General features: G+C 43.5%; 1 pseudogene; it reads right to left on the bottom strand.

The window, feature by feature from the left end:
- Positions 1-47322: 47322 nt before the first annotated feature.
- On the bottom strand, positions 47323-63369 carry LOC122728951 (annotated as a pseudogene).
- Between the last annotated feature and the right edge of the window lie 1799 nt (positions 63370-65168).

The raw sequence follows: 65168 nt of genomic DNA, 5'->3' as shown, positions 1-65168 counted from the left end.
CTGATGTTCTTTTTCTGTACTCACGGAAATAAAAGCCATCCCACACTCGATACCCATAGTGTACATCCAGTACCTTTGTGGGAAGGCGGGCACCCAAGGCTTGAGCCATCTTCAGGCTTTGTTTTACAGATTTCCCTGGAATTTTATCACAATCCAGGGGAGGACCAAGGAAAGAAATAGACTCCTGTGGGGATGCAGACCCAAGACTGATTCTCATCCATGTGCCTCCTTCTCCTTTAAGGGCGGCAGGGAAGGGGGGGGTGTTGAGTCAGAGATGACAGAAAGGATAGAAATGACTCTAAGAGACAATTCTGAGGGCGGATTAGTCTGGGGTAATGATATAACCCATTCCTTTATTCCTTATTCCTTTAAAGTAGCCGAACTGAAGGCAGTCCACAACACAGGGTATATGCTCTCCCTGGTCCTGGTCTAAGGAACAATCTTTCTTTCTCTAAGATCTTGGAGATGTGCTTCATGTTGAGAGACATGGTGGTGCCCACTCCCCAGAGCAGAGAAGGGACTGTGTCAAAAAACAATAAAAGAAGAAGAGAATTAAGTCCTTCCTTAGGGAAAGAAGCTGTCAGGCAGTCCTGCCGCTTTCATCTGGTGGTGTTATTTCTCCATGACTTCATGCCAACTTCCCCAACTTCCCTTCTAGCTCTGAATCCTATGAACTCTAGGGAGAAAGGTTAGAAAGACAACTGCTTTGTCCTCTTTCTGCCTGTTGACTTTAACTGGAGCCCACCTGGTAGGCTCTGATAGCAGTTTCAACCACAACCTCTTTTCTCCAGGAATGTTGTTCGCTAACTCTGAGTATCGCTTTCATCACCAATCACCATGCATGGGCCCTATTTCCCTCTAGAAGAGGATCTGACTTAGGAAGGAAGTCAGACCAATTGGGACCACTACAGATTTCTGTTGTTGTTGTTGTCGTTCAGTCATTTCAGACGTGTTCTACATAACAAAATAAAATCCTACAAGTTTATGTTATGTCCTGTCAACTGGACCCTCGTGGAAGTAACGCAGCCCTTCTTCTCTTCTCTCGATGATTCTCTCTATCCCCTTCCCTACCTTCTCTCTTCTGCTCAGGACTCCCCACACACCTACCTTCCTAATTCTCCCAGCAGAGGACCTCATCTGGATTCACCAAAAAAGCCACACCATCCACAGAATTAGTTCCCTCTTCTCTCCTTCTCTCACCTCGTCCCTCACTATCTCCTCCTTCATTCCAGATTCTGATAAAGAAGTGATCCTTCTTCCAAGGCCAGCTTCTCTGCACAGACCCTTAATCCCATCCTTGCCACCTATTCCACCAGACTTCCCCCAATCTCATCTTCACTCTCCCTCTACTCGTTAATCTTTCCCTATAGTACAGCTCCTTCTCTGCATCCTACAAATATATCCATATCTCCAGGACTCAAAAAACTTTCACCCAATCCCACCATCCCCACAATCATCTAATATTTCTCTCTCCTTTCTCTGTTGAACTCATTGAAAAAAATGATGTTTTACCCAATGCAATCACTTCCTCTCTTCTCACTCTCTTCTAAACATACTAAAATGAGACTTCCACTTTCATCATTCAACTGAAATTGTTCCCTCCAAAGTAGCCAGTGATCTCTTATTTGACAGAGCTAATGGCTCTTTCTCAATGTTCAACTTTCTTGAATTTTCTGTAGCATTGGATACTGTTGACCACCCTCTCCTCCTCTCTGGATCTTCTTGAGTCCTCTCTCTTGGTTCACACTCTGTCTGAATAGTGGATTGATTTGATCAAGAAGTATTATTGTCTAGCTAAGGTACTGACTTTTTAATGGAGTAGAAGAACCAATGTAACACCACCTTATTTTACCTTTGCAGTACTCATACTTGACTCCCCTCCACATGCTCTAAGGTCCAGAGATACCAGTGGATTGGCTTTTTCTCACAGTTGACATCCCATTTTCCACCTTTGCACTGGCTGACCCCCATACCTGGAATTCTCTCCTTCCTCACCTCTACCTCCTGACATCCTTGGCTCCTTTCAAAACTCAACTCAAAGAGTACCTTCTACAGGAGGCCTTCCTGGCCTCCCCAGGGACTTAATTTAGATTAAGTTTACCTTCATTTTGGGGCAGCTAGGTGGTGCAGTGGATAGAGCACTGGCCCTGGATTTAGGAGGACCTGAGTTCAAATCCAGCCTCAGACACTTGACACTAGCTGTGTGACCCTGAGCAAGTCACTTAACACCAATAGCCTCACCAAAAAAAATAAATGAATGTTTAAAAAGATTACCTTCATTTTTTTGTTGGTTTTTGTTGGTTTTTTTGCCAGGCAATGAGGGTTAAGCGACTTGCCCAGGGTCACACAGCTAGTAGATTACCTTCATTTTACTGTATCTTGGGTGTACCTATTTACTTATATGCTACCTTCCCCACCAAAATATAAGTCCCTTAAAGGCAGAAACCATATTTTTCCATGTAATAATAATCATGATAGTAGCTAGTTTTTATATGATGCTTTAAAGTTTACAAGGCACTTTACAAATACCAACCATCTCAGTCAATCCTTACAACAATCTTGGAAGGGAGCCAATAGTCTTTTCTCCATTTTAAAGATAAGGAAAGTAAAGCAGAGAAAGATTAAGTGGCTCATACAGAGTTACACACAGTAGTGTGCTGATAGATATTTAACAGCTCTCTCCAGCAGAAAAAAGTAATGCAACAGAAGACATTTTTTAACGTTAATCTGCATTATTAACATTTTCTCCATCACTTTCTTAAGCCTAGACAATCAACAGTAAGCTCTAGGGCTCTAGACAAAAAACAATGAGTTCTAGGGCTATAAAACTGTGCATAACCTTTGATCCAGCAATACCACTGCTAGGTTTATATCCTAAAGACATCCCCCAAAAAAGGAAAAGACCTATTTGTACAAAAATATTTATAGCAGCTCTTTTTGTGCTGGCTAAGAATTGGAAATCAAAGGAATGCCAATCAATTAGGGAACGGCTAAACAAGCTGTAGTATATGATGGTAATGGAATATTATTGTGCTATAAGAAATGACAAGAAGGATGATTTCAGAAAGGCCTGGAAAGACTTGTATGAACTCATGTATAATGAAGTGAGCAGAACCAAGAGAACATTGTGCACAGAGATAGCAATATTGTTTGATGAAGAACTGTGAATGATTTAACTCTTCTCAGCAATACAATGATCTAAGACAATAACAAAGGACTAATGATTAAGCATACAATCCACCTCCAGAGAAAGAACTGATGTTATTTAAACATATACTGGAGCATGTGATTTTTCATTTTCATTTTTCCTTTTTTTCCTTTTATTCAAGTCTTCTTATACAAAATGACTGACATGGTCATGTTTTATATCATTGCACATGTATAATCCATACCTGATTGTTTACACCTCACAGAGGGGAGAAGGGAGAAAGGGAGGGAGGGATGGAGTTTGGAACTCAAAGCTTTAAATAAAAATGTTTATTTTTTTAAATGATAAGCTCTGATTCATAAGCATTTGCCACGGTGTAAATGCTCACATTAAAATTTTAACAACCAGCTTTTCTGATGTGATAAGGACACAGCACACTCCTGGAGCTGGTTTACCATCTGAGACTGGATTCGAACTCAAGTCTTCCGGAATTCAAATCTATCTCTTACTGTCTAGCTGCCTTCCTTGTGTGTTTTCTCCAATCTTTGTAAACCACGCCCCCCTCCCCTGCGCCACCCCCCCCCACCCCGCATTTACTACAGTTGCTAGCACATGGTTAGTGCCTAATACAGCCTTATTGATGGATCCACGAGTGGCCCAAGGTCCCTCAATATTATCGGACAGATTCTAGTCCAAATCTTCTGATTTCAAATCCAGAGCTCTTTCTACTACAACATGGCATCAGTACCGTGGGCAGGAGAGAATTCCTGTACTGAAGACTGGCTTACAGTTCTTTTGAGTTGGTGTCATCTCTCCTTCACTCCCTTTAGCCCCTCCCAAGTACAAATATATGTAAGGAACAGGGTTGTCTTCTGTGAACTTGGGGGCTGACTTCTATGTCAAGGTGAATTACTCTGATTTTTTTTTTTTGAGGAGAGGAGAACCCTGCCTATGCTAGTTGTGGTCCTTTCTTTTCCCTTGATAGAAGGGAATCTAGGTACCTTGGCTAGTTGGCTAGGTGCTGATATGTGTGAAGCAACATACGCAATCATGCCATTAAGAGTCTTCTCAATTGCCTGAGGGTGAATCTGGTGCTGGGTGGGGGGCAGTGAGGAGGACTAATAAGCTGTATCCAGAGAGTACAAGTCATCATATACCCAAATCTGATTGGGAACCCATTCTGTTCTGGAGCCTTCCCTGGCCAGGAGAGCGTCATGAACCACTGAAGGCATAACTAACCCTGGGTAAATTGAGTAGCTCAAGAAACAAGGTGCCACTCAGTCTGGCAATGGATAGTTATCTTTTCATCCACACTTTTGATTTAGGCATGCTAGGTGGCTTGGAGTGAGGAAGCAAAAATTCCTTCCTGGGTAGGCTGCCTCAGATATTTACTAAGCCTTGGGGCTCTGGGGTAAGCCACTTAAAACTCCTCCCAGCCTCAGTTGCCTCATCTGTAAAATGGGTATAATAATAATAGTACCAACCTCACAGAATTGTTACAAGGATCAAATGAGATAACAAATGCAAAGTGCTTTGCAAATCTTAAAGAGCTATTCTAATATGGTTTGAGTAAATTATTTTTGAATTTGTACTTTCCTTTATCACTTCTAAGCAAATCTTTTTTCTTACTATAGTATTTCATTATTTTCTAGTTACATGTAGAGATAGTTTTCAACATTTGTTTCTATAAGATAGCAAATTTTTTTTTAATTGCTTTCTTATGGTCTGGAGTATGAGGGTGATGAACAGTAGAAAAAACGGGATCTTAGTGTTGGAACTGGGCATTCAGATACGGTGATGACATCAGAAGAAAAGGAAGAAGGTAACCAGGGACCATACTTAGCAGACTTCTTCGATTAGAGCTAAGTCAACTAAAGGGTCAGGGTCCAGGAGACTCAGCATCTCAAAGGTGAACTCTCCCAGGATTACACGCAAGGGTCTAGGGATTAGCTGCAATGGCTAGAGGTGATGCCTCAGGAAACAGAAAGGCTCAGGTCTGTATCCCTTCTATGTGGGAAGTGACATTGGATATAGTGGAATCCAATATATTGTATATATTGGAAAGACTAATAGATATGAGGCAAGAAAACCTCGTTTCAAGTCCTGGTCTTGTACCTACTACCATTGGGGTGTAGAACAAGTCTTTTCTCCCCAGATTCTTCTGTTAAATGAAGGGGTTGGACCAAGATCTCTCTAAGGTGACTTCCAGCTTTCATGCTATGATCCTAGGTATTCAACTGAACTATAGTTACCAAAACTCCCAGACCACCCACCAAAGCCAACCAATGCAAGAGTCCAGAAGTGGAAAGGAGGGAGTGATGGTCTGTGTGAATGACACTGTCCCATTGGCTGTCAGTGTTGGTGACTGAGTGACTGAGGATAAGATTTCTAGGGATGCCTTTATATTAGAAAAATTCCACCAAACCTCAACCAACTAAGTAGGTCTGCAATGGTGATGTAATTCTCTCTCTGGTTCTTAAATTCCTCACTTGGGTGATGAGAAAGCAAAATCCTTTTCCAGGTAGACAGGTAGAAAAACGAGAAATGTGGGCTTTGTATAGAGAGGGAAGGATCAAGCATTTATTAAGCACCTACTATATGCCAGGCACTGCACTAAGTGCTTTACAAACATTTCCCTGGGAGGGAGGCATTATGTTCCCTATTTTGCAGTTGAGAAAACTGAGACAGACAGAGTTTTGAACTTAGGTTTCCCTGACTCTGGACCCAGCAATCTATTCACTAGACCACCTAGAGTGGAATAATGGGAAGGTCTGGTCAGCCAGGAAATGGGGACTGTAAACACTGAAATTTCAACAATATAGTCTGTCAAAAATAGCCCCTTCCACATCTGTCCAATTATCTCAACAGAGCTATCCTATCCCTGGGCACTTAGAGACCACTCAAATCAATCTCTTTACTTTTGGAACATCAGACTGAGTCATGCGGGTATCAGAGCTAGAAAGATAGACCTGGGGTCAATAAGACTGAGATGAGGAGGGCTAGGTGGCACAATGAATAAAGCACTGACCCTGGATTCAGGAGTACCTGAGTTCAAATCCGGCCTCAGACACTTAACACTTACTAGCTGTGTGACCCTGGGCAAGTCACTTAACCCTCATTGCCCCACCAAAAAAAACAAACAAAAAAAAAAAACCTAAGACTGAGATGGAAAAAGCATAGGGATGAAGGACTGGTGAGGAACAGAGCCTGGCAGCTAGATGACAGACACAGTGAAGAGAGAGTCAGGAAGATGAGTTCAAATCTAGCCCTAGGTAGTCACTAGCTATGTGACCCTAGTTAAATCATTAAAGCTCTACCTGACTCAGTTTCCTTATCTATAAAATGGGGATAATAATAACCCCTACCTCCTAGTGTTATTGTGAGAATTAAATGTGATAACATCTCTACAGCATTTTGCAAATCTTCAAGTCCTATATAAATTCTAGCAATGTTAATTAGAGGGAAATTGTCTGAGGGAAATATAGGGGGTGACTAGAAGCAGAAGAGGAACAGGGAGAGAAATGGTGAAGGGGTCCCAGGTTGGGGAACCAATTCAGTGAACAAAAAAATGGAGACATTTGCATCTTTGAAAGAGTTGGAGCCAGAGATTCCAAAACCGAAAATGTTGGAAGAAGGTTTTTGGGGGGCATCTAGTCCAACCCCTTCCTTTTAAAGATGAGCGTCCTGAGACCCAGAAAGGAAGTGATTTGCTTGTGGTCACCCAGGTAGCAAGTGGCAACACCAGGCTTCAAATCCAGGTCATCTCACACCAAACCCGACATTCTTCCCATTGTACTACAGGGTGCTCCGAAAATCTTCAAGCTGCCGTAGATTATTATAGCCTAAAACTACACCAAGGCTTCTACAACTTTCTGCATACTAAGGCACCTCAATACGTACCTTCTGGCTTATGTGAGGGGAGCTACTTTCTCCTAGCTCCTTCCATGAGACGATGGAGTGAGTTTGACTTTTCCTCAGTCAAGATCTTCAGTTTGAGATGGAGGAGGTGGGGAGGAGGGAAAGAGGGAAGGGCAGGCAGATGGGAGGAAGGATAAGGTTCTGTAACCTGAAGGACAAGGAAAATTTGCCTGAGATCAGTGCTAGATATCAATAAAATATCTTTGGTTTGTCTCGAGATCCCATAAGGTAATCCAAGCAAGTAGCAGCAGTAACTAGCAGGAGGTGGCTAGATGGCTTAGTGGATAGAGTGCTTGACCTGGAATTAGGAAGACTTGAGTTCAAATCTGGTCTTAGACTTTTTTTTTCAGGGCAATGAGGGTTAAGTGACTTGCCCAGGGTCACACAGCTAGTAAGCGTCAAGTGTCTGAGGCCAGATTTGAACTCAGGTTCTCCTGAATCCAAGACCAATGCCTTATTCACTGCACCACCTAGTGCCTCCCTGGCCTTAGACTTTTTTTTGGGGGGGGTGGTAATTTTTTTTTTATTTAAAAAAAATTTTTTTTTGGTGAGACAATTGGGGTTAAGTGACTTGCCCAGGGTCACACAGCTAGTAAGTGTTAAGTGTCTGTGGCTGGATTTGAACTCAGGTCCTCCTGAATCTAGGGCCAGTGCTCTATCCACTGTGCCACCCAGCTGCCCCCTGGCCTTAGACTTTTAATGGCTGTGTGACCCTAGGCAAGTCACTTAACCTCTGTTTAATCCACCAGAGGAGGAAATGGCAAACCATTCCAATATCTTTGCCAAGAAAACTCCATACAGGGTCATGAAGAGTCAGACACAGCTGAACAACAGCAGCAGCAGGACTGTGTTGGAACTAGCTCAAACCAGCTCTCTCAAGCTAATTGTTAACATTTTCATGGTGAGCATTTATACCTTAAAAATTGGCAAATGCTACAAATCATTGTTTTGTTAATTGTCTAGACTTAAGAAAGTGGTGGGGGAAATGTTAATAATGTTAATAATAATGGTTGTTAAGGGGCAGCTAGGTGGCACGGTGGATAAAGCACCAACCCGGGATTCAGGAGGACCTGAGTTCAAATTTGACCTCAGACACTTGACACTTACTAGGTGTGTGACCCTGGGCAAGTTACTTAATCCTCATTGCCCTGAAAAAATATAATATAATATAATAACAATAATAATGGTTGTTAAACATTTACCAGCACACCTTTGAAGAGGAAGAATTGGAAGAAGTAGAAGAAGAGGAAAAGGTGGGAGGGGGAGAGAGAAAGAGGAAGAGGAGGAGGGGAAGGAGGAGGAATAGGAGAAAGGAGAGGGAGAGAAAGTAGAGAAGGACTAGAAAGAGGAAGAGGAGGAAAAAGAGGAAGAGGAAAAGGAAGAAAAAAAAGAGGAAAAGGGGAAGGCGGAGGAGAAGGAAGAGGAGGGAGGAGAAGGGAGAGAAGGAAGAGAAGGAAGAGAAGGAAGAGAAGGAAAACCCAGGAGACTGGAAATCTCTAAACTAGAGTTATTGGCCATTTGACTTAAGGGTCCTTCATGAAACTCTCTGAGCCTCTAATTGTCCACAGTGACAACAAGCATTGCAGTGGAAGAGAGATTGAATTCAATGACAAAATATACATATTCAAATTTCAATTCTAGCACTTAATCGTTGTGCAGTCTTGAGCATGTTACTTCTCCCCGTCCTGGGCCCCATAAAATGGGGGTGGGGAGAAGCTGGGCCAGGGGAGATCTGACATCCCTTCTAGCGTATGCTATGAGACTATGCTTGGCATGCAAAGGGGATTAGGCAGCAGACCTGGAAACAGAGTTTACCAGGCAGTCCGTTTCCGTGTGGCATAGGAGGCTTAAGCCAATGACTGCCCTGATTTGGCTCACAGAGTCTGATTTATGGCTTCTACAACCTTTGTCGTGGTTTAAATAAAGATATATTTGCTTCTTAGAATTTTATAACCCTAAGGAGCATCTCTCCTCCTGTAAATGTAAATGAATTGATATTGCTCACTGGGAAGAAAACAAGTATTATGAAGTGCCTAATGTGTGCTAAGTGTTTTACAAATATTATCTCATTTGATTCTCACAAGAACTCTAGGAGGTGGATGCTATTGTGATCCTTATCTTATAGCTGGGGAAACTGAAGCAAAGAGGCTAAGTGACTTGCCCAAGGTCACACAGTAAGTATCTGAGGAGAGATTTAAATTCAAGTCTTTCTGACTCCAGGCCCAGCATTCAATTCTCTGTGCCACCTAGCTGCCTCTGAATATTTTACATTTACAAGAATACAGATATTTATAAATAATTTATTAGTATGATAATTGCTTACTAATATATAACTAATATAATGAGACCCTTTCCCTCATTTTGGGAGCCTTTCTTTTACTCAATGACTGCTTTGGAGTTGGTGTCCAACAGTGGAATCTCTGGGTCAGAGGCATGGATGCTACCTACAGCCATTTTATTTGAAGAGTTCCAAACTGCTTTCCAGAAGGGTTGTGCTAATTCACAGCCTGCACCAATAAATTCATCAATGAATGCATCTCTCCACATCCCATTGACTAGTCCCATCCTTAATCATCTTGGCCCATTTGTCAGGCATGAAGTAAAGATTCGGGATTGTTTGGATATATATTTTTCTTTCATTTGGTTATTAATCATTTGCAATTCTTCTTTTGAGACCTGTTTGCTCATATCCTTTGACTTCTTATCTATTAAGGAATGGTACCTATGTGGTTTGGATTACTCCTCTGTCCCTTTTGCTTTTCCCTCTAAAGTCAGCAGAGAAGGTTCTTCTTGGTTTCCTCAATTATTGCTTCATAGATAAGTGCCCACCTGGACTCAAACAGCCCTTGGGATCATAAGATAAGATCCTCCCTCCCCCTCAGCCAAACTTGAGTAAACTGGGAAACATTCCAAGCACATTCTCCCATCCCCCTAAACCAGTTAAAAAATCCTTAAGTCTAGGTCTTAAAGCAAAGATAACACCTTAATTCCCACCCATAGTTATCCTGGAACCCCCAAAAAGGAAAAAGCACGTCAAGCACAAGTCAGAGATGAGATGTTTCTTTTACAAAGAATGAAAGCTGGGAAGCTATCTTGAGAGTTGCCCTCCTTGCACCCTGATCTGGATGTCGACTGGGAGACCACAGCATCCCTCTCCCATCTCCAGTCACCCCAAGACTTCACTAGCCATGCAGAATATCCTTCATCGATCTCATTTGGACATATTAGTCTTGTTTCCTCTTTTTCCCTTGCCTAATGTAAATGCTGAGTTGCCACATTCATTTAGAGAAAACTTTGACAAAAAAAATAGGCATTAATCAATTCTCTACATTTTAAAACTCCTCAGACCTTTTATTTAAATTACTGCAATGAGTGTCTTTAATTTGCCCTCCCATTTCTGTTCAATGGGCTATAACAATGAATAAATGAATGAACAAATGAATGAAAGAAAAATATTTGTTAAGTACTTAATATGTATCAAGCTGTGCTAAAGGCATGGGATACAAACACAAAAGAGAGATAATCCCTATACTCAAAAACTGTAGATTCTAATGGATGAGACAACACATATAGGGGAGTGGTGGCTAGTGAGAGGTCTTGGAAGTCACAGGGATAGCAAGTAGAATTATAGAACAAATGATTGATGGGTCCTTTCCAGAAGTGGTGGCAGTGTGGATTTGATAACCATTCCCAGAGTCAGAGGTGAGGAGGCAAGCAGGAGGTACAACACACCATGCAGGCATGGCATGAAGATGATCAGGGTAAAGTCTGGTCAGAGATCAGGAGACAGCTCCACACAGTGGATTCTCATCAATGGAGACAGCATGGCAAGATGCATGATCTCAAACATAATTTATTTCAGTAAATCCAACAAATCCTTGTTAAATATCTACTGTGTGAAAAATACTATATTAATCACTTGAATAAATATGAGGCTCAAATAAAGACATAGTCTCTGCCTTCACAGAGCTTACATTCTAGTTATTTGACAAATCCACTCAAACTCCTGGCCAATTCTAGAAGAGGATGGAGATAAGGTCAAAGGATCTAGCACTTGGAAGGCATAGAGATTATTTTATCCAATCTCAACCCACCCTTGCCATTTTACAGATGAGGAAACTGAAATACAAAGAGGGAAAGAGATTAGGCACTTGTTCAGCCATCTTGAAAACAAGACAATCTTTTTGTTGGCTAGATATTTTTCTTGTTGTTTTTTTAATTGGCTTTGAGTAGACGTGACATGAGCTTAGAGTGTTGGGAGGAATGGATGATGGTGATCTCTGAGTGTATTGGCAGAGGAACATGACCTAGCCTTGAGCCTTCACTTTAACAAACATTGACTGAGTTTCTATCAGAATTGTATAATCTTAGAATTAGGAAGGGAATTTCTCTGGTCTTCAAGTACAATTTCTATGAAAAGTACTAATCATTTCTCCAGCATCCTAACAGATGGGCATCCAGCCTCTGCTTGGTCACTCCCAGGGGCAGAGAACTTGCTGCCAGATAGAGAGAGAGAGAGAGAGAAATAGATAGAGATAGAGATAGAGACATAGATATAGACATAGATATAGATATAGATATAGATATAGATATAGATATAGATATAGATATAGATATAGATATAGATATAGATATAGATATAGATATAGATATAGATATAGATATAGATATAGATATAGATATAGATATAGATATAGATATAGATATAGATATAGATATAGATATAGATATAGATGGATGGATAGATAGATACAGATACATCATATATATAGATATAGATATGTGACCCCTACTTTTATTAGAAGCTCCTTTTTTATCTTGAATCAAATGTCATTTCCATCATTTCTGTCCTGGGATTGTGAGAACAGAACAACCAAAAGGTGTTTCATTTACTTCATAGACTGTTCCCCAAATGTAAAATGGGGAAATTCCTATGTGCACTACCTACATCATGAGGTTGTTGTAAGAAAATAGTGGGGTTTTTACCTTAAAGCGCTGAAGAAAAAGAAATTATGATTTGATGGTCCTCCCTGTTGCTAGTCCCTTCCTTCTGAGATTGCCCCACATTATTGTCATGTTTTCTCCTTCATTGGACTATAAATTCCTTGAGGGTCTTTCTTCGTATTCCCAGGATTTAGCTCTATGCCCTCACACATAGTTAACAGCTGACTGGCCAATTCCGTGCTACTTACTTTGGGAGATACAGAAAAAGTAATAACAATGCAACCCAGCCCTCAAAGACCATTGGCTGGGGATTGATTGTTAAATATCCCATGATTCAAGAAAGAATAATGTGGTTCTAGATGGTCCTCAGGTTCCTGAAGGGAGAGAGACTCTGGGAAGAAGCTAACATGTAGAGGAACTAACACCTCGATCTTGTCCTTATTCCCAGCCTACTACACTAAAGACGGGAGATTTTCCCCATGGGTGAGACCCTCTCTCTGAGTTGAAATGTGTTGATCCCAATGGGAGAGCTCGTTTATTCTCTATATTGTCTGATATATATTCTCATGCATTTACTTCCTCTGATTTCCACTTACTATCAGTTTGGATAAGTGGGTTTATTTGCTATTTGCTATTTGCTATTTGCTCTTTGTGGAATTGGCATTTGGTGGAAAGGTGGTAAAACCTAGGATGTATAGCTTGGACCTCTCCTCAGTTAAGGGATGGCAATCAGGAGTACAATTCGATCCTAAAAATTACTTCCCCTCAACTAACAATATTTAAAAGAGTAGATAGATATAATTCTGATCCAGTACTCCCTCTCTCTGAGAAGAGAGTGGTTAGTCCCTGGTCCCAACCTCCTGTTCCCCTCTTGGCTGGAATAAAAGTGTCCCTTGAAGAAGGATCGGAGGCATCTATTCATGCCTCCCAACAAGTCATAGATCCACATGGACAAACATAACCTACATGATCGAAACATACACATCTTGATGAAGAACTGTGAATGACTCAACTATTCTCAACAATACGATGATCCAAGACAATCCCAAAAGACTATTGATGAAACATGCTATCCACCTCCAAAGAAAGAACTGATATTGATGGAACAGTTTTCATTTTTTTCTTTTAATCAAGTTTTCTTCTACAAAATGACAAATATGGTCATGTTTTACATAATCATACACGTGTAACCCATATCTGATTGTTTGCTGCCTGGGAGGGGAGGGGAGTGGAGGGGGAGAAAGAGGGATAAAAACTGAAACCCAAAATTATAAATAAAAATGTTTATTACAGGAAAAAAACATACACATCACACCCCTTACAATAATTCTTCAAGGATCTAACATTTTATCTATTTGGGCCTCTCCTCCACTGACACATATTGCAACCCTTTCTGTGTTTTCTCAGATAGGTTCATGAGCTATTGTAGAAAAAAAAATCATCACCAAGGATTCAAATGACAAACCTCTTCAACTTATCTAGTTGGGTCTCCGATGACAGACACACAGTCCACCAATAGACCCATAGTGAAAGCCTTCACGGTGTGATGGGACTCGTAAGAATTTGCTTGGATTTTTACTGATATGACCTTTGAGAGCCCTCCACAATGACGCATCATGGAAAGACTTCAGTCGAGGACTAATAATACTAACTATACTAATAAAACACTTTCAGGTTTACTTTAAGTTTGCAGACATCTTGGTCGTAGGGAGCTAAAAATAATATAATCTAAGCTCACTTTACAAACGAATCATAATAATAGCTAGTATTTATATAATGTTTTCAGTCTTACAAGGTGCTTTGCATATATTATCTCACTTGAAGCAAAGAAATGAAGGAAACAAGCACAGAAAAATTAAGCAACTTGTCCCAAAACAAGTTAAGTATCTCAGTGGATCAGAGCACTGGGCCTGCAGCTAGGAAGATGAGTTCAAATCTGACTTCAGACACTTACTACTGGGTGACCCTGGGCAAGTTATTTCACCCTGTTTGCCTCAGTTTCCTCAGCTGTAAAAAGGGGATGATAATAGAACCCACCTCCCACAGTTGTTGGGGAAATCAAAAGAGAAAATATTTGTAAAACACTTGGTACAGCAGCTTGCACAGAGTAGGAGCTTAGTTAGTGATTGTTGCTTTCTGTCCTTGGAATTTAAATGATCAGACTCCATATTCAGGGTTTCTTCCACTGCACAGCTCTGGAGTTTTCTCAATCGATCCTCATAACAACCCTATGAGGTCAACAGTCAATGAGCAGCTAGGTGGCACAGTGGGTAGAGTGCTGGGCATGGAGTCAGGAAGACCTGAATTCAAATTTTACTTCAGACACTAACTGGGTGACCCTGGGTAAATCATTTCACCCTGTTTGCCATAGTTTCCTCATCTGTAAAATAAGCTGGAGAAGGAAATGGCAAACCCCTCCAGTATCTTTGCCAAGAAAAGCCCAAATGGTGTCATGAAGAATTGGACACAACTAAAAAATGACTGAAAAACAATGAGGTCAATAAGGCAAGTATTGTTATCCTCATCTTACACATAAGGAACCCTAGAACTCTACATCTTCTGACTCCAGATCCATTTCTGGGTTCTGAGTAAAGGAGGAAGAGAAGGGGGCAAGGAACAATGTGGGAAGAGGAGAATGTTGAAACAATATAATCAAAGAAAGGTTACTAACCCAGGAAACCTTCCTCAGCTCATGGGAAAGTAAGGAACTCAAGAAATGAAAAGTGGGACAGTTGAGACAAGATGATCACTGAACCCCGGAGTCCCTTCTCTACCCCCCATTTCTTTCATCATTCCCTTCAGACACCACCCCCATGAAAAAGAGATGAGGGGTCCTCTGGCCAATGTGAGGAGAAAGAGAGATATCCCCTCTCTCCCTCCCTCCCTACCTCTCCACCACCTACCAAGTATGGAGTTCCCAGGGAGAATTCCTGGAGAGCTGGTCCCTATAATGACGAAGGAGTTCAGTGCTTCTGATGATCACCAGCCTCTCCCCAGAGGAAAAGTTCAATCACCATTAGCCTCCTCTAGCTGGCTATCTGCTGCCTTACCTTCCCTCTGTTCCTGCTCACTGTCCTGGGCTTGTGGGACAAAATCCATTGGAAGTGATCCCCTTACTTTATAAATCAGATCTCCTTGACCTACAACCAAGAGATAACAGACAAGAAACAAGAACTCTTCAGCGCCTTGCAAGAGTTTTATGGGTCCCTGGGCTAGCTGGCCTTGCTTCCAGTTTACCCTCCTGGGTACAGGGTGGCTTGTGTCCATCTCCCATTTGAAGGAGAGGATGTGCATTTGGTGGCAGACAGGTCAATAGATGTGGCAGTCTATACCGCCTCAATGTGCCCTGTACAGAATCAAGCCACTGTCTTCAAGGAGGTCTCCTGGGCACCATGGGCAGAGAGTACCAAACAAATCAATCTATAACATTACCAGCAAGGAAAGCAAGCAGCAACGGCTCCTAGTAACTCACCATCCCAGTCTGTGCAGCAGGACATGTGGGACAAAGGAAAATATGATGAAAGCAGAGTTGCCTCCAAGCTTTGATTTGCTAGGCACAGATGCTTCTGGACCAGGGATTCAGTTCACTTTTTTTCTTTTTTTTTTCTTCCCAGAGGAGAAACTAAAACAGGGAGAGGAGGAGGTGAAGCTCAGACCCCAACAATGATTAAATAGAAGTTGCACTTGGCCTCTGGAAGGTGGGGAGGGGAACAGCCCAGAGCAAAACCACAAAGAGGAGCTTAGCCTTTGGTGTCCTCCCAATTTCTTTTTTTCATCACTCCCTCATGGAGTCAGTCCAGTGCTAAACTTAGAATTCTAAATTCAGAGTAGAACTGGGTTCAAATGCCAGCGCTGTCATCTACCTGGGTGACCCTCTGTCATTTACCTGGGTAATCCTTAACCTCTTTGGGCCTTTGATCTATATAATATGGGCAAGGGGGTAGAGATTGGACTAAATGACCTCTTATGGGAAGACACTATTATTTTCATATTTGTAGCTGGTGTCACTTCATAATGGTGAACTAAACGGAATAATATTTTTAAAGTGAGGCAATTAGGGTTAAGTGACTTGCCCAGGGTCACACAGCTAGTAAGTGTCAAGTGTCTGAGGCCGGATTTGAACTCAGGCACTCCTGACTCCAGGGCCAGTACTCTATCCACTGCGCTACCTAGCTGCCCCCTAAACGGAATAATATTGAATCAGAATTGAACTGAATTCTCAGCTCTGCCACTAACTACCTGGGTGACCTAAGACAAATCTCTTACCCTCTCTGAGCCCCAATTTTCTCATTTGTAAAAGGGGATTGCTATGAGAATCAGTAGAGATGAAATCACATACGTGTAACTTTGGGGAGTTTTCTCCGCAGATTTTTTTTTCTGACCCCCTCACCTTCAAAGAAAATAAACATCATGAGAGAAATGTCTTTGAAATCTAGTAACTCTATTGTTGAGATTTGACATTTCTTTGAATTAGAAGAATTCAAGAAGCCAAGAATTTGGAATTCAGCTAATCCAGTGCTTTCATTTTGCAGATGGGGAAAATGAGTTCCCAAAAGGGGAAGTGATTTGGTCAAGGACACACAGCTAGTAAGAGTTGGAGCTAGAATTCAATCAAATAATCAGGCACCTATTTATTATGTGCCAAGGATTGTGCTAAGTGCTGGAAAAAAAGTTTTTCAGGGTAATGAGGGTTAAGTGACTTGCCCAGGATCACACAGCTAGTAAGTGTCAAGTGTCTGATTTCAGATTTGAACTCGGGTCCTCCTGAATCCAGGGTAGGTGCTTTATCCACTGTGCCACCTAGCTGCCCCATAAGTGCTGAAAATTTGATTGAAATTAGGATCTCCTGAATCAAGATCAAGGTTCCATAAAGGCTGACTTTGGGGTCCTTGGCTTCAAAGACAGGAAAAAAAATATTCCCCTTAACTCTTCTCCACTTCACCAGCCAGCTGTGAACCTTACAACCAACAGTTACTGCTGAAGGATGTCATTCCCCACACTGACTCCCACCCCATCCAGAACAAACAGTTTAGTTTAAATGATCCAAGTAATCATGACTGTGCAGATCTGCCTCAGGAGCCAAAGATCTAAGTTTCCTCTGAGGCATGATGGTCTAATGGAAGCTATGTGACCTTGAGCAATGCTCGGAACCTCAGTATTCCCATCTGTAGAATGGAAGGACCTGTACTCCAATCCCAGCGTCTCTGTGAGGAAAGCATAGCCTTAGAGTACTACAGAAATGGAAATAGTGTTACTATTTTTAGTGAGAAAATGAACCCCTCCCTTCCCTTTGACAAAGCTTCACTTCTCTGTTCCCCACCCCCAACCCCCATCACAAACTGATTGGTGCTAAAGGGTTAACAGATCTTTGACAGTCAACCTAGTGCTGTGTTTCTTGGGCAGGTGGGTGTGAGTGCACACACACGCACGCACGCACGCACAAATTCCATTCCTTTTTTGCACGTGGCTTCTGGAATTTGGATTATGTTGTTTGTACTGGTCCATGGTTTAGGGATTGAGGCAACTATAGATTTTGGAAAGGCTCAGAAGGCCATGGCCTCCAGAGCTGGAAGAAACCTCAGAGATCATCCACCCAACCCCATTAATTTGTACACAGAGAAAACTCAGACCTAAGAAAGGAGGTCAAGTGAGTGGTAAGATGATAACAATAAAACAACAACAGTACCATTTTTCTGTAGCATCCATATATATATATATATATATTTTTTATAAAGCACCTACTATGTACCAAGCGCCGGGGTAAGTGCTTTACAAATATTATCTCATTTGATCCTCACAACCACCCTGGGAAGAGAGGTGCTATTATTGTACCCATTTTATAGATGATATAACTGAGGCAAATAGAAGTTGAGCAACTTACCCAAGGTTACACAGCTAGTAAGTAGTGTTCGAGGGGGAGATTTGAACTCAGGTTTTCTTGACTCCATGCCCAGAGCTCTATCCACTGTACTACCTGACTAAAATATGATATAATGTAAAGAGCTCTGATTCAGATTCTGATTCTGATTCCAGAAGACTGGAATACTGACCTTGGCTCTGCTACCGATGGGCCACTGGGCCCCCTCTATAAATGAAGGGATTGGGATAGATAATAATAAAACAATATTGATGAAGAATTGTAAATAACTTAACTATGATCCAAGATAATCCCAAAGGACTATTGATGAAACATACTATCCACCTCCAAAGAAAGAACTGATATTGATTGAACACAGACTGAAGCATGCTATTTTTCACCTTCTTTCATTTTTTCTTTTCTAATATGGTAATGTTTTACATAATTGTACAGGCATAATCCACATCTGATTGCTTACCGACTCAGGGAGGGTGGAGGCAGGGGAGCAAAGGAGGGATAAAATTTGGAACTCAAAACTATAAATAAAAATATTTATTAATAATAAAAACCAATAATATGAGATGAGAACAATATAATAATAACTCATCTGTGTGGCATGACATCTCTGTGAGGTAGATAATACAAGTAGTGTCTCCATTTTACATGAAGGGAAACTGAGGCTCTGAAAAGTTAAATGACTTGCCTATGGTCATACAGCTGGCAAGTGTTTGAGGTGGGAACTGAACCCAGAAAATCTCCCTCCCGAGGCAGTCCATTCCATTGAAAGACAGCTCCAGGGGCTTATAACTTTTCCCGCTCATCCAGCTGACATCTCACCCTCTGCAGTCCCTCACTCTCTCTTCTGGGAGCCAACAGTACAGATCTCATCTCTCTTCCACCACCCAGCCCTGCAAGCATTCCAACAGAGGCATCCTGTCCCTTGCTACATGTGAGGACTTCTTATTCAGGCTCTGTTAAGATCACCCAAGCTCACAGCTGATAAACATAGACTCATGTTAGCACAAAACGTGGTGTGCCCTGACTTGGTACACATCGGAGGTTGAACTAAGCATACTAGACCCGGCTGCAGGAGTTCTTATGTGAGAGGGAGAGGGGCAGTTGGATCCACTAGGTCTGTCCTGGCCCCAGCCAAAGTTTGTCAAAACCAAACTTTCCACCCTCGTTTCCCTTCTTTGGTTTTATTGCCTTTGGCTTTTATTTGGTTCCTACCTGGTTTTTATCTTCTTGTCTTTCATCTTTCTACAACAAGCCCCAGTGGCAAAACAGAAGGTGGGAGGGGTGTGACTTTGCAAAATTGCATTTCATTTCTTTGTTGTCTGAACCAGAAAGCCCTTCAAGCTCTTGTCACTTAATAACAACTAGCATTTCTATAGAGCTTCAAGGTTTACAAAGCACTTTATAAATATTATTTCATTTTATCCTCACCACAACCCCGGGGTGGGGGTGGGAATGCATTGGCTATTATTACCATTTTATAGTTGAGGGAACTGAAGTAAATAGAGGTTAAGTGACCTGCCCAGAGTTACATATCTAATAAGTGTCTGAGGCCACATTTGAACAAGTCACTGGGCAACCCTGTTTGCCTCAGTTCCTCAACTGTAAAAAATGAGCTGGAGAAAGAAATGGCAAGAAAATGCCAAATGGAGTCTCAAAGAGTCAAACATGGGTGAAAAAAAAAACTACTTGACAACAAGGAAATAGGGGCATCTGGGTGTCACAGTGGATAGAGTGTGAGCCTGCAGTTAGAAAGACTCTTCCTAAGTTCAAATCTGGCCTCAGACACTAAATGTGTGACCCTGGGCAAGTCACTTAGCACTGTTTGCCTCCGTTTCCTCATCTAGAGAAGGAAATGATAAACCACACCAGTATCTTTGTCAAGAAAACCCTAAATGGGGTCATGGAGAGTCAGACACGACTGAAACAAATGACCAGCCAGAAGATAAGGAGTGATTTAATCTTGAAGGAAGACACTGTATGCAAGCCCACAGGGTTATCCCCTAGACCCTGAGGTAGCAGCTGCTTTTTAGGGATCCAAATTACAAGTCTGAGTCCACTCTGGTAGAGCACCCCAATTGGAGTATACTTCAACTGTGTGTTATAACACACAAATTTGGAGCAAACAAAAGCAGAGAGTTTCTGTGACTGTCACTCAGCTAGAAAGAAACTGATCCTGAGCTAGAACCTCAGAGATCTGATTTCTAGTCCAGTGTTTCCTCCACTACCAGAGGCCACCTCTCTTCAGCTGACTGTCCTAACAGCCTTTGAGTCCCATTTCAGAGTCTCCTCCCTCCCAAGGTGAACCCCAACCCTACTAGACAGTGTGGCTGGGTAATGAGCCACAGCAGCTCCTTCTCAACACACACCCCACCATGATAAACTGAAAAGATGCAAAGATCTAGATTTTATCCATGCTCACCTTTCTTTAGGTTTTAATTTGGGGCTTTTATGTCAGGCTCTGTTGATTGCACACAATTATCCAGACCACTCACCTTGGGTCAGTCATTCTGATGCTTGCTGACCAGCCTCGGGGAAGTTTGATAGAGAAGGAAGGTTAGACCATCTTTGTTGACTAAAATAACTTCTCCAAAAACACTGTGTGTAGTAATAATAATGAATCAAAAAGATCGTGCTAACACCGGCCCTTCAGACCCAGCATTCAACCGTTCAAAGTGTTTTTGCTGGTCTTGTACAACCTAGTTTGTTTCACAATAGCTCTCACAAGGCAAGTAAAAGAGTCATCATCATCCCCGTTTATAGACGAGGAGACTGAGACACAGAGACAGAGACAGAAAGGGGCTTGTATAAGATACAACTAATTTAGTCTCTCAATCTCATTACAGGGCACCACATGAATGAATACAACTGAAAGTTGGCCTAGGGCCACTGAAAGCCAGAAAAGATGAATCAATCAATAAATAAGTATTTATTAAGCATTTAACTATGTGCTGGGCACCATGCTAAGCAATGAATATACAGAAAAAAAAGGTTAAAATAGCCCCTGTCCCCAAGGAGCTTACATTTTAACAGAGCTATGAAATCCTCACCATTATAATATAGATGTGATATATAATGGGCAGCTAGGTGACGCAGTGGATACTGACTCCAGGGCCAGAGTTCTTTCCACTGGAACACCCACCCAAGCTTTCTCTAGCTGATACCAAAACAACCAGATGATTTAAGCCCGTATCTCCACATGTGACTTTGTTAGCCAAACCAACCGGATCGATGCCATCAAACTCTGGTCAATTCGATGAGGAAACAAGAGACTCCAGTTGCCTGACTGAACGGCAGATGGCACCATGTTTTTTTCCAAATGGATTGACTAGTTCGATGTGCCCAAGTACACAGTCAGATTGGAAAAGACTCCCATTTAATTTGATCAGACCATTGTTTGCCAACTGACTTTTTTGCTGACTCTTGTATACCCATAAGCAAAACTGGAGGGGAACTTAGAGACAATCTAGCACTTAGTGCCTCACCTGGCATATAGTAGGTGCTTAATAAATGCATATTGGCTGACTGTTGAGTGCTCTAACCCTGCCACATAATTCTCTATGTGAAACTGGACTCGGAGAGGAACAGTGATTTTCCTGATGCTATAGAAGAGGGTTGGTAAATTATGCTCTATGGGCCAAATCCAGCTCATATACTGTTTCTGTACAGCCCAAAAGCTGACAATGTTTTTAAAATACAATTAAACTTTATTTACAAGTTGAAAAATAATTCTTAATGCAGGCTGTATAAAAACAGATGGCGGGGCAGCTAGGTGGCGCAGTGGATAGAGCACTGGCCCTGGAGTCAGGAGGACCTGAGTTCAAATCCGGCCTCAGACACTTAACACTAGCTGTGTGACCCTGGGCAAGTCACTTAACCCCAATTGCCTCACTAAAAAAAAAAAAAAAAAAAAAAAAACCAGATGGCAGGAAGCAATGTGGCCCAGAGTTTGCCTAGCCCTGCTATACAGTGAATTAATGATGAGTAAGGATTAAAATTCAGATCTCTGGATGCCCGGGGCTCTTTACAGTAAAATGCAAGCTCTGTGAATGCTCAGAGAAGGCTCATCCAACTGAATTCAATTTCTACCACATGATTAGGATATTGGATAGAATTCAACGGCTTTTCCCTGCTCCAACCATCTGCGTCAGTGTGGACATCCAAATCAGTCATGTGTATAACTGTAGGCTGGCTCTATACTGGCCTCTCAAATATTTGAAAATGGATGCTTACATATAGGCAGGAAAGTGTAATGGTTAGAGCCGGTCCATGAACTGGGGGGAAGTAGGTCCTGACCCATACTGGCTAAATAATCCTGGATAAGTCACTTAATATTTGAGAGTCCCTGGCAAGTCTCTGAGAATACAAATTGCTGGTCTGCACTGGTGAAGGCAATATCCCTCACTGGGGAATTCTCCTATATTGATGAATTATTGATCTGGACAAATTAAACATAGATCTAATATAGAGATAAAGAGATAAAGATGGAGATAGAGATAGAGAAATGGAAATAGAGATGGTATAAACAAAGGTATAGATATATAAACAGAACACTGAATTTTGAATTTGAGGATACAAGTTGGAAACCTGACTCTGATTCTACCTGTGTGGCCTTGGACAAATCACTTATCCTCTTTGGTCCTTAGTTCCTCCATCTATAAAGTTGAGGAACTATGATAATGAACTATAACCAACAAGGTTACTTAAAGGGCACTTAATTTTTTTTTTTTTTTTAGTGAGGCAATTGGGGTTAAGTGACTTGCCCAGGGTCACACAGCTACTGTCAAGGGTCTGCAGCCGGATTTGAACTCATGTCCTCCTGAATCCAGGGCCGGTTCTCTATCCACTGTGCCACCTAGCTGCCCCTTAATTTTTTTTTTATCCAGGACTCTGTAACTTCCATTTGGGGAGTTAAGGGGTTAGAAGCTGGAAAGATGGAGATGTAACTGATTCTAAGATGCTTACATTTCTGTCCCCAGAAGAAGAAGAAGAAGAAGAAGAAGAAGAAGAAGAAGAAGAGGAGGAGGAGGAGGAGGAGGAGGAAAGCATTTTAAGGATATTATCCAATTATCATTTAGTAAACAAAATTAATAATTTCCCCCTTCTTCCCTTCCATGTCCCCAAAAATAACTTCTCTACCCACAGCTGATCTAAAGCCACAGGGATGGGGAGGAAGCAGTTTCATATGACTAGAGCATAAGGGAAGGGTTTCTTCTGAGGCCACAGGACTGGGCTGGTGTACTGCAGCAGCTAGATATGAATGTACTTCATGGTCCTTGCCACAGGCGGTCAACAACAGCTCTATCTTTGGTATATGTCTTCCCCAGAAAAATACACCAAGGCATTCAATAGAAGATATTTCTTCTCAGGTATGTGTTGGATTAGATGAGCTCCAAGGTCCCTTCCAATGGAGAGTCTATGTTATTCATCCTTCATTTGGGAAGAGGACCAATGACATCTTGATGTCTTGATTTGCACATGAATTGGATGTGAGTGAGGTAGAGCTGCACCATCATCAGCTTCATTCTCTCTTCCTGAGTCATCAAAGTCCAGTGGCAGGACAAAAGTCAAGGTGACTGGTGCTAGCCCAGGATACAGCGGCTGACCTTGGCATCTTTGATGCCTCACCAAGCTCTAAGCAATCCATAGCATTTGCTTTAGCCACCTTCATGATTATAGACTGAAAGAGGAACCCAGACCTCGAATGAGAGATCAAGGCTAGAGGAAAAAAAGCAAAGGGAATGAGCTCCATAGAAATAGAGATGAGAAGGAAGGACAGAATATTCTAGAAAACAGAATCAGTGATCCAATGGCCAGCAAAATCCCCAAGCATGTGTATCAGCAGTGGGCAATACCCTGGTGAATAACTGTAACTTACTGCCTATGTAAGGAGATGTGATTCCTGATCTTCTGAGAGAACTTGGAGCCTGGATGCTTCCTGCCTGAATGAGGAGGGAAGGGAATTCTTCAGATAACTGGAGGACACAGTTTGAAGAAGGAGCTAGGGAGAGGCACATGTGAAATTTGGAGTGGTGGGCTGAAGCTCTGGAGCTGGAGACATACAGGGGAAGCAAGCTCCCGATTTGTCTCTACTTCCAATACTTGCAGCCTTCTAAGTATCTGAAAGCAAACTGCCCTCAGTTAAGATTGTTCCCTTCTTTGAGCTGAGGTGTTTTATCTCGCTTCCAACTAAAGAACTCCTTCAGGATTATTCTTTGGCCTAGTCTAATCTGCATAATTTTCCCAATGATATTTACAATTTTGCTTAGATAGGTGGCACAGTGGATAAAGCACCAGCCCTGGATTCAGCAGGAACCAAGTTCAAATCCGACCTCAGACATGTGAAACTTATTAGCTGTGTGACCCTGGGCAAGTCACTTAACCTCATTGCCCCGCAAGCAAACAAACAAACAAACCCCAAAAAAGTATTATCACCTGGCAGCTTTCCAGTTTAGATAAAAGGGTTTGGGGCTATTTGTGATAGTCTTCTGTGTAACAAGCATTTGACATGGAAGGGAGTTGTTATTACCTTTTTCTTGAGATCAGTTGGGGAAAGTGCCTTTCATTCTAAACCTATTATACTCCTAGACTTACAGATAACTGAGGGGTGAGGGGCAGATATAATTCCAACACAGGGCCCTTCTAAGAAATAGGCAAGAGAAGGAGTTGGTACCTAGCCACAGCCCCGCTCCTGCTCCCTGAAAAAGTAGGAATCAAATTCTCTTTTGTTTGTTTTTGTTGTTTTGTTTTGTTTTGTTTGTGTGGGGCAATGAAGGCTAAGTGACTTGCCCAGGGTCACACAGCTAGTGTTAAGTGTCTGAGGCTGGATTTGAACTCAGGTCCTCCTGAATCCAGGGCCGGTGCTCCATCCACTGTGCCACCTAGCTGCCCCCTCAAATTCTCTTTTGGAGAGGAGTGGGCCAGATCTCACGTCAGATATCTAGCCATAATACATGCAAGCTAAGCTATCTTTATATTCAGACAGCAACCACGTATATATCTTACCTATTTGGGGAAACATTGCATTTCAGGCTTGGCTAAGCCCACACACTCCACCTTCATCTCACTAAAAACAAAGGCTTCAGCCAATGACTAGGCCAAACTTCTTGGGCCTGCCTGCAGTCCAGTCCAGAGCTGACTCATGGGAGTAAGATGGCAGAGCCCTGCAAATGCAATCCCTCTGCAGACCTCTGCTGCCAGCAGAGTGGGTTGCTATGGAAGGGCATGAAGGTCAATCCTTAGTGTTTAGGCTCATAGGCTGCAGCTCAAGTCTGTGGAGGAATCAGACTGGTTCTAATCAACAACCCTAACCGTGCCCCCAGATGCTTAGGGATTTGGAGAGGGAGACAAGACTTCAGTGACATGGAAACTCCCCAGAACTTCCTCTTCAGTGTCTACAGTCTTAGAAAGTTGCCCTAAAGTCCCAACATGTTAAATGACTTTCCCAGGATCACACAGCCAGTGTGACCAGTGTGTGTCAGAAGTGGGACTTGAAGACAGGTCCTCCTAACTTCAAGGCTGACTCTTTCCCTACCATGGAGATAAGGAGTGAAAAAAATTAGAAGATGGAAATCATGCAGTATTAGTAGTGGACTTTAGCAATCATCTCATCCAGCCCCTCGTCATTTTGCATATGGGTAAACTGAGGCCAAGAGAGGTGAAGTGACTGATTTCAAATTTGCTTTGCCTGACAGATCTCAAGAGGAAGGTCCTAACAACCCTCTTCCTCACCAAATGTTTGCTGCACAGAAAGTTATGGGGGGCGCAGCTAGGTGGCGCAGTAGATAAAGCACCAGCCTTGGATTCTGGAGAACCTGAGTTCAAATCCAGCCTCAGATACTTGACACACTTACTAGCTGTGTGACCCTGGGCAAGTCACTTAACCCTCATCGCCCTGCAAAAAAACAAAAGAAGGAAAAAGAAAAAAAATAAGGTTATGGGGAATAGCAGCAAACCCCATTTATCTAAACAAAACCATAAACAAAATTGGGGAAGACACACAGTTAGTGCAATGCCTTCTCTGGAGAATGATGAAAGTTGTTGGAGTACTAGAATACCGGTTCTTTCCAGTTCTCAAAGAAAGGACCAGTGTTAACTCTTCCAGATCTCAGGTGTTTGGGAGAACAATTCCACAGAGAAGCCAAGAGGGTCTCCACAAATGAGCCAGATGGACATACCACAGGCTATCTACTGTTCTGTACTAAGAAAGTAGTCACTTAGCTGGATGGGGAATGAGGAAGTGGCGCATTGCTGCTTCTCTACAAGCAGCTGCAGGGTATTGCTAAGGATCCTGAACCAAGAGGCATGAGGTAGCTATGGGCACTAGTGACGACTAGTGGAACATGGACGGGCGAGGGGCTGCCGAGACCTAATGGGCCTGTGGTAAAAAAAAAAAAAAAAAAAAAGATGAAAGTTTTTTAACAGTCGGTTAGGATAACTGAAAGACGCCAGTTTTTTTAAGGACCACCCTTGGGGGGGAGACCAATGGCATGAGCTACGCATGCCAGTCCGTCTGCTGCGCATGTCAGACACACTCGATTTCCGGGGTGCAAGCTTAAAAGGCAAGGAGAGAACGGAAGTGGGGGCTTTTCCTGCTCTGCTGGTCTCCTGACTGGGCTGCACAGACTGATGCTGATGGGAGTTCGACTGGGCCCGGCTTGAAGTTAGTAGCAGCACGCGCTTGACACTGTCTCTCTCCCCAAAGATAGCCTTGGGCTTTTGGTGAGTTTTATACCGGAATATAGACTAAGCTTAGACTTAAGACGATTTGTATTGTATTTCTACTTTCCTATCCCTCTAATCAACATCACCATGTGACTACCATACAATAAAAGCTCTAACTAGAAAACCAGAAGCTTCTTCCATTTACTAGTCTGGGAGATAAATTAAGGGAAAGGTTAAAGAGGGGAGATTTATTATCTAATATCCAGTTTTAAATCTCACAGGCCAAAGTGACAAGCATGTGGCGGGGAGCCATCCACAGCTACTCAGAAAAGGGCTTTGTGCCATTTTTGCCTTGGCTCCATGAACACCAAAACTCACTCCCCATTGCCCATCTGATTGTTTCCATCTCATTACTCTTCTAATGTCAGTGATAGACTATGAGGAAGAGGGCAAAGAAATCTTGGAATAGTGGCCTGCAATGGAAGGTCTAGTCCTTTAAATATTTGATGTGTAATATACCTGTGCTGTTCAGTACTGGGAGTATTAACCAAAATCATGTCTATTTGCTATGATTGGTGTTCAACTTCTTGAACACAAAGTTTTAGAGTCAGAGTAGGGACCCATCCCTTAAACATATGGAAGATTCCACCCACCCACCCAGTGAGCAGTTGTGGTGGGAGCCAGAGCCAAGAGAAAGAGTGTTTATTAAAATTAATAATCTTGCAGATTTTGTAGCAAGAATACCTATATAGAGGGGCAGCTAGATGGCGCAGTAGATAAAGCACAAGCCCTGGATTCTGGAGGACCTGAGTTCAAATCCAGCCTCAGATACTTGACACATGTAATTACTAGCTGTGTGACCCTGGGCAAGTCACTTAACCCTCATCGCCCCCCCCCAAGAATAGAATACCTATATAATGGGTGTTACACATATATTTCTGCATATAATTGGGTCCTTTCTCTTTCAACTCAACAGGAAAAACATTTGTAACTCTAGGGTGTGTAGGAAGGGTCTTGATGGATAGTTTACCTAGGAAACTTGTTGGCGCTTGATGTGGAAGTGGCAACAACTCTGAGCCTAGCTCCTAGCCCTAGCAGATCCCTCTGGTACCCAGAGCATGTTTGCAAGGCTCCCCACACTAATTGAAGCCCAATAAGGAACACACAGAGTCAGGAGAGTGGACTTCCATTGTGCACTTTGTCAGTGACCAAGCTACAACTGGAGCTCGTTTATTCATTAGAGTTTCAGGTTAGGGCTCTTCATATTTCACAGGCACAGAGGGGAAGAGGTTAGTAGAGGGAGAAAAGGAAAGAAAGAGGGAGGAGGAGAATAGGGAATAGCCAGGCTGTGTGACTTTGGATAAGACATTTCACCTTGATGAGCCTCCGTTTCCTTACTTGTAAAAGGATGTATAGGTGAATCATTTCTAAACTCCTGACAGTTCTAAAGCATCATGAATCTGTGAAGAGGGAAGGAAAGGATGAAAGGAGAGGTTGTGGGAGAAGGGAAGGGGCAGAAAGAGAGAATGAAGGAAGAAGGAAGGAGAAAGGAGAAGGAAGAAAAAGCAGAGGAGGGTAGGGGGAGAGGAAATCAGGGAAAGGGAAATGAAGAAAAGGCAAAGGAGAGAAGGAAGATAAAGGTCTTGTGGTATACTCTCTAATACTCCAAAGTGGTTATAATTAAAGCACTTGAGGAAAACAGTAATGATCGTGGGTGTGCCTTGAGATATCCAGAGCCCAACCCATTCCCTCTCCCAGTCCCCCTGGTGGCAAGAACACATATGTGGTGCACCAGAGGGCAAAAGGATGGCATGGGATACTCCCCCTGGGATAAGCAAAGCTGACAGCCAGGCAATATGTGGCCAGGTCTACAAGGGCTTGGGTAGATCCAGACGCATCCCCCTTCCTCTAAATCCCCCTTCAGCTCTGAGGTGGGTATTTCATAGCTCTGAGTTGTTGACATTACAGAATCTGTAAGAACCTGGTATCCTTGAGGAGTATAAGTTATTTCATTCTCAAAAGATTTCATGATTTTTCAACATCACCACTGCCTGATGTTTCCATACGTGTGTATATGTATATGTGTGTATATGTATACATATGTGTATATATATGCATTGTGTATGCATATGTGTGGTAATAAGTGTAATAGGTGTCCAGAAAGAGATTTACAAAGAAAAAAAATTGGGGATGGGGGTTCTGTTTTAAGTGAGGGTACAATAGTGGTGCTGAGGGGCAGCTAGGTGGCACAGTGGATAAGAGCACCGGCCCTGGAGTCAGGAGTACCTGAGTTCAAATCTGGCCTCAGACACTTAACACTTACTAGCTGTGTGACCCTGGGCAAGTCACTTAACCCCAATTGCCTCACTAAAAAATTAAAAAACAAAACAAAACAATAGTGGTGCTGATAATGGTTGGAGTTGGGAGAAAATCCTACAGGGAAATAACTGGGCTTTAAAACCCAATAATACTCTTTTTTTTTTTAATGAAAGAAAGACTGGTTTGAGTGTCTCTACAGACTTCTACCTTCGAGGAATCAGTTGACTCCAGGAAGCCTAGAGTTTCATTTCAGTAATTATCTATCATTCGTGACCATGCCATCTGAGTATGCATTTTAGAATTTGGTTTTGGAAATTAGTAATGACAATGATGATGATAATCGATCAAAAAGAAGTTTTATAGCCCCTGCTATGTGCCAGGAATTGTGCTAAGTGCTTGATGTGATCATCATACTCATACCAACAATAACATTTCTGTTGTGTTTTATATATTGTGTCATTTGAGCCTCACAACAACTCCAAGAGGTAGGTCCTATTATGATCCCCATTTTAAAGATGAAGAAGCAGAGGTTGAAAGGGGTTAAGTGACTTGCCCAGGGTCACATAGCTAGTAAGTATCTATGAAGTTGCATTTGAACTCGGGTGTTCTGGACTGTAAGCCCAGCACTCCATCTATTGCGCCACCTAGATCAAAATTCCAAAAACATATCTATTCATGATGCAGGCTAGATCGACTTGGGGAAAACTCAAACATTTTTGGCATGTAGACCATGTAAAGTCAGGTACCTGGAGGCCCAAAGATACCACATTCTTCCCTTGGAGGCAACAAAGAGGCCACACCAGAATAAAGGGAAAACCTCATCCTGCTCTTCCTGGGTCACCAAGAGAGTGAGAGTAGCTTGGGGTTTTTTTTGTTGTTGTTGTTGTTGTTTTTGGGGGGGGGATGGGGGTTGAATGACTTGCCCAGGGTCACACAGCTAGTAAGTGTCAAGTGTTTGAGGCCGGATTTGAACTCAGGTCTTCCTGAATCCAAGGCTGGTGCTTTATCTACTGTACCACCTAGCTACCCCCGAGAGTAGCTTGTTTTAACAAAGTATGGAAAGCTAATCACTCATTCCATGGTGAACATGGGAGAATGGTCCTAGCCCTGTTATGTGTGAGGGAAGAACACACTCACGACACCACCCCTGGGTGTTCAGCTCTTCCTGGCCTACATTCCTGACCTGGTTCTCCTCTCACCCAGCCTGGATGCAGATGAACTCCAGGCCTTGGTCTTCATGCCCAGACAATCATAATCATAGCCCTATGCATGCTGGGGCTTTGCAGTGTCTTACTTATACTGTCCCATTTAATCCTCACAACAAGGTAGGTATTACAATCCCCATCCTACAGATGAGGAAGCTAAGACTTAGATGGCCAGTGGGTTTCTGACTCAGAATATGAACCTAGGTCTCTGGACACTCCATTCCAGGCCATCCAGGGACTTCCTGCCTCACCTCCATCTTCTGAGACTTGGTGATTGGTCAGGGTCACTTTAATAAGGAGAATAGCTAGTACCACCAGCCTGTTGGGTCCTGACTGCCCCAACTTTATAGGGTCATAGATTCAAAGTTGGAAAGAACCTTGGTGACCATAGAGCCCAACCCCATCATTTTACAAAGGAGGAAACTGAGAGGTTAAATGACTTGTACAAGGTCACACAGCTATGAAGTATCTGAGCCAGAATTTTCACTCGGGTCTTCCTGACTCCAAATTAAGCATTCTGTCCACTACTTCTACCCCCATGCCAACATCCTTAATAATAAAAAGAACTCCCTGGGGTAGCTAGGTGGTGCAGTGGATAAAGCACTGGTCCTGCATTCAGAAGGACCTGAGTTCAAATCTGGCCTCAGACACTTGACACTTACTTAGCTGTGTGACCCCGGGCAAGTCACTTAATCCCCATTGCCCTGCAAAAAAAAAAAAAAAAAAAGAACTCCCATTTATATAGCCTTCCTCACAATAACCTTGTTAGTAATGCAGAAATATGTTTAACAGGATTGTACGTATATAACCTATATCAGATTGTTTTCTGTCTTGGGGAGGGGAGAGGGAAGGGAGGGAGGGAGAAAAATTTGGAACTAAAAATCTTATGAAAACTATCTTTACATGTTACTGGAAAAGAATAAAATACTTTTACAATTAAAAAAAAAAAGAAAGTTAAAAAAAAAAAACAGTAACCTTGTCAGGTAAGTCAGACAGGCACGACGTTCCTCATTTGAGAGATGGTAAAGCAGAACTGAGGGAAGCAACTTTCCAAGTAAGTGTTGAAGTAAAAATTTTAGTCTGTCTCAAGGGTGCCAGCCTGCGGCCTACCTCCAGGATGAGGAGCTCTGGAACACTGGCGCCTCACAGTAAGAAGCCTCAGAGGCCATCCAAGCCATTTCCTCACTCTAAAGATAAGACAGCTGGGATCCACAGAGGTCATGCAGGTAACAGAGCTGGGGTTCTAATCTTGGTCTTTTTTCTACAAGGCAGGAACAGAAGGAGGGGGAGAGTCTGAAACTGGAGCATGGGAATAAGGGAGGGAATTCTTCATCATAATCCTTCAACCCCCTCTTGGGTCACTGTTACTAGATACCTGGTCTGTCACCATAGGCCCTCCACTCTCAACACCCCAATCTATCTGACTAATAGTCTTCCTTATGGATAGATGATCAATAGGTGAAGGAAGAGATGATAGATACATAGATAGATGATAGATGGGTGGGTGGGTGGGTGATAGTTGATAGATGGTTAGATAGATAATAGAGGATGGTAGTTAGTTAGGTAGATAGGTAGATAGATTAGATAGATAGATATGGATGGATGGATAGATGGATGAATGGATGGATGGGTGGGTGGATGGATGAGAGATAAGTGATAAATGGATAGATGATCGTCAGTAGATATATAATAGTTGGTAGATAGATGATAGATGATGGTAGGTAGGTAGATGGATGATATATAGAGATAGATAGATGAAAGATAAGAGAGAAGTGGATATATGATAATCAGTAAATATATAATAGTTGGTAGATGACTGATAGAGATAGTCAACAAGCATTTATAAGTATCTAAATAAATGCTAGGCACTGTGCTAAGTGCTAGGGGAGAAAACAATTTCTGCTCTCAAAGATCTCACAGTCTAATGTGGGAGACAACATGCAAAAAGCTATGTACAACATATATATATATATATATGTATATATATGTATATGTCTATATAGGACAAATTGAAGATAATCTCAGAGGGAAGACAATAGCTAGATGTTGCTCAGTCGTTTCCAACTCTTCATGACCCCATTTGGGGTTTTCTTGGCAAATGTACTGGAATATTTTGCCATTTTCTCTCCAGTTCATTTTACAGTTAAGGAAACTAAGGCAAACAGGGTAAAGTGACTTTCCCAGGGTCACACAGCTAGTTAGTGAGAGAGACTGGCTTTGAACTCACAAAGAAGAATCTGACTCCAAGTTTGATGCTCTATCCACTATACCACCTAGCTGCCCTAGATAGAAAGATAGAAATATTAATTAAGCACTTACTATGTGCCAGCCATTGTGTAGAGCACTAAAGATATAAATATAAACAAGTAAGACGGTCCCTGCTCCCAAGGAGTTTATGTTCTAATGGGAAAGATAACACAAAGAGAAGGAAATGTGGGGTGGCATGGTGAGGAGATGACCAGAAAGTGGCATGGAAGCCTGAGTCCTTGGAAGATAAGTCAGAAGCTCCCCTATCAGAGCCAGGGGCTTGTAGAGAAACCCAGTCTAGGTTTGCTTTAGGGGGCCGGGGGAGGGGGAGGGAGGGGAAGAGATGAGGAAGATGGCTGAAATGTAGATAGCATGGTGAGAACATGGCCAAGATCTGTTCAAATCATTCTTGTGCTCTGATATCTCCAGTGGCTCCCCATTGCCAGCAGTTGCCAAAGTTCAAAGAGGTTTCCCTGGTATTTGAAGCCCTCTGGCTATTTGGAGGGGGGGCAGGGCAATGAGGGTTAAGTGACTTGCCCAGGGTCACACAGCTAGTGTCAAGTGTCTGAGGTCAGATTTGAACTCAGGTCCTCCTGAATCCAGGGCTGGTGCTTTATCCACTGCGCCACCTAGCTGCGGTGCTCTGGCTATTTAAAGTAATCTGGCACCAGTCTCTCATTTTTTTTTTTCTGCTTTTTCTTACATTACTCTAGCCAAGCTGCACTATTTGATCTCTTCATTCTTCCCTCTCCATCCCTTTGTTCACATTTTTTTCAGCCTTTAAAGCCTTACTTAGATGTCTTATCTTCTGTGGAGCCTCCTCCCTTGCCTCCCTTAATCAGTAAAGACCTTTCCCCTCAGACTTTAAATAATACTCAGTTTTCTAAATAGCTGATGTACTCATCCCACAGTAGTGTGTAGGTATAAGTTATCTATTATGTGTATTCTTATTATGTGGGCTTGAAGTCAGAAAAAGGGGAGCCTAAACCCCACCTCTAATACTTAACATTAGTGTGTGACCCTGGGCAAGTCACTTTAATTCTATGTGCCTCAAACACCTGAGTTCTAATCTTGTCTCTGACACTTACTAGCTGTGAGACCCTGCATAAGTCACTTAACCCTGTTTGATCCACTTCTTTCATTGGTAAAATGGGGATCCTGATAGCACCTACCTCCAAGGGTTGTTGAGAAGATCAAATGAGTAAGCAGTCTGCAAATGTTAGCTAGTAAATCATGAGAACTAGGGTTGTGGTGATGGGAATGGAGTAGAGAGAGGATGTTACTTACTGTCTAGTATCTACCATGTCATGTCAATATAATTGTAATTATAATATGTGCTGATGGAATGAGTTCCCATACTGAGTAAATCATGTATTGAATTCACATATATAATAAATATTTATACATACACACATTTTACAGATGAGGAAACTGAGGCAAACCAGTTTAAGTGACTTGCCCAGGGTCACACATCTAGTAAATGTCTGAGGACAAATTTGAATTCGGTTCTCCCTTACCCAAGGCCCAGCCCTCTGTGACATATATATACACATATCTCTATGGGGTTTTTTTTTTGTCTCATACATCTGTTTGTCTTCTCCTCTGGGAATGTTTTATCTACTTTCTATTTCATCCAGTGCCAGGCACAATGTTATGTGCTTAATATTTGTGTTTTGAACCTAATAAAGGAGTGTTGAATCTGAATTTGGATTTAGAAAGGTCCCTGGCAGGTTCCTGTTAGGTGTGTATGTGTGTTGAAAATAAGGAATGACATCACTGCTTTCTCAGCTGATCTTTCTGGGGCCCCAGGCAGGTAGAAGAAGGAGGGAAGGGGAAGGGGAAAGAGAAAAAGAGGGAGGGGAGGAAGAGAAAGAGGGAGGGGAGGGGAGAAGGTAGGATGGGAGGAAGAGAAGAAGCAATGGGAGGGGGAGAAGGAGGGAGGGGAGGATAAGAAGGAGGGAGGGGAGGAAGAGGAGGGAGGGGAGGAGGAGAAGCAGTCAGGTGGTGGATGCTGCTGCCTTTCCCTCCTGTGGCTATAGGCACACTCGAACCTGAACGAAGCTTGACATCCACAGGCCAGCGTCCCTTTGCTTCATAGTCATATTTTTTAAAAGCTTGTAAACTCACTAAACATTTCCCCTTTCAGGGCAGTCAAAACCTCACCCAATTGCCTGGCTTCCGAGAACACGTGCTTCCACACGTACACACACGTAACCTTTCCTCCAGTTGACTCCATTGCACACACGTGTCCACACTCACTGAAGGGAGCATACCCTTCTGACTTCCCACACCTCTCATACATGTGTTGAAACATGCCTACACATGTCACTGTGTTAGGAATACAAAAGCGAATGGAAAAGCTCAGGTATGTGCAAACACACTAATATCCAACATACACACAGGGCACCCTCAAATGTACAAATATATATTCATCCACCACTCACAAGGTCACCAGCAAGAACATCTGGTTACAAAAAGCAGTTACAGAGGCAGCTAGGTGGCGTAGTGGATAGAGCACCAGCCCTGGATTCAGGAGGACCTGAGTTCAAATCCGGCCACAGACACTTAACAATTACTAGCTATGTGACCCTGGGCAAGTCACTTAACCCCAATTGCCTCACCAAAAAAAAAAAAAAAGGCAGTTACAACACCTTCCATTTCTCCCAAAACATGCTTAGAGGTATGCATGTAACCATTCAATCCATGTTCCAAAGGGACTCTAACATATTGAATAGAGACAGCTAGGTGGCCCAGTGGATAGAGCACTGAACCCAGAGTCGGGAAGACCTGAGTTCAAATCTAGCCTCAGGCACTTTCTAACCGTGCAATCCCTGGACAAGTCACTTAACCTCTTCTTGCTCAGTTTCCTCATCGTAAAACAGGGATAATAATTGCACCTACCTCCCAAGAAAAAATGAAATAATCATTGTAAAGTGGCTTGCAAATCCCAAAGCTTTATGTAAATGTGTTGTTGTTGTTGTTCAATGGTTTTTCAGTCCCATCCAACTCTTCAAGACCCCATTTGGAGTTTTCTTGGCAAAGATACTAAAGTGCTTTGCCATTTCTTTCTGCAGCTCATTTTACAGATGAGGAAACTGAGGCAAACAGGGTTAAGTGACTTACTCAGCGTCACACAGCTAGTAAGTATCTGAGGCCTGATTTTAAGTCATGAAGAGGAGGAGTCTTCTTGACTCCTGGCCAGGCACCCTATACACCATACCACCTAGCTGTTCCATCTGACTTTTTGTGACCCCATTTAGGATTTTCTTGGCAAGGATACTGAACTGGTTTGCCATTTCCTTCTCCAGCTATTTTTACAGATGAGGCACTGAGGCAAACAGGGTTAAGTGACTTGCTCAAGGTCACACAGCTATAGTAAATGTCTGAGGCCAGACTTGAAATCAGGTCTTCCTGACTCCAAGCCCAGCACTCTAACCACTGTGCCACTTAACTGTCCTTATATAAATGCTAGCTGTTATTATTATTAATAACAATCACTGAGCTGTCCCATGTATGTGTACATAAACATGCTAACACATGATCATTGTTCCTGTATCCTCACACCTCCTAAATTGAGGGAGGCGGGGCACACATGGGAACAATCTGGTCCAGAAGGATTAGAGCAAACAGGAGCCTGGGTCACCTCCTCCCAGAAATTCTGCAGTGCTAGAACTACATGGAGGCAGGGAGATGGGCAGCATAACATCTGGAGGTCCCTAGGACTCAATGCTTGCCTTATTAGTCAAAATAAAGAGAGGTGAATCTCATCATGATTTAGTACAAGGTGGGTTCTTCACTTTTCTTGTGTCCTGGGACCCCTTGGACAGTGTGGTGAAGCCCCTGGGTCCTTTCTCTGGATGCTTTTAAATGTCTAAAATAAAAGACACAGAATTACAAAAGGAAATTAAACACTGATAAAAACAAAGATATTTTTTTCCCCAACCAAGTTGACAAAACTCCTTAAAATCTATCCATAAACCCCTTCAACCCTGTGGACCCCAGGTTAAGATGCCACAGTCATATCTGCTGCATCCTGGGTCATCTCCAGTCATCTTGACTTTTTTGTCTTGCCACTGGATTCCAATGGAGGATAGAGTGAAGCTGATGATTTTGTGCAGCTCTGCCTCACTTCAATCCAATTCCCATGATGTCATTGGTCCTCTTTGAAAATAAAGGACAAACAACTGCAGGTTAAGATCCCCTGTTGTAATGAAAAAGCACTGGATTTAGAGTCAGGAGACAGCTAGGTGGAACAGTGGATAGAGCTCTGGGCCTGGAGTCAGGAAGATCCGAATTCAAATCCAACCTCAGACCCTTACTCATTAAGTGACCCTGGGTAAGTCACTTATTTGCCTCTGTTTCCTTATCTATAAAATGGGGGTAATAATAGCACATACACCCCAGGGTTATTATGAGAATCAAATGAGATCATGTTTGTAAAGTATTTTGTAAACCTTAAAGCATTATATAAATACTATTATTATTGTCGTTATAAAAAGGGATTTTAAATAATAATCTCTGAAGTTCTTTCCAGTTCTGCATCATGGTTACACATGTACACACACACACACACACACACACACACAAAATGCTTTTTCTATATTCCGTCAATTCCTGCTCATCCCCATCCACCTACACACCATAGGTACACATATGTTGAGACATACTTCACCCACTCTTGTCCCCACATGTGAACATCCAAGCGTACAACTCAGAGAAACCTCTCATACCTACAGGGAGGTAGCAGCAGGGTGGGAAACTCAGAGCTGGTCTGATTATCAGCTCTGTTTCTGGAACAGTTCCAAAGATAGTGGTGGGAAAGCAAGGTGGCAGCAGCAGCCACCTGTGTAGACAGAAGTAGGCATGGTCCAGAGCCTGAGGCAAAGTCCGCCTGGAGCAGCAGGTGGCACCATAGGGCTGCCAAGCTGGGGCCACCAGGAGAGCAGAGGGCAGGGGAGAGGCCAGGCCTCTGACCTGGGCGTACCAGAAGGATGCTTTAGCCCTACACAAGCCACTAGTGTTTGCTACATGACAAGACTTGGAGTTCCAGAAGGAGAAACTGAGATGGGTGAAATAGGGAAGCAGGAGAAGATTGAGAAATGATAGAGTAGGAGAGCAAGGAGGACACAGGACAAGAGACAGAAGATTGAAATGGAGAGAGAAGGTTGAGAAGAGAAGGAAGACTGGAGTAAGGAAAGAAGAGAAGACTGAGGAGAAAAAGAAAAGGAGAAACTGAAAGGGAGAAAAAGAAGGGAAGAAGAGAGGAACTGAGTGGGGGAATAAGGAGAGAGGAGGGAAATGAAATGGGAGGGGAGACTAAGAAGAGAAGGTTGAGGGAGAGGAATACACTGAAAAGGAAGAAAGGGCAGATGGCATGTGTGAGAACTGAAGAGACTGAGGGGAAGTTGGAGAGGGAAGAGATTGACAAGAAGAGTGAGATGAGCAGAAATGAAAAGGGAAAAAGGGGAAAGACAGAAAGAAGAGAAGAGAGAGGGAAAGATGAAGGGAAGGAAGAAGAAAAGGAAAATGGAGGGAAAAGGAGGAATGAACATTAAGAGACCCAAACCCAGTGAGGGTTAGAGGAGACAAAAAGAAATGTAGAAAAAGACCTGATTCTTTGTTCTGTGTCCATCTCCCTTCTGCCAGGGCTCCCTAAGATGCAGAATACAGCTACAACTCCAAATATGGAGATGGATTGGCCTGGGACCAATGCCCTTATTAGAGTTGGAATCTATAGAGCAATTGTATGTAAATGTATGCAAATGAACATGCAAATAGCTATTTCCTTGAGACATCCTAATTTGATGGAAGGAGTCTTCCTCCCCCAGTGGCAGCCCCTGACCTAGCCCAGACTTGGCAAATAGTCCCAGTCCTCACATGCCGTTGTCAAGCTCTTCACCGACTTGGAAACGCCCTGCCTGACACCCACATGGGAAAAGCAATTCCCAGCAAGAGCCAAATGGCAGCAAGGTGGGAGGTGGGGTCCTAAGAAAGGCAGAAGGGAGTCCAGACCCTGAGCCCAGGGTCCAAATGGGGCAGAAGCCACCTAGTCTTATCTTGCCATGGACAAAGGCCTTCAGTTTCCCCCAGGGTGAAGAGGACAAATAGACCCATCAGCTGGACCTACACCAGAAGAAAGAAGTGGCCACCCTGAGGTGGAGACCAACTAATTGTTTTCCTAAGCTGGATCAGCTCAACACTGAGACAACAAAACAACAAGGTCAAAGAAGCAAGGTCGGGAGATGCCTTAATTTCCTCCTGCCACATTTGGAACCTATTTCCTTTAGTTTGTAGACCAGCGAGTCAAAAATGGTGTCCTCCTTCTCTGAGTAAAAGTCATAGACTAAGAATTTTAGGAAGGCCGAGCTCACACCCTGCTAGGCCTCCTTTTTTACTTTTCCTAAACGTAGTCCTCTCCACCTTCAATTGCCCTTATTCAAACATATTCTGATTAGATCCCTCTTGGGGTCTCACTTTCCTCATATGTGAAATGAAGGGGTTGAGCTAAGAACTAAAATCCTATAGTTCTCTGGTGACCAAGTCATAGAACTAAAGAATGTTAGACCTGGAAAGGATCCAACTCTCTCATTTAACAGATGAGTAAACTGAGGCCCAGAAAGGGAAAGTGGTGCTCCCAGTGTCACACAGTGAATTTGTATCCCTTCTCTAAGTAAACGCTATGAACCTTCTCTTCTCCAGTTCCTTAACTTTCCATCATTCTTCAGTCCTGTCTGCTTTCCCAATGTCTCTCTCCTAAGAGAAGACCCACAATGGATGACAACTCTTTGACTATTTGCCTCTTGCCCCTAATCCAATATTCTTAGGATGGTTTTAACAATGCTTACTCTCTTTCTCTTCCTCCTCATACACTTATTTACTCTCATCTTACCCCCCCATCAGTCTAGACTCTCTTGTGCAAAGCTCTCCCACTTCTTAAATGTTTGGCCTTTGTAAACCATTGCTCTCCTCCTAGGCTGGGAGACTCCCCTGCTCTCAGCAGTCCTGCCCCTCTCATCCTTTGCACTCAGGACCCTACTCCTCTCCTCTAGCAGGAAGCCTTCCCAGCCCTCCCGGCTCTGCTGGCCCCCATTCCCTCTCCATACCCCACTCCACGGTTGTGCTCTCCAGAGCCCAGTCCAGCTGCTCCTATTTCTGACGCCGTCCCGGAATCTCCTGTCCTTCACTGAATCTGTATTCTGGGATAGATGTCTCATCTCCCTTCTACCGTACCCGGAAGCTTCACATCTTCTCCTACCTCTGAATCTCTTCCCCCCAGTGCACAGGGCAAGGCAGGGCCCAGGAGCTGGGCTAGCCACTCAAGCTTCTTCCACTCCCACCCTCCTCAGACCAGCCCCTACCACCACTTGGGGGATAGAGCCCCAGCAGAGCCGCTGGCTGACTGGCATGCAGAGACAGGTAGCTGGCAGTGATGGCTGCACAGCCCCAGAGGAAATATTCATGGGGAGGGATGGTTTGATAGTCCAATGATAAAGAAACGTCGTGTTGACATGCAATTCCCAAAGCACCTTTAATCCCCCTTAAACACCAGGCAAGGCTGGGAGGGGCAGGAGTTCCTGAATCAGTGATGTCAGAGTCTAAATCCTCCTTGTGCGGTCCTGGGGCAAGCCCCAGGGCCAAAGTGTAGAGTAGAAAATCTACTAGGTTTGGAGGCAGGAGACCTGGGTTTAAATTGGATTTCTGTGTTTTCCTAGCTATGGGAACCCCGACTCAGCTTTCTCATCTATAAAATGGCAGACTAGATGACCTCTCAAGTCCAATTCATCTGTAATCTTTTGAAGGGCAGTTAACAACTGGAGAAGTCCATATGTTGTTATTATTGTTGTTCAGTCATTTTCAGTCATGTCCGACTCTTTGTGACCCTCTTTGGGGTGTTCTTGGCAAAGATACTGGACTGGTTTGTCCTTTCCTTCTCTAGCTTAATTTAAAGATGAGAAAACTGAGGCAAACAGAATAAAGTGAAGTGACTTGCCCAGGGTCACCCAGCTAGTAAGTGTCTGAGGTCAAATTTGAACTCACAAAGATTAGTCTTCCTGACTCCAGGCCTGGCGCTCTACCAGCTATGCCACCTAACTAGTCTGTATAGGGATGTAATAAAGTATTAAACTATACATCACAAATTCTCATAGAACAGGCCTGCTGCTGGTACAAAGAGGGGCTAACAACTAGGGATGGAGAGCACATGGAGAGTTAGTGAAGAGCAGAGTGAGGACTGGTATTGGGGGCCGAGAGGCAAGGGGAGGCATTAGGATACAGTATGGAACAGAGAAAGAGCAGCCCAGGTCAAGGATGGGGATTGAGGGAGCGAGGGAATGGATGGCAAGGTGTCAGAGGCAAGAGGCTCCCTAGACAAGGAAGCTGAAGGTCTCTGCAATGAAGAAATCTCTGCATTTGAAGTCATGAAAACTGGGTTCAAATCCTCCCCCTAATACAAATGAGCACAAACAAGTCTCTGTTTTCTCACTCATAAAGTGGGAACACTAATACTTTGCCTTGCCTGCATTCGCCCGCTGTAAATAACACGTGCATGGTGATAAGCAAAGCATTAGGAAAATGTAGGTGCTATATCAACCTCAACCATGGATACCATCGTCTTCCTCATGGATTGTTGCGGAGAGTTGGGTGATTTTTATTTTTTGAGCAGACCTGTGATTTCATCAGTATACAAAGCTCCCAGGGAGGAACTTTCTTGACTGATCCAGAGGAGTAGCTTCTTCTGCAACTTAGAAGTGGCTTAGGGCATGGACAAATCAAGTGGCTTGCCCAGAGTCACACAGTCAAATGTGTCAGAGTCAGTTTTCGGAAGAGCTGCGTGTTCGCTCTGTTGTCATAGGACCCAGCGAAGATGGCCCTAGACCACAGACCAGACTCCAAGATGGCGGAAAGGCCTTGCTCCCTTCCTTTGCCGACTGAATCCAGACCCATCCTTTACATTTTCCAGGCTTCTCTGTTCTCTCCTGTAATGCTCTCTTCCCTCAGACATTGCACAGTACTTTCTCTGCTCCCAATGCACTTATGAAGTCATAGTGTATATTATAGTCACTTATGTATGTCAGCTAATTGGTGCAGTGGATAGGGCTCTGGGTATGCAGTCAGGAAGAACCATGGTCAAATTTAACCTTACTATGGGGTAGCCAGCTGGCGCAGTGGATAAAGCACCAGCCTTGGATTCAGGAGGACCTGAGTTCAAATTTGACCTCAGACACTTGACACTTACTAGCTGTGTGACTCTGGTCAAGTCACTTAACCCAAATGGCCTCACCTAAAAAAAAAAAAATAGAAAGAAAGAAAAGAAATTTAACCTTACTTAGCTGTTTGACCTTGGGCAAGTCAATTATACTGTTTGCCTCAGTTTCCTCAGTTGTAAAATGAGAATAATAAGAGCATCTACTTCCAAGGGTTATTGTGAGGATCAAATGTATTTGTAAAGCGCTTAGCCTGGCAGTAGTTGGTGCTTAATAAATGCTTGTTTCCTTCCTTCCTTCTTTTTATCCCCCCCACCTTTGTTCAGTCATTTCAATTGTGTCTGGATATTCATGACCCCATTTGGGGTTTTCTTGGCAAAGATACCAGAGTGATTTGCTAATTCCATCTCCAGCTCATTTTGTACATGAGGAAACTGAGGCAAACAGGGTGAAGTGACTCACCCAGGGTCACACAGCTAGTAAGTGCCTGAGGCCTCATTCGAACTTGGGTCTTCCTAACTCCAGACCTGGTTCACTGTGCCACCCAGCCACCCCTTTTCTTTTCCCCTACTAGACTGCAAGCTTCATGACAGCAGTAATGGGATCTTCTTTAAACTCTGTATCTGCCCCAGCCCCTCAAAGAGTGCTCTACATACAGCAGGTACTTAATACTTATACTTAATTACTTATTACTTATACTTAATTGAATTATTTAATTATATACATAAACCAAGGCAGCTAGGTGGTGCGGTGGATAGAGCGCCAGTTCTGGAGTCCAAAGAGTTCAAATCCAGCCTCAGACCCTTCCTAGCGGTGCGACCCTGGGCAAGTCACTTCACCCCGTTTGCCTCAGTCTCCTCATCTGTAAAATGAGCTGGAGAAGGAAATGGCAGACCACTCCAGTATCTTTACCAAGAAAACCCCAAATGGGGTCACAGAGAGTCAAATATGATTGAAACAACTAAATATCAGCACCACTGCCTGAAATAGTTAACGAGCAGGCCAGGTCTCTTTGGGAGAATGATAAAGCTCTAAATTACACATTACAAATTCCCAGGGATTAAGCCTAGTGGTGGCAGTAACTAGAGAGCAAGCACTGAGCTCAGTGAGGGGCCGGTCTGTTGGCCTGGATCTTTGGAGGAGGCAAGGCTTGGCTTGGAACTGAGCTGAGCAGGGAAGGGGCAGGCTATTCCAGGCAGGGGGAATAATAGGAACCAAGGTGTGGAGCATGCAGGGAGTCAGGGAGTGGCTTTACAATAACAGCTCCCATTCATACAAGACTTTAAGCATCACAAAGATGTTTCCTCATGACAGTCTTAGTGAGGTAAGCCCTGCTTCACAGCTGGAAAGACCGACTCAGAGCTGAAGGGACTCAGTCAGGGTCACAGAGGCAGAAAGCAACTCAAGACCCTAAACCAAGAAAGCCAATGAGTCTTCCGCTTCATGATCTAGGAGGAAGAATGCAGGCACAAAGATCAGGAGACACGGGGCTTCTAATGGGGCTCTGGGGGCTTCTATTAATTAATTTGTGTGTCCTTTCCACTCTTGGCCACACCTAGAGTCCCTTCCAGCTCTGGCTTTCTGTGACTCTGTGACCTATGCATGATGACGCTTCTGTAAAATGAGAGTTCCAAAGACAGATGCAGGCCCTGACTCCTGGAGGGTTCTATCTCAGCAGGACAGGACACCATTTCGACATAAGCCGAGGTAACGCCCAAGGGACAACAAATCAGTTCAAACCCAAGCACTGGAGCATCAACGTCTCTGTCAAGTTGAAGGGAATGCAGTTGGGATGGGGGTTGGGGGAGAAGCAAAGGCAAGGTACTCATTTGTACACTGCCTGGCACATAGCACTCAGTTAATACCTCTTAGATGTACTCAATTAAATGGAATGGAGTTAAAACACTGAGGGGAGAGAGAAGCAGAAGTGTTGGGGCCTGGAGACCCATAGAAAAGGTCCCAAGAAACTGTAGGCTGTCCTTTGACCAACCCAGGAAGGCGCTTCTTGGCAGGAGTATTTTAGGAGCCAAAAATGATGGGAAAGGCTTATTTTTTTAGCAGGTATTTGGAAGGCAAAGGATACACTGGCCTGTGTACAACACAGATTCAGAGAAGAGAAATTAAAAAGTAGAAAATAGAGGCATGGGGACAGCTAGGTGGCACAGTGGATAAAGTACTGGCCCTGAATTCAGGAGGACCTGAGTTCAAATCCGGCCTCAGACACTTGCCACTTACTAGCTGTGTGACCCTGAGCAAGTCACTTAACCCTCATTGCCCCACCAAATAAATAAATAAATAAGAATAGAGGCTTATAGAGGCAGAGAGCCCAAACTCTAATCCTACCTCCCTTCCCCTGTCCAGGCCCTAATTTCCTCTGCTGGAAAATGAGGGGGTTGGACCAGGTCATCTCTAAAATCCTTTCACCTCTCCCTCTATGTGCTTACTTAACAACAACACAACTTCAGCCAAGTCTCTTAGTAGGGTTCAGCATCCCCATCTGTAAAATGAAGGGGTTTAACCAAGCTGAACAATGTCTAAGATCCTAAATCTAAAATCATATCATCCCATGATTTTATGACATCTCTGCCCTGTCAGTCACACCTATGCCTCCAGGTAGGAGGATGGTGACTCCCTTCATACTTTTCTCATAGCTCTACTGGAGGGCAAGATCCATGGCTTATTTATCTTTTTATACCTCTTCCCTCCCACACACCCCAGTGACACCTCTCAGTGTTTTTCACATTCGCTGTTGTTGTTGCTGTTTTGTCATTGAGTGGTGTCCGACTCTTTGGGATGCTTTCTTGGTAAAGATACTAAAGTGGATTTTCACTCCCTTTCTCCAACTTATTTTACAAATGAGGAAACTGAGGCAGACAGGGTTAAGTGACTTGCCTAGGGTCACACAGCTAGTGTCTGAGGCCAGATTTTAATTCAGATCTTCCAAAAAAAATAAACTAAAAAAAATTAGAATTCAGATCTTCCTGACTTCAGGCCTAGCACTCTATTCACCATGCCACCTAGATGCCCAGTTTGCACATAGTAGGTGTTTAATAAATGTTTATTGAATGAACTAATGGATAGATGAATGGATGGATGGATGGATGGATGGATGGATGGATGGATGGATGAATGAATGAATGACAGAAGAAAGACCTTTGAGTTGGGAAGGCTCTTCTTGTTCTAGTCCCTTTGACTCATCACACAATATCCACCACCCACACCCCCAAGGGTCCATGGCCTTGGTGGTCAGGAGATATTTCCATAACATCCTCATTTTACTACAATCCCAGTCCATTCCTGCCCATTCTAACTCAGGTAGAAGTGAAAAACCAGTGGTTTACTTGCTTCCTTCTGTTCAACTTCTGATCATTGGAACATGATTATTGGCGGAGTTTTATCCACAATGCTATACACAGAATGGGCACTCAAATTTTTCATTGCATGTGTGAATTAAGAGATGAATGTCTGAAGGTGAATGAATGAATAATGAGAGGGTTTGATTCTCCCACACCAGTGCTTCCTTTCTCCTAAAATTATTCTATAACTTTGCATTTCCCTTTTATTTACTTATCTGTATAAATATTGTATCCCCCTTCCTTCCCCTTCCCACGTTGGTCCTTTAAAGCAAGGATTATTTTGTTATCTTTGCAGCCTAGCACATCATACGGTTCTTCCCACATTATAAATGATTGATAGGGGCAGCTAGGTGGTGCAGTGGATAGAACACTGGCCCTGGAGTCAGGAGTACCTGATTTCAAATCTGGCCTCAGACACTTAACACTTACTAGCTGTGTGACCTTGGGCAAGTCACTTAACCCCAATTGCCTCACTAAAAAATAAAATAAAATAAAATAATAAAATAAATGATTGATAAATGTCTCCTGGACTGCAGATCAGTGCTCACTTTAACTGGAGCTACATTCCTCAAAGCTCTTATCTCTCTGGACCCTTAAATGAGATAGGTTGGGTAAAATTTGCGAACCTTACCATGCACTATCAATTCTTGCCATTGTTACCCTTGATCATTCTCATCATAATCATTCCATAGCTTCTCCCAGGGGCTGGATTGGACCTTAAAACCTTGGAAGGCCATCTTACTGCATTTATCAGTGTCTGGCAAGAGCTGGACAAGCTGGTCTCAGAGGTCCCCTCCAAGTAACTCTATGAATCTCTCCTTTTTTTTCCACTCATCTTCTACTCACCCACATGAAATTCAATTCTCAGAGAAGGAAGATTTTCCCCCATCCCACCCAACGACTACTCTAAGGAACAGGAAATGCTTCCTTAAATCTAATCGCAAGCCCTCATATCCCAAGTATCAGCTGATCTCCTCTGATTCCATTCTCTCTTGTGGCAATGGACGAAAGTGGGAGAGATGAGGAAATTCTGGCTGCTTTTGAGGAGTCTTCTCCTACGTGAGGACCGAGCCAAAAGGGATTAAAAAGACACCCGTTCCAGGTTTCTGCCATCCACCTGCCACAACTCTCAGCCAGCCTGGAGGGCCTGCCAGCTCACTCCTCCCCATGATCTCATGGGGTGCATTTGCCAAGTTGCTGGCTCAGGGATCAGGTGCAGACAGCGATGTCTGGGCAGACAGCCGAAGAGAAGAAGGTGGCAGAAAGCTATGGAGCCTAGAGGGATGGGAAGGGAGGGGCAACATGGCGAGGGCTAGGAGGGGCCCACCAGTGGACACTCTATAATACTGCTCTTTTTTTCCCTTAATAGTATTTTTTTCCAGTTACATGTAATGATAGTGTTCAACATTTGTTTTTTGGGTTTTGGGGGGTTTTGGGGTTTTTTTTTGTTTGTTTGTTTGGGGTTTTTTTGTGGGGCAATGGGGGTTAAGTGACTTGCCCAGGGTCACACAGCTAGTAAGTGTGAAATGTCTGAGGCCGGATTTGAACTCAGATACTCCTGAATCCAGGGCCGGTGTTTTATCCACTGCGCCACCTAGCTGCCCCCTCAACATTTGTTCTTATAAGATTTTGAGTTCCAAATTTTTCTCCCTCCCTCCCCTCCCTTGCTTCCCTCCTCCCCAGGACAGCAAGCAATCTGATATAGGTCATATATGTACAATCACATTAAACATATTTCCGCACTTAATACTGCTCTTCATAAATGTACCTTTCTAACTGGAAAAAATCCCACTCTCTGGGATGTGTGTATATATGTACATATACACACATATGTGTATATTATTATAATTATTATTATTAGTCAGGATTCTGAGTCAAAGGCTCCAATGCTCAGTAACATGGTGTCTAAGTTCCAACCTAGTACACTAGATGGCCACTAGGGTCCCTTTTAAGTATATAATTCCATGAGTCTGCAATGCTTCCTTCACCTAAAAGGCTAAACATCATCTTATTGTGTGACCTCTAGTTATTGTGTGACCTCTCCTTCTCTGTCCTTCCTGAGATCATAAGATCATGGAGTTGGAGGGGTCTTCAGATGTCATCCAATGGGTGCCATTCCTTCATTTTGCAAATGGAGAAATTTACTCCCTGAAAAATGAAATGACCTTGCCAAAAGTCACCCACTTAGTAAGTGTCAGAGATAATTTTATTTATTTTTCTTTCTTTAAAAAAAAAAAAAAAACAGGGGCAGCTAGGTAGCACAGTGGATAAAGCACCTGCCCTGGATTCAGGAGGACCTGAGTTCAAATCCAGCCTCAGACACTTGACGTTTACTAGCTGTGTGACCCTGGGCAAGTCACTTAACCCCAATTGCCTCACCAAAAAAAAAACAAAAACAAAAACAAAAAACCACATTTTAATACAGGTGTAACATTGAATGATTCCTTCACTTCAGCTCCTTCACAGCCAAACCAGGAAGCAAGGACTGTCTAAGTTTCTCTGCCTTCTCTTTGTCTGTGATGACCAAGGTGTACAGGTATCTGCTGCAGCGAACCTTAAATTTCACATTGTCCTTGTTTTTCTTAATCTTGACAGATTTGGCATCCTTTCACCTGGCTGTGAGCAAGAAGTCTTTTATTTTCTCGATTTTTCGGGGCAGCGGCAGCAGGACAAGGGAGCACCCGAGAGAGACTGAGCCTGCAAGAGAGGAGGGGAACATGGCCTTATTTATTTTTCAATATTTAGAATTTTAGTTTCACAAATTACATGTAAAATACCAATTTTGACATCCATTTTTTAAAACTTTGTGTTCCAAATTCTCTTCAGAGACAATTTTTAAACTCCAGCCCTGGGACTTTAGATACTCGTACCTAGTAAATTCACCAGTCTGCTTTCAATTCTCTTCAGCAGCAACCCCAGGAGAAGAGGGAACTGCTGGGTGCCCACTGAGCTTGTTTCTGTTTCTCTTCCTCCTTTTGCCAAGAGCTCACATTTATATGGCCCTTTAAGCTTTTACAAATCACGTCCTTTACAATAATACTACAAAGCAGATCACACAAGGGTGGGGGGTGGGTTGCAGATTAGGAAACTGAGGCACAAAGTGGATAAAGTGACCTCACCCAGCTAGTAAATGACAGAGTTGACATTCGAAGCCAAGCATCCTGCTTCCAAATCCTTCCTACTGTACCATGGTGCTCCTCTGAAAGGCCTCAGCTTCTCCCTTTCCAAAGAGGAAGATGAAGTCTCCATACTCTCTTACACCATGGGTCCAGAACCCAATGACAAGTTGGGGATTTTTTTTTTTAAATCAGGTTAAGCTTGTTGAGCATGAAGCTTTAGGGGAATGGCTAAAGATAGTTATTACTGAACCTTTACACACTAAGACCAAAGTGCCACTTATGGTGTGAGCATAGGCTAGGAATAGGGACTGGAGTAGGAGAGCAAATGATCAAGGGAGATAACATATGTGGCATGCATTGGCAACCATAGACTGCTAGAACAATGTCAGCTATCATCATTATAAATATTGTTCTTATTTCACTGGTTTAGAGAATATTCATAAAGAGAATAATAGAAAATATTCATAAAGAGCTTTGAAAACCTTAAAGAACTTCTTGTTGTTATTATTGTTTGGTCTTTTCAGTCATGTCCGACTCTTTGTGACCCCACTTGGGGTTTTCTTGGCAGAGATACTGGAGTGGTTTGCCATTTCCTTCTCTAGCTCATTTAATAGATGAAGAAACTGAGGCAAACAGGATTAACTGACTTGGCCAGGGTCAAACAGATAGTGTCTGAGGATGAATTTGAACTCAGGTCTTCCTGACTCCAGGCTGGCACTGAACCACCTTATGAACTATATGAATGCTATTATTATTATTACTATTAATATTATTATTTCATTGGTTTAAGGAACTCCCAGGTGAGGAAATCCCTCTACTAATACAGATTGGCATCTTCTCTGTTACTCAGAGCACTCACCACCTAGAACACTGAGAGGTGGAATGATTTGCTCAGTGTCACAGTCATTAAGTTCCCTGGGGCAGAACTTGAATGCAGCTCTTCCCGTCTTTCAAGGCAGTCACTCAATGCATGACATCATCCCATCTCACATGACATGAGGGCTGTTCAGCCTGGACTAAAGTGTCTTCTCCCACCAGCCCTATCAAGGGCTTTCAGGCCCATTCTGCACCCTTTGCCCACTGCACAAACATCACCCCAGCTCCACCGCGCAGACCTGCCCTGCTTCCTCCTGTCACAGCAGCAGGCCTCATGAGGGCTTAGAACTGAAAGGGACCTTCAAGGCCAGCCAGGTCAGCCTCCTTATTTTCCAAATGGACAAATCACAATAGCTCACACTTAACGGTCTCATCATTGTCCCATTTGATTCTTATAACAATACAGGGAGGTCGGTGCTAGTGCTTTCATTCCCATTTTACATATGAGGAAACAGGCTGTGAAAGGCAAGTACCCAGGGTCATGAGGCTAATAAGTGTCTCAGGTGGGATCCAAGACCAGGTCTTCCTGTTTCCAAGTCCAGCATTCTGTCCACTATGCCAAACTGCTTCTAAAACTCAGGCCTAAAAGAACTAGAAATCGAGGGGATGCCCACCAACTAGGAAATGGCTGAACAAGGTGTAGTATATATGAATGTAATGGAATACTATCGTGCTATAAGAAAAGAGAAGCAGGCAGATTTCAGAGAAACCTGGACTTACATGAACTGATGCCGACTGAAGTAGGCAGAACCAGGAGAACATTGTCCAGACTCCCAACAGCATTGTATGATGATCAACTGTGATAGATTTAGATCTTCTCAGCCATACAATAATCCAAGACAATTCCAAAGGACTCATGATGTAAAATGCTCTCCACATTCAGAGAGAACTATAGAGTGTGAATGCAGATTGAAGCATGTTATTTTCACTTGGTTTGTTTTTGGTTTTGTTTTTCTTTCTTGTGTTTTTTCCCTTTTGTTCTGACTAATGTGGAAATAGGTTTAACATGATTGTACATATATTAAAAAAAAAAAAAAACTTCAGGCCTAGTTATGTGATTTACCCAAGATCACATAGCATGCAAATAGCAGTGACTGTTTTGTAAAAAGCTAGGAAGGAAGACAGTTTGTAGGATGTTTATTAGATTGCATTCTCCTTGAGGACAGGGACCATGCCTTTTGTAAAGCCTGTGTATAGTAAATACTTAATATATGTTTATGTAAGGCTAGCAGGAAGGAGGAAAGGAAGGAGAGGAAGGAAAGAAGGAAGGAAGGAAGCAAGGAAGAAGGGAGGGAGGGAGAGAGGGAGGGAGGAAGAAAAGGAAGGAAGAAAAAAGAGGAAGAAAGGAGGGAAGAAGGGAAGGAAGGAAAGAGAAGAGAGAAGGAGGGAGTTCTCCCCTCCCCCCAACTTTCCCCTGCCCTGGGGATCTAGACTTGATCTATAAACCACACTGCCATCTCCATTTTCACACACCCCACACTCTCCAGGAGAAAGTCTGCACATTTAGGACTTGGGGAGGAGCCTGGGGCTGAGGATTATATCTTCCCTCTGTGGTTTTAATCAAAACTCTTATCACCCTAGCTCACAAGATTCTCTTTCCTTCAGTGCAGCCCCTCAAGCACTTTGTAAATCTGCTAGAACTGAAATGACCCTTAAGTGAACATTTAGTTTCAGGAGTATGCTAGTGAAAATTTAACAACTGGCTTTGGGGGCAGGGTGTGGGAATGTATACAGGATTCACTTTAAATTTAATCTGCATTATGACAATTTCTTCAATCACTTTCTTGAGTCTAGATAATCAGCAAAACAATTAACCAAGACCAAACTTGTATCATTTGCCAATTCTGAGATGTATATAAATGCTCTTACTGAAAATTTAACAATCAGCTCTTGCTACCCCTTAGAACTGGCTCCAGCACAACCCTATGATTGGTTCAAACCCCTCATTTTATAGAAGAGGAAACTGGGAACCAAAATGGGAAAGGGATTTGCCAAGATCACAAAGCAAGTCAATAACAAAGGTAAAACTTGAACCCAGATTTCTGGACTACAAATCTAATACTGACTCTTGCTTCATGTGTGTGCCTTTCCCTCACCCATCCCAATTCCAACTCCCCTTTATGTGTTGTCTTAACACAATGCTTAATTGTGTTGTTCTTGCTTGTCCTTCATTCTCGAAGAAGACCATGACATTGGAGTGATGTCATGACTTGCAGTGAATTGGATTTCAGTGAGAGAGGGCTGTACAAGGTCACCAGTCTCACTCTCTCCTCCAGAGCCACCTGGGTCCAGTGGCAAGATATACATCAGGATGACTGGAGATGGCCCTGTATATTTAAGGCAATTGGGGTTAAATGACTTACCAAGGATGGCACAGCTAGTGAGTGTCTGTAGTGAGATTTGAACCCAGGTCCTCCCAACTTTAGGACCAGTGCTCTACCCACTATAATACCACCTAGCTGCCCCACAATACTTAGCACATGCATAGTAAGTGCTTGGTAAATGCTTTATCTGTCTGTCTGTCTGTCTACATCAATACTGTTGGGCACATCCACACATTGCCCCTTCTTTCCCCCCATTTCCCCCCCCCCTTAAATCCTGCTCTCAGACTTTCTACTCAAGTCAAGCCAGGAAAACTTGCTCCCCTTTACTCTGACCATGAATACCTGTCCCCTCTCCCACCTGCCTGGGTTGCTCTCCCAGGTTTCTAATTCTTTTTATTTTTATTTTATTTATTTATTTATTTTTTTGGTGAGGCAATTGGGTTTAAGTGACTTGCCCAAGGTCACACAGCTAGTAAGTGTCTGAGTTCGGAATTGAACTCAGGTACTCCTGAATCCAGGGCCGGTGCTCTATCCACTGCACCATCTAGCTGCCCCCCAGGTTTCTAATTCTTAACCCTTTCTTCTCCCTTTCTCAGCCTTGCTTCATAATCCTTCCCACTCCCGGGATTCTCCTGAGGCCTATAGGTGGCAAAGTGGATAGAAAGCCAAGCCCTGAGACAGGAAGACCTGAGTTCAAATTTGGTCTCAGATACTTACTAGCTATGTGACCCTGAGCAAGCCACTTAACTTGGTTGCCTCAGTTTTCCCAGATGTAAAAGGGAGATAAGTAATCGAAACGACCTCCCAGAGTTGTGAGGACCAAATGAGATATTTATAGTGCTTAGCACAGTGCCTAGCAAATAGTAGGTGTTTAATAAATGCATCCCATGGGTATACAGCATGGCATAGTGGAAAGGGTCCTGTATGTAGAATAATAAGCACACTACCCATGTGACCTTGGACAAGTCACATTTGTAAGAAAAGGAGGTTGGGTAGATGTCCTTTCTGGCTCTAAATCTATGGTCCTATTTGAAATGGTTTGGGTCAGGCCACCTAATGTCTCTAGGACTCTGTTTCTTCATCTGTAAAATGGAAGGGGGTGAACTAGACGAGCCCTAAGGCTCCTTTTAGGTCTAAATCTAGAGTCCTATATTCTTATGCCCTTTGCAAAGTCTCCCCCTCCGACTCTACCAGACTATATTCCTTGTCTTTCAGTGTCTGTGTCCTGGGCCTATGCCCATTCCCTGCCGCCAAATAAAGCTGGAGTCTCTTCCCTCTAAACCTCTCTCCAGTCAGTGTCCAGGATTGGACTTGCAGTACCAAAAGGTTTGGGACAGATGGGGTGATCCACAGGCTGACTGGCCCTGGGAGAGGTGTTTCTCCCTCTGTGCTGGGGAGAACCTTCTGAGTAGCATTACCTCAGATTCCTTATCTTCCTCCACTCTAGAGCCAGCCTTCCCAGCTATTTCCACAGACTGCCCACAGGGAGAAAGATGGGATATGCCCAGGGGCCAGTTCACTATCCACTGGAGAGAGCACTTCATTTGACCACCAGTCTGGTCCTTGAAGGGAGAAATCCCTGTGACAAAGGGGCCCACACTCTTGGCACCACCAAAACCAACCGTTATCCAACCCACTGATGGACAGGTAAACTCCAGAACCAGGGCAAGGCCAGTGCCCCCCACTTCAACTCCAGACCACCAGCCCAGACCCTGAAGAAGGAGCCAGTCATCCCCATCGACTGCAAACCAGCCACCAAGAAGATATCCCAAGGGAAGGATAGGAGTCACACCAGATGAGTGAAACTACTGCTACCAGCTACCAGCTACCACCTCCCCTCTGACCCTGATGGACCCACCCAGTACTCTGAACCAGAGAGTGCTGGGAGAGCAGAGCCCCCACCTACCTAGACAACCAGGACTGCTCTCTAGCATTCCTTGTGCCTTCGACCACTACTGAGGGGAGCAATCCCCACCTTGCTCTTTACTGTGAAAACCAACCACCAAGCAGCTGCCACCAACAGATAGGTAAGCCAGAGAGCCCTGGGAATACCAGCGCCCCCTAGACCACTGACCTTTTAGCCCAGCAGCTGCAGCCATTGGTCTTCCCATCAAATGACCTCTTTGGGGATGGGATCTGGAAACTGCTTCTGTGCATCCTCCACAACCACAGCTCCTGAAGACCCAGAAAGGAAAGTGCTGACAACCAAGTCCTCTGCACTGTACATATATGACTTTATCAGTGGACAAATTTTTTTATTTATTCTTTTTTTTTTTTTTTGGTGCAGGGCAATGAGGGTTAAGTGACTTGCCCAGGGTCACACAGCTAGTAAGTGTCAAGTGTCTGAGGCCAGATTTGAACTCAGGTCTTCCTGAATCCAGGGCTGGTTCTTTATCCACTGTGCCACCTAGCTGACCCTCAGTGGACAAAATTTTAAAAGATACTTGACCATCTGCTGTGCTTACTACCTGCTAGGGACCATGGGATTTTTCCATCTAGCTGTACAGCTGAGACTCCTTTATGTCTTGTCTATCCTGTAAGAATGTGAATTCTTATTACTTTTATACCCAGTGCTTAGCATTGTTCTTTGCACATAGTAAGCACTTAATAAATGCTTTTTTCATTATTTCATTTAGTTATTCATTCATTCAATTGGAGTCTTAGGAACTGGGTTCCAATCCCACTACTAATTTATATAATCAGGCCTTCCTTAGACAAGGTACTTCCTCTCTTTCTAAATCTCAGTTTCTCCTATATAAAATGAAAGGGTTGAAGTAGATAACTTCTAAGTTCTCTTAAAAGCTCTTAGATGGAAGAGGGGGAAATAGAGAGTCATAAATGTACCTGCCTATAATTTGCTTTCTGATTGCAGAAGGGTCTCCCATGGATAGAAATGGGTTGGATAATCTCTACCTGAGGCCTTACAAATTCCTCTGGGTTTGTGAGAGTCCTGAGCAAGACTGCTCCTCTTCAGACACCTTTGAATGATGTCACTTAAGGACTGGCTGGGTGGAGATCAGGGAGTGTTTGGCCTCTGGTATCCATTGCTTCTTTTGCTGCCCATTATCACCGCACCCCTAGTAACACCTTATCCCTCTCCTCCTAAACCTGGTAAAGTGGTGCACTGGGAACTTCATTCAGTTGCTATGGTAACATCACTCTGATACTCATGCATGTATAGTAGTCCTCCTCCCCTTGCCCCTTTATGATTGGAAATGCCTACACAGAAGAAGCCCAACAATGAAGGTTCTCAGATTGAATCAATAAACATTTACTCATGGCATGCTGCTTTCGAGATCATGGATTTACAAAAGAGGAAAAGAAATAAGTCAGTGGTTCCAATCAGGATTCGTGCATTTGCAGGTGCATTAAGGCAAGAGAACATCAGTCCTCTCTCTGCCTATGTTTTTGAGCTCTCTTTTGGCCCAGCCCCACCCCTACCCTTTCAGCTTTCCTGAGCAAATAGGTCAGCCTTTGAAAAGGGAAAGCGATTCTCCTCATCTCTATCTGCACATTGAATCACACAACAAACAGCTTGGGTTTTGTTGGCCAACGAGGTTTTGTCAAATTTTAAATAGCTTAGAAATGACGGTAATAGTTTAGGAAAAGAATAGTTTCTCAATCCCCACTGTCAATCAGTCAGCCTAAGGAAGGGCCGTTGAAGCAGGAAGTCAATGGATTGACTAGCAGGGAAACTCAACTGTAGGAAAGGGGGGAAATAAGGTCACTTTCTTACCTTCCTAGCTCATGCCTGGTCATCACAGTGGATCACATTTGCACAACCCCTCACCTACTCCATCAGTTCCAATGAGTATACCATAGACATACCACAGTGGATCCTTCTTCCCACAACCCTTTTTCACCTCAGAGTCAAGTATAGACCCCTTAAATGCCTGGAATGAGGGAAAAATTGCCCAGGAAGTAATCTGTCCCCTCCCTTCCCCCCAAGACTTCCAAATACAATGTTCCTGTGGGTGGGGCCAAAAGACAGGTTACACCATACTTACCCCACCCAGTGCTCACTGTTCCATTACCCTGTATCCCCTCAGCATTTCCGTCTATATTTCACTGTGTTCATTCCTATTCATTTATTTACATGCTGTTTGTAAATATTCATACAAAGCTTGGCTTCTCTCATTACTGTCATTATCTTGGGGATTCCCCAACATTTACTAAACCCAGTGAGCTGGGGGATTAACTTGACAGAAAAAAAACGCAGTCCCTGCCCTCCAGGAGCACCTCGTCAGGATCTGGTATCTATACTCAATCCCTCCTGCCTTGCAACTCCCTTTGGATAACTCAGCTGCTCAGCAGCAACCATGTTGTCAATGAAGTTCACGGCTTTGAGCCAATTTCTCCCTAAATTTTAGTTACTCTCTGTTTGTCATGTCAGGGAAGCCTGGATTAAAGAGACTTTAATCCTATTCTGGTCCAAAAGGCATAGGGCTGGGTCAGGTCAAAAGACCTGAATTTGAATCTTGACTTTGCTCTTTTATTGGCAGAGCTGCAGTAAGGCCCTCCCCCAACCCCTCCCCTTTTTCTAGACTAGAGACTAAGGGCATTGGACTGGACCTCAAAGTTTTCATCCTACTCTAAAATCTGCTTTCTGAATGGCAGGCACTGAGGAGTAATAGCTTTGGGAAGAGGTTAGCTAGATGAGTCAACTCTGCCCTCTTTTCTCTCCCTCTTGAAATTACTTTGTATTAATTGCCTATAAATACTTTGAATTTACCTATCAGTAACATATTCTATTTCTCCCAGCTGAATGTTACCTCCCTGAGGGCAAGGACTGTATCATATTTCATCTTTGGAATAATGTATAAATACTTGCACACAGTAGGTGCTTTATAAGGATTTGCTGAATTAAATTTTCTAGTATTTAACTGTAAATACTGTAGTAATGAAATCTGGCCATCAGGGGACCAGGGGACTCATGTACTGAAATTGTCTCTATGTCACTGACTGGCCAGACAGTTTGGCATAGAGAAAGGAACACTCATTTGAGAGCCTAGTATTTGAATCTGGGCTCCAGCTGTATAACTGTGGGCAAGACACTTAGTTTCTCTGAGCCTCAGTTTATTCATCCATAGAATGGGGATTAAAAACTCTAGCTCTGCAAATCTCACAGGGTTGTTTGTGAGTTACCAGGTACTTTGTAAAGTGTTATCTAACTGTAAATTATTATTATTGTCCCATGAATGCAAAGGTAAAGCTCTGACAGGCATCTCCTACCCCACAAATCATACACATTTGCCTTTGGCATGGGCTGAATGCCCCTGAGGAAAAGAAAACTAACCCTAGGTATCATATTTCCTGTCTTCTTGATGGGTGGGGAAATTTCTGAACTACTCCAACATCTTCCTAAAATGTATGTATAGAATGATTTTATATATATAGACACAGACACAGACATATATACATATACATATACATATACATATACATATACATATACATATACATATATATATTTGTGTCTAATGGTAGCCATCTGTAAGGCAGGGTGGTAGGGAGAAGAAAAAAGGGGAAAAAAGAAATTCACATGATAACTTTATTATATATTTAAAAGGAATAGCAAGATGTACATAATAGTTTGTGTACAATTATCTTTTTTATTCCACTATGTTATGGAAATTCTTGTTTTATTTCATCAATTAAAATTAAAATAAATAAATTTCAATGTGGAGTGAAGGGAGAGAATTTGGAACTAAAATTTTTTAAATGAATAAAAAAACAATATTTTCTTTTTCTCCAATTACATATAAAAAGCATTTTTAAAAAATTTTTGCGGGGCAATGAGGGTTAAGTGACTTGCCCAGGGTCACACAGCTAGTGTCACATGTCTGAGGCTGGATTTGAATTCAGGTCCTCCTGAATCCAAGGCCAGTGCTTTATCCACTGTGCCACCTAGCTGCCCTAAAAAGCAATTTTTAAATTATGAATTCCAAATTCTAGCTCCCCTTCCCTGAGATAGTAAGCAATCATATAAAACACATAAGAAAATTTAAAAGAAAACTAACCCTAGGGGCTTTCAAGTTAGGGCAAAAATATCTCAGGACCTATCTGATCAAGGTTGGGGAGATGGAGTACAGGGGAGACATTCCTGAATTCAGGAATAGATTCACTCAACCACATGCCATCTCCCATTCCTGCCTCAGAAAGTATAAAATTCCTTCTTCCCCAACCCAAACCCCACCATAGGACAGCCTTCTCATTCTTCAAGCAGATTCTATAATTCTGCCTCCTCCAAGAAGCCTACCTAGACTCATCAGAAGGAAAGTGACCTCACCTTGACCAAACATTAAACCTTTATATGTTATCTAAGAGGATCATAGTATTCAGAGCTAGAAGGGACCTTAGCAAATCCATCAATCCACAAGCATTTATTAAATACCTCTGAATGAAAACAACAAACATGGACTTGGACCGACTTCAAAAAGATCATGGAGGATAGCAGGGGCTGGCGTGCTGTGGTCCATGGAGTCACGAAGAGTCAGACACGCCTAAACAACAACAACAAATAATCCAGGAATAGTGATAGAACCTGGAGATAAAAACACAAACAGTAAAACAGCTCCTGTCCTTAAGGTGCTAGCTAGCCACCTGGGATGGGAAGGGAGGCATAGACATATATATACAGGTGGGTAGAAAATATTTTCAAAATAGATACCAAGGGGGGCAGCTAGCTGGTGCAGTGAATAAAGCACTGGTCCTGGATTCAGGAGTACCTGAGTTCAAATCCAGCCTCAGACACTTGACACTTGCTAGCTGTGTGACCCTGGGCAAGTCACTTTACCCTCATTGCCCTGCAAAAAAAACAAAAAACAAAAAAAACAAAAATAGATACCAAGAGGGGGCAGCAAGGTGGCAGTGGATAAAGCACGGGTCCTGGATTCAGGAGGACCTGAATTCAAATCCAGCCTCAAGATATTTGACACTTACTAGCTGTGTGACCCTGGGCAAGTCACTTAACCTTCATTTCCCAGCCCCCCCCAAAAAAAATAGATACCAAGAAATTCAAGGAGGGAAGGAATCAATAGCTGGGAGGATCAAGAAAGGTTTCCCATTAAAGGTGATGGTTGAGTTGAGTCTTAAATGAAACTGGCATTCTAAGAGGCAAAGGAAAGGAAGAAGTGCTTTCTAGGCATAGGGAGAGAGGAAATGCATGAGCATGGAGAAGAGGGATAGACTATCATGTTGGAAGACCAGAGAGAAGGTCAGTTTGGATGTTCTGTAGTAGGTGTGAAATGGGAGAAATGTGCAATTTAACTAGAACAGTAGGCTGGGACCAGGTGGCAAAGGGCTTACATGACAGGAGAATTTATATGAAGCCCTGGGTTTGTCAGCCTTGATAAGGAAATGAAACACAAATTGTCTCCGTAGTATTCAAGTAAAATCCCAAAGTTCAGCAGTTGGTGGCATCTTTTGAACTTGGCTTTCTGGGACTGTGTGTTTTGGAGAATTGCGGGGTGGGGGGATTCAGAAGAAGAGAGCTAATTCTCTATCTTGGTACACCTAGTCAGGGAGTGTAAAACATCCAGTCTCCAGATGCCGACTCCCCTGACACAATTTTTCTGAAATGCCAATGTTGAGCCCAGAGGTTGGAGTTTTGAGGTGCCCAAGAGACTGCTGAGAGCTGACAGTGCTGACTGCTGAGCTAATTCAAGCACACTGAGACATCTCCCTCCCAGATTTCCTTACTGGGCAAGAAAGTAACTCTCCATTAGCTGCCCAGTTCATCAGAGTTCTCTCTCCTTTCCCATGGTGGGGAGTATTTAAAAATGAGGAGAATCAGATTCTGCCTCTGCAGCCAGAAACATGAATCACCGACTTCTTCCTTTACAACAAGCAACTCCCAATCCACCCCCATTGTCCTTTCACTGTTGTCATTTTATCCCTTTATAAAGAAAATCCAGCAGCCACTAAATCCCCTGGTGCAGAGAGAGATTAAGGTCACTATCTCCTAATGACTCAAGATGAGATTCAATCCCAGAGTTGACTCCACCATGATAATTCTAAAGGGACCCGGGGCTTAGCAGAAGCCACTTGCTGCCCACATTTTCCTCCATGTGGCACAGTTCAAAAGGACTTTGGTCCCCATAGAGGAAGCTAAAAAGGCTGCAGTTTAAACCAGGGTGAAGGAAGGAGTCTGAGTCAGGAAGAACCAGAACCCAGAGGGCTTTCCACCCAAACCCTAGAGGAAAATGGTTATCTGAAGCAAATGCAGGTAAATTCTATCAGTGGAACCTTAGCGAAGACGGAAACTGAGTTCAGGTAGAAGGCAGGGTGTAGGGTCTTCTCCTAGCTGGCTACTGCCTATTCTATGTTCCTACATCTAGCTTTAAAGAGAGCTAGCTTTTGGAAATAGATGATTCAAGACTCCTAGAATGGCTCTTGGATCTCAGGACAGAAGCTATAGTGCTGCCCCCCCACCCCATGTTGATGGCAGACTTGTGGCAAGGCATGTGACCTGTATTATTGGGGAGACCCTAAAGGGACCATGATCTCCATGTCTCCAAATCTCTGAAAGATAATCATGTATAAGAGGGATTTAATTTGTTCTGCTTGACCCCCACAGGTCAAAACCAAGAGCACTATGAGCTTGAAGGTAGATAAGAGAGGGATTTAAGGGAAAGTCTTCTAACAATTATGGCTATCTAGAAGGAAGTATCTTAGGAGGCAACCAGCTCCCCTTTGTTGGAGATACTCAAGTGGAGGCTAGATGACCCACCAAGGGTGATGTCATGGAGAATCCTATTCAGCTCTAGGTCAGGGCACCCTTGATGACTGAGGAGAGTCTGGGAATCAGTGGCTCAAAATTTGGTGGTCTTTCAACTACAACTCACTGTGCATATGCCACATAATGTCTCCACATCCTCTACAAGTCCATTGGCATCTGTGCCTAGAGATTGGCACTTGATGAAAGCTTTGTTCAGACTGCCTCTTACCTCTGGGATACAGAGATATATAAGCTCCTTAGCTTGGCATTTTGTAAGGAATACATTAGCCAAATGAAGAAGCCCAGGGGGAGCTGAGTCACTCTCTTAGAATAGTAGTAGTAGTAGTTGTTGTTGTTGTTTTTCAGCCATATCAGACTCTTCATGACCCTATTTGGAGTTTTCTTGGCAAAGATACCCAAGTGGTTTGCCATTTCCTTCTCCAGCTCATTTTACAGATGAAGAAACTGAAGCAAACAGGGTGAAGAGACTTGCCCAGGGTCACACAGCTAGTAAGTATCTGAGTCCAGATTTGAACTCAGGTCTTTCTGTCTCCAGACCTGGCACTCTATCCATTACACCACCTAACTGCCTCCTGTTAGAATAAGACCAGCAGTAATGGACCAAAGCCCCTTTTACTGTACGTGGGAAGTTTGGGTATTGATGAGCTACCAACTCCCCATGCCCCCTTTTGAGCATGAATCGGCACCAGTCTCCAGGTCTAGGCTCCTGGCTCTGTTGACCCTATGCATGGTCCTGTCAGATCCAGATAAAGAACCCCATCACCCCAGACTTTACTGGTTTGGTAAGAAAGTGCCACATTCCCTCCAGAGCCCCAGCCGGGTGCCCAGTGGACCTGACCAGTTTCCACTATCTTCCCTGACTGCCTTTCACATTGTAAGAATTTTCCCCTAGTAAAGCAAAGACCTTTATCATGTTCTTGTGAGCTTCATGTTTCCCTGTATCTGATCATGATACTCCACAGCTTCCTAAGTCTCTATTAAGACATATTTAAAGGGGGCAGCTAGATGGCACAGTGGTTAAAGCACTGGCCCTGGATTCAGGAGTACCTCAGTTCAAATCCAGCCTCAGACACCTAACACTTACTAGCTGTGTGACCCTGGGCAAGTCACTTGACCCCCATTGCCCCGCAAAAAAAAAAAAAAAGACATATTTAAAGCCCTTCATGGTATGTGGCTAGCCTCCATGTCCGAGGTTACTACACCTTCATTATTCCCTTTCATGCTCTCTGTCTCCCAGCCAAACGAGCATCTTTACCTTCCCCCCAACTCAGAACTGCAGCTCCTACCTCTGGGATTTTGCATCAGTCATGTCCCTTGATTGGAATGCAACCTCCCTCTTACAATCCCTAGCTTCCTGCCAGGCTCGGTTCACATTCCATTTCCTATACAAGAAGCCTGTCCTGTCTCCTCAGTTTTGTATTCTTTCCCCCTTCCTCAAAGTATCGTGTATGTATTAATTTTGTTTCTATGTGGTGCCCCCCAGTAGATTGCAGGCTTCTTGAAGGCAGGGGTTGTTTTCATTTGGTCTTTGTATCTCCAAGCCCCAGAACAGTATCTTGCATGTTGTAGGTGCTTAGTAAATAGTTATTGGATAGGAGGAGGAGAAGGAGGAGGAGAGGAGAAGGAGAGGAGAAGGAAAGGAGAAGAAGGAGAGGGAGAGGAGGAGGAGGAAGAGAGGAGGAGGAAAAGGAAAGGAGGGGAAGAGCAGGAGGAGGAAAATAGAAAGAAGAGGAGGAGAGGGAGAGGAGAAGGAAGAGAAGGAAAAGAGGATAGGAGGAGGAGGAGAGGGAGAGGAGAAAGAGGAACAGAAAAGGAAGAGAGAAGGAGAAAATAGAAAGGAGAAGTGGAAAGGGAAGAGAAGGAGAGGAGGAAGAGAAAAGGAGGAGGAGAAGGAGAAGAGGACAAATAGCAAAGCATAGAGCATGGAGATGGACAGTCCTGAGACACTCACATGTGCAGAGCCCTGTTTTAGGTTAGGGAAGTGGGTCACAGTGAGCTTTCCAGAGGAAGAGATTTGGTCTTTGCCTTTGGGGAGCTTCCATTTCGATGAGGGAGATGAGGCACACACCCAGGACAGATGTATGCATAGGTTCATGTCTAAGCAAGTACATCTGTATGGGAGTATATGCAGAAGTCTTTGGAGGATGAGGAGGGATTCCTTAATACTGTCTGTCCCAAATAACCATGGACCAAGAAAGGCTTCCTAGAGAAGGGAAGTGTGGAGTAGTTTGAATGGAAAAGAGGAACAAGACCAGGGTTAGAGAATATGAAGCAGTGGCTTGTGTAAAGGTTCCAGGGTGTGAGAAATTCAAATGAGGAGTAAAGGAGGTAGAGCTATAGGTGTGAGAGGTACTTAGAGCAGGGACACAGGTGTGAAGGGTTCAGGAGGTAAGGGCAGAGGTATGAGGGGTACAGGGGTTGGGGTACAGGCTTGAAGGGTACAGAGAGTAGGGACACAGGTGGGAGGGGTACAGAGTGGGGTACGCTGGTTTATCTATTTCTAAATGAGAATTCAGTGAGAGTTTTTGAGATTAGATAACAACACACAGCTGGTAACTAAATGAGGCTCTTCTTACCAAGCAGTGGGTCCTAAGCTTCCTTCAAAGTCCCACTCAGGCACCACATCTGATAGGAAGCCCACCTCCAAGTTGTTGACACCTTCTCTCCTCGAGTAATTTTGTATTTACTGAAGTGTATATGTATTCTATCTTCCAGTAGAGTGTAAGCTTCTTGAGGGCAGGAGCCCATCATTTGTATCCCCAGTGCCTTGCCACTATAGCTGCTACCCATCTACTATCAGAGATGATGGATTCAGGTTGCAGAATGAGGCAAATCTTTTTGGACAAGATTTGTAAATCTTGACGAATGAATGAGTGAGTGAGTGAATGAATGAATGTTCAGGGTAATCACTAGATTTCTGGGATAAGTGTTACTTTGAAAGATTAAGTAAGAGGAAGCAGAGAACAGTGGGAAATGAAGGTGGTGCAGCTGGGGATAGGGGCTCACAGTGTTGAATGATGCTCAGAAAGACTCACCAGAGGGGGCAACTAGGTGGCGCAGTGGATAAAGCACCAGCCCTGGATTCAGGAGGACCTGAGTTCAAATTTGACCTCAGACACTTGACACCTATTAGCAGCAAGTCACTTAACCCTCATTATACCACGAAAGAAAGACTCACCAGGGAGCAATGGAACCAGATCAGCGTTTGAATGAATTTGCCTACCTGACAACAAACACCCATCTTGCCCCCTCTCTCCTCTACAACTGCCCCAGGATGCAGGCTTCTTTTTGGTAAGCCCTTCCTTTCCTTTACCCTTCAAGGCTGCCCTTTGTTCCCTCTCAAAATGGACAGAAGGCTCAAAGGTGAAGTGTGCTACCCAGCTACTGGAAGAAGGGATGGACTCAGGGTGCAGGACAAATGCATTTTGGGACATGGCTAACGCAAGAATTCGCTTTGCTTGACCAAGCATATTTGTTTCAAAAGTTTTCTTTTTCTTTCTCTTTTTTTCTATTAGAGGGTAAGATAGGAGGAAGAAAAATGGGGTTTTTGTTGATTGAAAATGTAATTTTTTAAACAGACAGCCAGAGGGGTTTGGGTGTTCCCTGGGTGATTGGCCCCAGGACTCTCAAAAGCCTGGGGGACACATAAGGTCCTTCACTGGTCTAGGGAAAACAATACTACAAAGTGCTAAAGAGATAAAGGGTGGGTATTAGATATGACATAACCTAAATCCTTCATTTTACAGTTTAAAAAAACTAAGGTTCACAGAAATGAAATGACTTGTATAAGGTCACACACTAGTAATTTGAAGAGCAAGGACCTTATTTTCAGGTTTTTAAGGGTTTTTTGTTGTTGTTGTTTAGTCATTTTTCAGTTATGTCTGACTTTTCATGACCCCATTTGGGGTTTTCTTGGCAGAGATGGTAGAGTGATTTGCCATTTCCTTTTCTAGCTTATTTTATAGATAAGGAGACTGAAGCAAACAGGGTGAAGTGATTTGCCCAGGGTCACACAGCTAGCAAGTATCCAAAACCAGACTTGATTCCAGGATAGAGAAAGCTGCAGTTTACTATGGGGTGGGGAGGAGCAGCAAGAACAGTATGGGGACGCAGAGGTGGAAGGAATAACTTGGTCCCGATCCCAGACACCAGATACCTGCAGTGGGCCTCCCAGGAGACAGAGGGCAGGGCATCCGACAGTTCCTCAATTCCCACCCAGGAATGGAATTAGCCTGGCTTAACTCCCCAGTGCACAATGAAAGAGCTTAGAGTTATCTGTTGCTGCCACCCCCACCCCATTAGGCCCTAATGTCTTGAGTTTGTCAACATCTCTCCCAGCCGCCCCAAGTGCCAGGCAGCAGCTCCCCAAATGAAGGGGAAGGAGCGGGTCATTAGCCACAAGAGAATGTATCATTAGGGAAGATGTGTTGCCACCTCTCAGACAATGGCAAATAGTCATTAAGGACTGTGTCATTAGGATGAGGCAATGCTGGGCCAGCCAGCCACAGGAACCCACCCAGGGAGCTGCCCCAGCTAGCATTGCTTCCCCTGTCTCCCCCTCCCCCCAGGCTAGGAAGCACAGAGCCTGCCAGGTGGAGACCCAGCTCTCCAGAGGGGCTAAATGCATAGCCACGCCCTCCCCAAGGTCTCAGACATACAGACTGACACCCCCCCCAAGGTTGCAGACACACAATAACCCTCCCCCACACACACTCCAGGGGCCCAGACACAGCCACTTTCTGCCTAAGAAGGTCCCAAACACAGACCCCATCCCCAAAGAGACCAAATGCACAATCGCCATCATATATACACAGATACCCCTCAGAATTCTGGCACTAACCACACAGACAGCCCCAAGTTCCCAGAATCAGCCACCCCAACACACAGTTAGACATCTTCCCAGGGTTCCAGACCTCCCCCCTGCATTTAACTCACAGATCTCCACCCACCAGAAGGTTCAGACACATAAATACTCTGACTCAGGGACCCAAACACAGAGACCCTCCCTGGAAGGGCTCCGACACACAGATACTCCTCAGAATGTGTCAGATCCAGAATCCTCCCCCCCACCCCCCCACAGACCCTCCCCCAAAAGATTCAGACATGCAGACCCCACCACCCCAGGGACCTAGGCACACAGACTCCTTCCCAAGGATTCCAAGGACCCCTTGTCTGTAGAACCAAAGGGAGCCACTCTGAAATGAAGTCTGAATAAAACTCGAGAGGCATATGG

The sequence above is a fragment of the Dromiciops gliroides genome, chromosome 5 (assembly GCF_019393635.1).
Source record: "Dromiciops gliroides isolate mDroGli1 chromosome 5, mDroGli1.pri, whole genome shotgun sequence".
Taxonomy (NCBI): Eukaryota; Metazoa; Chordata; class Mammalia; order Microbiotheria; family Microbiotheriidae; genus Dromiciops; species Dromiciops gliroides.
The sequence above is the reverse complement of the archived record's forward strand: the minus strand, read 5'-3'. Positions and strand labels throughout refer to the sequence as shown.